This window comes from Castanea sativa, chromosome 1 (genome assembly GCF_040712315.1).
Source record: "Castanea sativa cultivar Marrone di Chiusa Pesio chromosome 1, ASM4071231v1".
Classification (NCBI taxonomy): Eukaryota; Viridiplantae; Streptophyta; class Magnoliopsida; order Fagales; family Fagaceae; genus Castanea; species Castanea sativa.
The window spans coordinates 51,044,432-51,116,520 of record NC_134013.1 but is presented as its reverse complement, the minus strand read 5'-3'; the positions used below and the strand labels follow the sequence as shown (position 1 = coordinate 51,116,520).

The window sequence follows — 72,089 nt, the reverse complement described above, 5'->3', positions numbered from 1 at the left end:
CAATCCGTGTGCCCACTTTTCTTAAAACACTCTCTTTCAGTAAAACACTCTCTCCTCTCTCTTTCTCTCCCACTTCAACCGGTGTCTCTTGATTGGGATTACTACAGTTTCTTTAACTGAAAACAGGGAGAAAACCCCTCTACGTAGCACACGACACTCGTTTCTGCACTATGTTATTGATATTTCCAAAGAATACTGACAGGGTAAATATATTTCCTTTCATCCCTCCCTAGGTCCTGAAGTTCAATCTTACAGACACGGGGCTTGTTTGTGTTTTACCCTGGCTGACAATGGCATTCTCTGCAATCAACACACTAATATTGAATTTTTTTTCTTCTTCTTCTTTGGTCTGCAATTCGTTGTGTGGTCAGTTAAAGTTATAAATTGCAATAAAATAGAGTAATTTGGTCATAATATTTGGGTTCTCTCTATCATGATGTTAACGAGGAGTGTGATGTCTGAATTGGTTCTATAACCAGACAAACCATATTTAATCTAAAGTTTTAAGTTTCCCAGTCTTAAGATTCTCTCATCTCACTCTCTAGCTCTTTCTCTCTCTGTTTTCTTGTTCTCTAATGCCCAGTCGTGACGGAGCTTCTCATTGCACCCACACCACCGCTGTTGGTGGTGCTATCGTCGCTGGCCCCCTTTCTTTCTCACTGTTGTCTTTCCTATTATATTTATTTTTATGTCTCTCTTTTTATTTGCCTTTTAGGGATGACTGAATTTGGGTCTCATTTTGTTTCAGTTTTGTTAGTTTGATGGCTGAGTTTTCTTGTTGAGTCTAAAGCTTGATAATTTTGCTTGGGTTTGAAAATTGGGGGGTTTTTGGCATGGCCTAATGAGAAGTGTTGATAATTTAACAGGTTGTTTTGGTTTTGCAGACCCCTCCTAAAGACTCGGTTCTAACTCTAATTTCTTGCCTCCATCTTATTGTGTGTTTGCTGATTGTTCTTTTTATTGTTTATATTACTAAGTCTCTAGATTCTTGTGGGATTAAGATTCTGAATTTTTCTATTTGGGTTTGGTTTGCTTTAATTGAGGTGGGATTCTGCTCTTTCATTTCTTCTTTGTCTAGTTATTATGTTTTGTTCTTTATAGTTGCTTATTGTCAAATAAAGATAATTTTGTTGATGCAATACCATTTTTAGTAGTTTATGTTTAATTTGATAATTTCTTTCATTTGCTGTGGAAAAAATATTATGTGGGAACATGCTTTTGGTTGTGTATTCAAGCTGAATAATTATTTACACGATGACATCTTTTTGCTTTGTTTATCAAAGAATATGAGATTTTCTGGGACTGATTTTTGTGTAACATTTGGATTTTGCTCCCCCTTTGGTTTGAAACAATTTTGTTGATACTGATGTTTGCGTGCAATCTTTACAATGTAAACCGCCAAAAAATTATGCCTTTTTTTCTACTATTTTGTGGTTGATTCAACTCAAACTGAGATATGCTGTTTCTTGCTGCAGGTGTTCTTGGGTTCTAATTGCTCTATTTGTTGAAGAGAGCTTCTGCTTTAGCTTACAAACAGTTTTGAGTAGTTTGTATGACAACTTGGACAGCTTGTACAGCTTGTAACTGCTTTTTGGATAGTTTTTGTAACACCTTGATTATTGTCAAAAGCTATGATTTAGTATCTAGAATAGCACAAATATGAAAGAACATTTACTTGTGAACTGCAGAAAGTGATATGCTGATTGCTCTTTGCTATTGTTTTAGCAAATATCTAATAAGCGTGTCTTTACTTTTGTTCTCTATGCTTTTAGATAGGATCATACATTGAAGATTTTAAGTGCTCTTGGTTGGTAGCAAAAGCATTGGATCTTGGCAATGTAGAGCAAAAGAAAGTGTTATAAATGACCAAGTCAAGTTTCATAGCAAAAATTGCATGATTTGTATTAGAAATTGCAACTGAGGTTGGATACTCGAAGCATGCAAGACTTTCTCTCCCTATTATGTGAGAATTATGAATTATGATGGTGGAAAATTATTTATTGTTAACTATCATGTAATGATGTTATTATGACCTTGTAATCAAAGAGAATATCTCAACAGAACTCTTGTTATTAAGATCAAAGTTTACATTTTAATAAAATTTTGTTTTTTGAATTAAATTATTTTCTTGTCTACTTCTCTCTTGCATCAATTGATTGTAAAACAGGCCAAGCATTCTTGGAAGACTCTTGATATTTGCAATGTAATCCCCCTTTTTTTTTTGTTGATAAATTTGATATGTAATCCTTGTTTTCAAGTTGTCAGGGGCATATATTGAACTTGGTCAAGAAGTTGTAAACTGACCAAGAAGTAAAGCACTAATGGCAATTTTATGTTGCAAGAACTATTATCAAGGTCTCAAATACCATACAATTATCTTTTCAAACTTCACAAATGACCAAGTTAGAACCAAACCTCCTTTATTGCTAGTCAGAGCTTGAATATAAATTTCAAAGTAATTTATCTTAAATTTACCGAGGATTAGTATAAGTACACAATTGCACCTGGCCCCAAGAACAGTTACGGGCTCAGGCCCAATGAGCCTTAAACAATATGAATTTGTAGAGTGTGGGCTTGAAACCCAGGTTAGAAGTGTTTGAGGATTAAATGACAAGCCAAAGATTGCAAGTACTTGGAAACAACAAGGAATATTGTAAATCAGCCTCCTCGGACGTAAGCCGAGAGTTGTTCTTATATTATCTCTTTCTCTTTTTTTCTTTTCCTTTTTGATTACAAAAAAGTCCGTCCCCTTTTCCTGTTCTAGGTTGCTCCTTAAATACTCCTCTTTTTGATACTTTGTACACGTGTTGCCCCAACTCCCCCTTAGCCTAGATATTTCTTTTCTCAGTGCCTTTGAATAGTAACCAGAAGTTTCCCTTCCACTGTTCAAGTGTCACTTCTCCATTAATGCGGCCAGGGTGGTAGGTGCAGGGTCTTTAATGTGGAGGTAGCTGCCTTTATCTTTGGTATTTCTCTAACATCGGTGCTTCCAGGACATTCAAGGGTTCACCCCCTTTAACCATTGATCTTGACCGTGTCATTCCCTAACCTTTACCATGAAGTCCCGGATTCTCCGGTGTCTGTACGAAGGGAAATTCACCCTCGGCTGGATCCTCGGATCCTCGGCGTATGGGCCGACCCGTAGTACTAACAAGTTCTAAACCCAAGAGCAGGTCGGCCTTCCTTAGCATAGCCCAAAGGCCCGTATCCCCATCAGAGTCTTTTTACTCCCCACAATTAGAACACATAAATCCTAGAAAAAGAATTTTTTGATAAACAGAAAAATAATAGAAATAGGCATCATGCAAACTTCCATTAGGACAAGTAGAAGCTTGACCATGTAGATAATACTTAAGAAATTGCATGCAGAGTTTCCTTTTCTCTAGTAGGACGCATTGGAAATTTTACAAAAGAATGAGCAACAAAAGACTAGTGCGAAGCATTCAATAAGAGAACATGAGTTGGCCAAAATAAATAAGAGGTGAACGTGAGTAGAAACTGTAATGAGATGCCATAGAAGAAGCAATTAGAAATGACTTCCGATGTAAGAGAAACACAACTAATCATGTAAAATGACTTTCCGATGTAAAGTGAAAAATACAACAAAATTGCATGTACCATGAGTTGTATAAATGTCTGTATACATTACATATACTCATGAACACAAAATCAGCTACAACATGAAAAATTCAACAACTTGGTCAACAATTCAACCATACAATAGCAACATCCTTGAAAGACCTCTCTGACTTGTCATTCCAAGGACCTCCTTGATGGTGGGATAAACTTGGCAGAGCTTCTGCACTTCATTACCCAATATCAGCTTCCTTTACTTCTGTAAGTAGGAAGTGAAGGAAATCAGCCAATTTGGAGAGTAGCCTGATGTATTTCTCAATTTGATGAATCTTCCTCAAGACTGCACAACATGCATAGATAGAAATAGCTTAACACCATTTCAATTTTTCTAACACATATTTTCACAAACATCTTTTGTGCACTTTCAAAATCAAAATTAAAATAAAACATAACAATGAGCTACTGCCAATTGCCAATTGCCAAACCCAAACCACAATAGTAACAACTTCTCATCCCTGTGCAGGCCCAGATTGATTTTCAATGAAGCATTTTAAATTCTAATTTTTAATTTATGTGTTTCCCTACGTGATTGATTTAGGAATGGAAAATAATTGAAACTTAAAAAACAAAACCAAAGGTTAAATTCATTGTTTCTATGCTTCCTGACCAAAGGTTTTATACCCAACAATAAAGGTGAGGGATTTGGCCTTGTGTGGACTGGTACCGGGCTGCTGTGACAATGGATTGAAGGAGAGGCAGAGAATGGGTTGAAGGAGAGGCAACTGCGCAGGGAAGAGAGAGAGAGAAAAAAAAATTGAGTTTATGAAAAGTTAGGGCTGAAACTGAAACAGTGGGCGGGTGAAATTTTTTAAGTGCAAAGTAGTCTTTTTGTTATTTGGTGAGGTGCCAAAGATTTAAGCTATTAGATTAAATCTATGGATGAGATTTTAGGTATTGCACATGGGATATGGATCCATAATCTTAATAAAGAAAAATAAAACATATTTTATCCTATTTTTCTCTCTCTCTCTCTCTCTCTCTCCTTCTCAATTTTACTCTCAACCCCAATTCGATTTATTTTACTTTATATTCTTTTTTTTTGATAAGCCAATCTGATTTATTAATTGTTAGCATAATTTTTCTAAAAAGGATATTTTACATTCTAGTTCTAGTATTCTATTTTAACTAAAATTCTAATACCAAAAGTTTAAGATAACTTAAAATTTAAAACTAAAATTTCATAATTATTACGTGAAAAAAAGACTAAAAATTAGGTATTTGAATATTAGTAAACTATTTTATTATATTTTTTTAAAAATTAAAATAAAACTATCCTAACCATTAATAAATCTTTAGCAATATAGTTTAATCTTTAAAAAACTATCTTAATAATTAACTAGCCCAATAATATAAATTAGAATATAAAAATTATTAAAAAAAAGTTACAATTTATTTACTTGATAAGAAAACTTAAACTTTCATTACAATAATTCAATCATAATTGGCTAACAAGACATTATTGAGTTGTAAATGAGCATCCTCCATTCACACCAATAAACCACTAACATGTCTCACATCTTTAGCAATGTTATAAGCTATAGAATTCCTTTTATATACAGATATGAGAAAAACTAAAACTTTGAAAGAATTCTACATGAAATTTGACCTCTGCAATAAGATGATCAAAAGATGCAAAGACTAATTTTCACACTTTGAAGTTGAAATGATCACCTCGGAATCCCCCTCAAGAATAATGGATGAAAGAGCAAGTTCTTTGGCAAAAACAATAGCTCTCCTTGCTGCCAAAGCCTCCACTTCAACCACAGATTGAGGGAGAATAATTTTCTCTGACAAAGAAGCTAGAACCATTCTTGCAAAATCTCAAACAACAACTTTAATACCTGCCTCGCTTGATTCCTAAAATATAGTTCTATCAAAATTAATTTTAAGGAATGGATCTAGAGGAGAAGGAGGAGATATAGGGAGTGACGTGTAAAGTTGTAATTTACAATTATGTTTTATGTTGGCTTTAGTCCATGACAAAAAGTGTTGTAATTGCATTATTTTGTTATTTGTATTTTGAGGGATTTTATTGTATTGGGTTTAGTATTAAGTTGGTAAAGAATCAAGTATAAAATGAAGATTAGTGCAATTTCGTGGCTAGCTCGCCAGAAGCTCGCAAGTAGAGATTCTCGCAAAAAGGGCACTTGAGAAGCACATACTGGAAGCTGAAGAGTCAAGTGTCAGGCTGCATTTCGCGAGTGCTTCGCGAGACAGGCCATCTCGCGAGGTACCCGTGAAACTCTCTGCCTGGAGAATTTTAAGTGTGACTTTCTTACCCTTCACACATACTATATATACTCTCATTACCCCTAAAAGTAGAAGAGATTATTCAAAGAGAAAAACCCTAAATAAGTTTTCTACAACACAACACACCCATCTTTTAGAGAGAAAGCTACTCATCATTTATTAAGAAATCATTATAGTCTCTTCTCATTCCCTCTCCCATTACATACCTTAAGAGGAGATTTGTACCCAAACACACTCACACCTATTTAGAGTGTAAAGAGTATTTTGGAACTTGGGAAGCTTTGGAGATTTGTCAAAGGAAGCCAGTGAGGCTTGGCAGATGCAATTAGGCGTATTATGGGATCCAGAAAGATAGTGTGAAGACAAGACTCCGAGAAGTCCGTTGGCAGCAAGAGCTTGGAGGGCTCAAGTACATTGGGTAGACTAGGCTTGGAGGGTCTTTTGTTATTCGTGTACTCCAACTTATTCATTAGTGGATCAATTTCGACTTGGAGGGTCGCAGAGAAATTTTTTGCCAAGTTCTTCGATTTCCTCTTCGTTAACACGTCTTAGTGTTATCTTGTGTTTGCATCTCTTCTCCCTTACTCTTGTGCTTTACATTTATTGTTTGTTGTTCATGTTTATGCACTAGAATAGTTCCGGTTTATAGCGCTTCACTTACTCTTGTTCCACACTTTGTTAAATTAGAGTAAAAGCAATTAAGCCGTAATTTTAATTTAGGGTTTAAACAAGCTCTTGGCTTTTAGCACAAATCCAAGCTTTCATGAAGGTTTCACTAGTTGAACCTAATAGAAATCTTGCAAATATTGATGAGCTTGAATGAGGACCCAGTCTAAGGGAAGGGGATGGCTACCTATTTTGATTTGGTCATGTTGATGCCATAATGTCCACACAATCATAGAGAAGGCTTCAAGATCCAACCCGTCTTAATAATTTGCAATACCAAATCAAGAAAACTCGAGAAAAACCTTGTACTGTGAAAGCTCCACGTCTGATCTAAACTCCACACCTCCAACAAAAATGAGCGCATCCACAGAACATGGATAACATCCTCAGGTTGTTGCTTACAGTGATCACAAACTGTAACAGTTAGCACTCTTCTTTGAACTAAATTACCCTTCACAAGTATATTTTTTTAAGCCTTCCATAAAAAGTTCTTCACTTTATTTAGGACTGAGAGACTCCAAATAAACTTCCAAACTTTCTGATATAGGTTTGGATTACTAGCTTCAAAATTAACCAAAATTTCTCCTTAGACAAGAAATAGTAGCCTAATTTCACTAAGTAAGTACCCGATTGAACATGGGGCCAGATGAGTTTATCCTTGACCATAATACTACTGAGAGGGATGCACTTAATTAGATAAACTTCATCAACGAGGAAAGAGTTTGAATCAACTCTAAATTCCAACTTCTAGAAGATGGGCAAATAGGAGAGGTAACTCATATTTCTGGAAATTTATTAATTCCCATCGAGTTAAGCACCCTTGGAGTATCAGTAGAAGGCAATCATGCATCACCCCAAATGCTAATCTCTTCCTCACTTCCTACTCTCCAATGCGCTCCTTTCTTTAGGACCTCCCTTCCTTGTAAAATGCTTTTCCAGGCACATGAACCTTGTGATGAATCAGGAGCCTCCAAGATTGAACAATGTGGAAAAAAAATTTAGCCTTGAAAACCCAATAAAAAAGAGCATGTTTATTATGTAGAAGCCTCCAAGCCTATTTTGCTAAAAGAGCATCATTAAATAGAGCTAGATCTTTAAAACTCATACCAACTTTAGTCTTTGTTTTGCACATGGTTTCCCACTTCACCCAATGAACCTTTCAATGGTCCCCTCTCTAAACCCACTAGAATTTTCAGACAAGACTGTCAATCTTGTTACATAAGCCCAATGGTAACTTGAAACAACTCATTGTATATGTGGGAATAGCTTGGACTATAGTTTGAATTAAAATTTCTCTCCCTGCTTGAGAAAGTAATTTTTCTTCCCAACCATTTAGTTTCTTCCAAACTCCATTGATATATTCAAAACTTGCTTCTTCTTTTTCTGCCAATCAAGGATGGAAGACCCAAATACAATTCCTAATCTCAAGGATTCCTAGAGCTTCCTTGATGTGTTGTTTCCTTACTTCAGTTGTGGACTTGCTAAAAAAGATAGTTGTCTTACTCTTGTTTATATGTTGGGCAGAGCATTTACAATAAGAGACTATCATTTGCAGAAAGAAGATAGGGTGATTTAGGTCCATTTTTGCATAACGAAAAGCCTTGTAAATACCCCTGCCTCACCACTTGAGAGATTAGACCATGCAAACCTTTTGTGCAAAGTAGAAAAAGAAAAGGAAAAAAGAGGATCTCCTTATCTAATCCCATGTGAAGGCTTAATCAATTTCTTTGGCTCTCCATTCACTAAGATATAGAGGAAACAGTCTTCACGCACACCATCAAAAGTTTATCCATCTCTCAATAAAACCCATGTTTCTCATCACCAACTCCAAGAATGCCCCATTTAACCCTGTCGTAAGCTTACTCATATTTAGTTTCACAGCTATAAAGTCATCTTTATCTGCATTATATTTTTGCATGCTATGAAGTGTTTCAAAAGCAATCAAAATATTATCCAAAATAAGATGACCCTTAGTGAAAGTGCTATGATGTTCAGTGATGAGCCGAGGTTAAACTTTTTTCAACCTATTCGTCAAAACCTTCGAAAAGACTTTTTAGAGGACATTGCAGAGACTGAAAGGTTGAAACTCAAAAAAAAACTTAGGATTTTTTACTTTGGGCATTAGAGTGATGAAAGTGTGATTTGAATGCAGAGATAGATGTAGAATTAAGAAAAATGAGAATGGATTGAGTTACATCACTACTAACTAGTTGCCAATAATTTTGGTAAAAGAAAGGGGGCATGCCATCAAGCCTTGGTGCTTTGAGAAGGGCCATTTGTGTAATCGCATCTTGAACTTTCCATTCCATGAAATCAGCCAATATTTGCTCATTCATTTCGTTAGTAATCATATTGTAGATCAAATGCAAGGTGTCCCCAGATTGAGGTGGATTAACCAAAGTGAAGAGATCTTGGTAATACCTGACAAGCTTGGTAGCTACTTCCTCCAAATTGAGCTCCATTGACCATCAAAGTTCCAAATTCTAGCAATGTAATTTTTGTGATTCTGCTTGGTTTCTCTACAGTGAAAAAACTTGGTATTTTTATCACTATGCATAGCCCATAAAGTGTTTGATCTTTGGAACCACATTAGACTCTATTTTATCATGAAGATTATCAGTTTCCAGACGTAATTTTTTGACTTGATCGTTCATGCCTAAGATCACAGAGTCCCTTTCTACTTGTGCTAGTAGTTTCCTCTTTGTCTCCAATTCCCTCCTAACATTCCCAAAATCCTCACGGCTGCACCTAGTTAACTCCTTACCACACTTCTCAATTTTTCTAATAACCCGAGAGTCTGAGTAATCAAAATCTTGAGAAGCCCACATAGCCTCAACTGTATCTATACACCCTTTATCTGAAAGCCACATCTCCTCAAACCTAAAAGACTTAATTTTTCTATCTATTTCCAAACCTCTAGGGAGAATCTACAAAGGGCAATAGTTTGAGGAATCAAAATGCAGATGATTTACTCATCCTAACAAACTTAAGAAGCCATTTGTAGTTTGCCAAACCACAATCAAGTCTTTCCCAACTAAATGCCCATCTGCATAATATTTCTTCCAAGTAAACAATGAACCTACATATCCAAGGTCAAGGAAGCCACACTGATAAATAACATCACAAAAGAGTTGCATTTGGGATTACGAATAAGTTCCTCCCCCAAGTTTCTATGTGCTCCTCACAAGTTCAATAAAATCACTAGCACATAATCATGGCAAATTGAACGGACTATTCAATTGGCATAGCATTGACCAAGATTCATGTCTCTTTTGAGATATAGGCTTCCCTTAAACCTGTGAACCTCCGAGCATTCTCCTTACCTTTTTTGATAATAGAATCAATGTGATTTTTGGAAAAATTTTCGACATTGATTTCAATAGAATTTCTCCAAAGCAATACTAGACCACCACCTCTATTGATGCGTAGAACAAAGTCTTAGGATTAGTGCCCTAAAATCTTATTGTATGCTATGTACAACATTATGTTATATGTAATAAAATTGTTTTATTATTATCCAAAATAATAGTAATATGAATATTTGAACATTATCATATAGTCCTTGAGATGCATAGTATGTGATTTAGTCATAGAAGATATAAATCACAAATTCATTGTAAACTCAAAATCTTAGTTTGCAGTCTGTGATGGAATTGGGTATTTCATCTATGAAGACTATAACATGTCAATTAAGATGATTTATCTTGATCATGGAAGTAAAGACTTCTAGTTGATATGTTAATATGTTTTAAGTGTATAAGATATATTGAACTGGACCGCTGTGAGATTTATTATTCTATTAAAGACTATCAAATGGATAATAAATCTCGCGACTTTTATTTACATAAACTCTCAATCTTGATAGAATAGTGAATACAATCATGAAATGGATGTTGTTTTGATATATTAGGAGTGAGATCTAATCTAACGGTCAAAACTTCAGTATGTTGGGCAACCACATGTAGTGTTGAAGGAACACATATTTTCAAGATAGAATTCATAATCTCCTTATAGAGATATAAAATATTTCCTTGAGATAAGTTTAATGAGTTTAGTTATTCAGAGTGTTAGGCCAACCATTTTTTAGTAAAAAGTTGCTAAAGTTTATATTTTATGAAATTGGATTTCATAAATATATATGAATAAATTAAAGGATTAAACCAGGTACTTAAGGATCAAGATGTAGTAATCTTCAAAGTGACAGTTATATATTCTGACTTTGTATTACTATGAATATTTTCATGAAGGGGTTAAATGTTTTAATAAAGTCTTGGGATATAATATATTAAAAAGGCCTAGAGTGTAATTATATTTATATAGTGGTGTTAAATACAATTAATGGTAACTTTAGACTTGTCAAGAGTTGACAGATAAGTCCAAAGTCCATTGTAGCTAGAGTTTTATTTGTCATTTTTTGTCCCACTCCAAGCCACACACTAAAGCCCAATTGGGCTGGCCTAAAAGGCTAACCCAATTAGATAATCAGTTATTTATTTAATAAGAGTTATTAAATAAAAAAAACTGCCAAGTGCAGAAATATAAACATGTGATTAAAAAAGAAACATTCAATTTTTCTCAAGACTTTTGATTATTTTCTTGAACAAGTACGTATAGAAAATATTGAGAGACCAAACATCTTGGGTGTATTGTGGAATTGGGGTGAAGATTGAAAGTCTTCCCAAATATAATCTCTATTTGTCTGGAATTTCACTGCATCAAGGTACGCATTCCTATTCATTGTTTCTAAAAAATAGATGTTCCATGCTATCTCACATGAATGAAGTAGATCCGTTTATTTCCGCTGCATGTTTTTGTATGAGATACAAAACTGTATTTTTCATGTGTTTTCCCAACACAAAGAACATATTCTCAAAATCCAAATTTCTTTTTATACATTTTAAAATTATGGCAGATTTGTTGGTAAAGGAGGAACAAATGTGGCAGCAACGATCAAAAACCCATTGGCTGAAATCAGGTGATAAAAATTCTAAATATTTCCAAAATAAAGCATCTCAACGGTTTAGAAGAAACTGGATTTTGGGTCTTGAGAATTCAAGGGGAGTTATGCGAATGGGGGATGATAATGCATGTGGCTGGTTTGTTAGAAAATTATTACCAGCAACTTTTTACTTCCTCAAACCCGTGTGACTTGGAAGAGGTCACTCAACACATAAGTAGGGTAGTCACGGATGATATGAGTAGGGAATTGATGGGGGAGTTCACAAGGGATGAGGTGGAAATGGCTTTAAATCATATGGCACCTTTAAAGGCTCCGGGACCTGATAGCATGCCACCCATATTTTATCAACACTATTGGCAAGGTATTGGAGGAGATGTGACTGAAGCGGTGCTGGCCTGTTTGAATTCCAGAACGATACCTTCAGGTTTGAATCATACCTATCTCACTCTTATTCCTAAAGTAAAGTGTCCGGTTAAAGTTTCAGATTTCAGGCCTATTGCTCTTTATAATATTTTATATAAAATTATTTCAAAGGTATTAGTAAATAGATTGAAGAAATTGTTGCCAAAAATAATTTCTGAGTTTCAAAGTGCTTTTCAGACTGATAAAGCCATCTAAGATAATATTTTGGTGGCATTTGAAACTTTACATCATATGAAAACAAAGAAAATAAGAAAAACGGGTTTTATGGCTATGAAGTTAAATATGAGTAAGGCTTATGATATGGTGGAATGACCCTTTCTTACAAAAATTATGGAAAGGATGGGTTTCCATCAGAAATGGAGGGGTTGGTTTTATGAATGTATAAGCTCAGTGTCTTTTTCTGTCATGGTTAATGGGGAACCAAGGGGCCATATTGTCCCATCTAGGGGTTTGAGGCAAGGGGATCATTTATCTCCTTATTTGTTTCTTTTATGTTCTGAAGGCCTAAATGGGTTGATAAAAAATGCTATAAATGAAAGAAAAATACAGGGATTCTCTCTTTGTAGGGGGCGCCCAAAATTTCTCACTTATTTTTTGCAGATGACAGTTTGCTATTTTGTCGTGCTAAAGTGGAAGAGGTTCAGACCATCCAAACCATTCTAACTTTGTATGAGAAAGCATCGAGCCAGCAAATAAATTCTGACAAGACCACTCTTTTTGGCAAATCTGTTGGTGATGATTCAAAAAATGCCATTAAAGAGCTTCTTATGGTGCTAGAAATAAAACAGTATGAGAAGTATTAGGGGTTACCGGCTGTAGTGGGAAAAAATAGAAGAGCTAGTCTGAATTATATAAAAATAGAGTGTGGGGCAAACTACAAGGGTGGAAGGAGAAATTGTTGTCTCAAGTCTGAAAAGAAGTGTTGTTGAAGGTGGTTGTTCAAGCCATACCCACTTTTGCAATGGGATGCTTTAAACTCCCATTAGGCCTTTGTAGAGATATTGAGATGCTAATAAGAAAATTTTGGTGGGGACAAAGAGGGGAGCGGAGAAAAATTCATTGGAAAAATTGGGAAACGCTTTTCAAACCAAAAAAGGAGGGTGGTTTGGGATTTAAAGAGCTTGCAAAATTCAATGATGCTATGTTGGCCAAACATGTATGGAGGCTTATGCATGACACAAACTCTTTGTTTTATCGTGTATTTAAGTCAAAATACTTTCCCACGGGTACTATTTTTGATGCAAAACATGCTTCAGGTTCCCTTGCATGGAAGAGTATCTTAAAGGCAAGAAGAGTAATCTTGATGGGTGCAAAATGGAGAGTGGGGGATGGAAGGTCGATTAGTGTGTTTAATGACAACTGGATACTAGGACTTCCAAATGGCAGAGTGATATCTTCTTTCTCGGGTTTGGACAGAAGCATTATTGTGGCAGATTTGATAAATCATGACTCGGGTTGTTGGAAAGTGAATGTGATTGAAATTTTTTTTTTTTTGTTTAAAGCCCAACAAATACTAGCTATCCCCTTATGCACTTCAGCACAACATGACCTTGTTTATTGGTCCTTGGAAAAAAATGGCATATACACGATGAAGTCAAGCTACAAGATGTTGTGTGAGGAAGCAAGAAGGGAAGAAGCCTCGGGTTCAACCAGAATTGGAGGTTCGGGCTTGTGGAAGGGCATCTGGAAACTAAAGGTGTCGAGTAAGCTTAAACATTTTTTGTGGAAGGCTTGCACTGATAGTTTACCAACTAAGACACATCTGTTGAAAAGAAAAATTATTGCGGAACCAACATGTCATCTCTATGGTCGATGTTCTGAGGATGTTAAGCACACTCTGTGGGAGTGTGAAGCAGTAAAAATTGTGTGGGACAAGGAATTCAATTGGGTTAATCGATTTGAGGCAGCCAATGGAAGTTTCTTGGACTTGATGTAGCGAATCATTAAAAAATTAGGAGTTGCTGAGTTATTTGTGACCACGGCTTGGTTTATTTGGATTCATCGAAACAAAAGTTGACTGATGGAGAAGACTACATTGGGTAGTATTGCTAAAGCTACAAAATGTTGGCTGCTGCAATTTCGGTCAGTCCATGGGGAGCCTAGCAATTCCAAGTTGCCTCTCCATCGCAAATGGGTGCCACCAGATTCGGGGGAGTTCAAGGTGAATTTTGATGGGGTGATGTTCAATAAGAGTGATGAAACTGGTGTGGGCGTGGTGATTAGGGCCTCTATGGGCCAAGTTATTGCAACAATGGCTAAAAAATTCAAAAGCCACACTCGGTGGAATGCTTGGAGATGGTAGCAGCTAGACGTGCAGTGGTTTTTGCAGCAGAGATTGGTCTACAACAATGCCACTTCGAAGGAGATTCGTAAATTGGTATCAAAGCTTTAAAAACGGGTGATATGTTCTCTTCATCCTTTGGCCATTTAGTTCAAGACACTTTATTTTATGTTCACTCCATGAGAAGTTTTTCTTTCTCTCACATTGCTAGGCAAGGCAATGCAGTTGCACATGCTTTAGCTCAGAGAGCAAGACTTTCATTTCCCTTGTTAGTATGGATAGAAGATGTTCCATCTGATGTTTTTGCTTTTGTTTCCAAAGATTATTCAGACATTTAATAATATTTACGGGCTTGGTCTGGTTTCTCAACAAAAAAAAAAAAATCTTGCTTCATCTGCCCATGTTTCGGCTATAAACACGATAGAAGGATCTTTACTAGGACCAAATCACCAAGCTCCTTCTCTGTGTGGGTTCCCAAGTTTATGATAGTTCCACACGAAGCAACTGATTGGTCTTGGCAAGGCTGTCCAGCAATCTCCACCATTAATGTAAAATTTTTAGCATTCTCCGCTGAAACTTGCAATTTCTTAATAAGTAACTTTGGTTGAATAACACCACATTCCTTCCCAGTTCTTTTCCTTGTGACATGACCCTACATGGTAGAGTCCCCAGTAGTCATCTTACGTCCTAGATTCTTCCACTTTCTTGAGATAGGGACATCAGATGGAGGTATGTTACGATTTATTCTGAACAAAAGAAAAAGTTTAGATTTCATGTACAATATATATAGGGGCAGCGGTACATTATAGTCAAGGGGTTCAAATGAACCCCCTAACCCGAAAATTTTATATATATATATATATAAATTTTTTTTTTAAAAAAAAATTGTTTTGAACCCCTTGCAATACAAATTTGCACACCCTTACCATGAACCTGACCCTTTAAAAAAAATAAAAAAAAAAAGAAGTCCTACAGAAAATTTTGGTCTTTAATCTTAGAAATAAAAAGCCCATAAATCAAATTTTGAAAAATCATAAATAAAAAAAGGGGCCAAATAAAACCTAAGAATTTGCAACTGCCTAGCCTCCAAAATCTCTCACTATCCTTCTTCACTCTCCAAACCCAAAGGAAAAAGGCTGCTTCTGGTTCACAAACACAATTTGCTGCTATGTGGCCTCCACGATTTGCCGCCACCTTGACTGTCCCTAATCTACCGCCGCCGCTTGATCTGGTTTTTCAGCTCTCTATTTCTCTCTTTCTTTCATTGTGAGAGTGTGTTTATAGTGTTTTGATATACTCTTTCACTGAATCTGTGTGAATGAATCACCATGTGTGTGTGGAGTTGTATTGTTATGGTCTTTTGATTTTTTTTGTTTGGGTTTTGTATCTTTGAGATCGTGTGTGTGGAAGGGCGGGGGGGTTATAGTGTTCTGATTTTTGTGGTTGAGTTTTGAGTCTCTGAGTCTGACCGTGTGTGTGGTCCTGTAGGGGGTTAATGGGTTATAGTGTTTTGAGTTTTGAGTTTTTTTTTTTTTTTTTTTGAAGCCATAGTGTTTTGAGTTTCTTTATAGTTACTGTTTGGATTGATTTGATATAAAGTTATGAGCTTGTCTTTTGCAATTTGACTATTTGACTAAATTTGTGACTTGTGAGTGTCTTTTTTATTTTGCTAAACGTGACTTTTTTTATTATTTTTTTGAGAAAGATGCTAAATGTGACCTGTGAGTGATTGTTGGCTATGCGAGTGGGTCAATACATTAACACTAAAGGACAATAAAAATATAAAACATTTAAAGAATTGTAAACTTATTAATTAAAGAATTGCAAAAAAATCACTTAACAACAATAATTAATATGTTATAGTGTATTAGAAAAAATATGTCAAATGATTCATCTTCTAAGCATGGTCATGTTGATGTGAACAATCTTTCTTCGGACCTTGGGCAACAAAAAAAGATTTCATTTTATCATCCTAATGATCGAGATGAAATAAGAAGATATTATTTACAAAAAAAAAACCATGTCAACCTTATGAACACGATTTTCCTCAAACAAAAATTGGTGGAGTTATGCGTGATTTAATCCTAAATGGTTTAAAGAGTATGGAAGTTGGTTGAAATATAGTATTGAAAAAAATGTTGCATATTGTTTATATTGTTACCTATTTAGACAAGATGTTGGTATGCAATCTAGAGGTGACAGTTTTGTGATAGTTTTGTGACAAAGGGATTCAATAGTTGGAATAAAAAAGAAAAGCTAGACCTATATGTTGGAGGTGTTAATAGTGCCCATAACCAAGCTCTTAAGAATGGTGAAAATCTAATGAAGCAAAATCAACACATTTAAAGTGTTTTTGTTAAGCAATCAAATCAAGATAAAATTAAATATTGGACTCAATTAAATGCAATAGTTAATTGCATAAGATTCCTTTTGCATTGGGGGTTAGCTTTTCGTGGTTAGCTTTTCGTGGTAATGATGAATTTGATGATTCAAGTGATAAAGGAAATTTCATTGAGCTTCTATAATTTTTGGCAGATCATAATGATGTTATTAATGAAGTGTTGCATAAAACTCCAAAAAACAACAAGCTAACCCATCTTGATATTCAAGAAGACATTAGGAATGCAGTTGCATATAAAACTACCAATGCCATCATCAAAGATCTTGATAGTGGGTTCTTTTCAATTGTAGTTGATGAGTCTCATGATATCTCAATAAAAGAACAAATGGTTGTAGTTTTGTGTTATGTGGGCAAAAAGGGAATTGTTACAGAATGATTTCTTGGTATTGTACATGTAGCAAATACCTCCGCTTTATCTCTAAAAGCTCCAATTAAATTTTTATTCTGTAAATATACATTGAGTTTATCAAGATTACGTGGGCAAGGTTATGATGGGGCCGGTAACATGCAAAGTGAATTCAATGGTCTTAAAACTTTAATTCTGAAGGAAAATAAATTAGTATTTTATGTCCATTGCTTTGCTCATCAACTTTAGTTGACTCTTGTAGTTGTTGCTAACAAGCATACTAATATTGCTGAATTTTTTAGCTTGGTTAGTAAAATAGTAACTATTTTTGGAGCCTCTTGTAAAAGACGAGAATTTTCATGAAATGCACAACTTGCCAAAATTATAGAAGCATTAAACTTGGGTGAACTTGAAAGTGGGCAAGGTTTGAACCAAGAGACAAGTCTTAAACATGCTGGTGATACACGTTGGGGATCACATTATCGAACAATCCTCAACTTGAATTTGATGTTCTCTTCCACAGATGATGTACTTGAGATGATTCAAAATGATAGCCTACTCTTTGAGCAAAGAGTTGAAGCTTAATATATTTTAAGGTTAATTCTATCTTTTGAATTTTCTTTTGCTTTACACTTGATGAAAAATATTTTGGGAATCACAAATGAGTTGTCAATAGCATTGCAAAAGAAAATTCAAGATATTGTAAATGCTATAACACTTGTTAGAGTGTCTAAGCAATGATTGCAGATGATGAGAGACAATGAATGGGAAGCTCTATTGACTAAAGTATCCTCATTTTGTAGCAAGCATGATATTCCTATCTTGAACATGGATGAAATATTTGTAGTTGGTATGAGGCCACAACGCAATGCCCCACAAATTACAAATTTACATCACTATCGTGTTGATCTATTCTTTGAAGTCATAGATTTGCAACTTCAAGAGCTTAATAATCGTTTTTCAGAGGTGATTACTGAGTTGCTACTTTGTATGGCTTGCTTGAATCCAAGTGATTCTTTTTTGGCTTTTGATATAAAAAATTGACTCGTCTTGCAAAGTTCTATCCATCTGATTTTTCTGAGACAGATGTATTGGCACTTGATAATCAACTTCAGACTTACATTGTTGATATGCGCTCCAATGACGAATTTTTAGAGCTTAAAGGAATTGGGACCTTGCTAGAAAGATGGTAGAGACAAATAAGGATGTTATATATCCATTAGTATATTTGCTTGTGAAGTTAGTTTTGAACCTTCCTGATGCGACTGCAACAGTAGAAAGAAGAAATATATCAAGAATGAACTGCGCAATCAAGTGGGGGATTAGTGGATGAATAATTGTTTGACTGTGTACATTGAAAAAGATATAGCTCGTAGGATTGATAATGAATCTATCATGCAACAATTTCAAAATATGAAACCTCGTAAAAGACAATTGTAGAATTTCTTTTTCTTTTTTTTTGTGATTTTGATATATTCAAGTCTCTTTTGTTTTAGATTTTATAATATTTATATTTCTTATTGACCCTCTAGACAAAAATCCTGGAGCCGCCCCTAAATATGTATGATGATTTCCTTTGTTATAATATGTTTAATATATGGATTGATTTGCTATGTCTTAACAGTGCCCACAAACCCAAAATAAGAGTTGAGTTAATATCTACTAGCTAGATTGAGTTGTGTGGCTTGTTGACTTTGCTAAAAAGATTTTATGTGCCACATCCTAACAAGTTCCATGATTGTGTAGGGATGGCAATTTAATCACAGTATGATTTATGTTTTATCATTTTCATGTAAGTTTTATCTATCAAGATGATGGGACAATCAGGCAATGATAGATTTTGGTTCCCAGCCCCATTTTGAACATGTTTACCAAAGTTCCAATATATTTTCATAAGTTGTCGCTAATCTATGCAATGAACGAAAAGACTTTACATAAATGTATAATATATCATGTATAAGATTCAAATATGAAATTATGAAAACAAAAGAAAAATATAAGACCACACAATAAAGAAGTAAAAAAGAAAAATGGGGTTACTCTTAAAAGCTAATCCATGGTTATCCAAAAATTCAAATGTTAAAACTTTCAAAAACTTTCAAAAAAATTAAAAAAAAAAAAACTAATCTGAATATTCAAAGCCTAGAAATTGTTGAAACAAAAAAAAAAAAAAAAAAAAAAAAAAAAAAAAAAAAAAAAAGATATATATATATATATATATATATATATATATATATATATATATATATATATATGACTATGTGACACACAACAAAGAAATATAGAGAAAGATGAGTTACCTTCAAAATAATAATTTGTGGCTGTAGTTGTTGAAATGGAAAGGATTTGTTGCAACCTTGTATGTAGCAATTGTTGTAGACAAGGTAAGGTGGCAACCAAAAATGAGTGGCAAGTGTCCAAGGGTCATGTGCAATGCACATGACTAGCTTAACCCATGATTTGTTGTTGCTTCTCTTTGCTTGCCATCTTACCCTGTATGTAGCAATTGTTGCATACAAGATTACAACAAGTCATCTCCCTATGTTAGACAATTTTAAATTTTGAAAAAAAAAAGTGAAAAATCAAAGAATTAGATGTCAAAACTTCCAAAAGTTCAAAAAAAAAATAATAATAACGAATTAGATGATTCAAAGCTTAGAAATTATTGAAACAAAACAAAAGAATATATGATTACACAATTGAGAAATATAAGAGATAACGTACCAGTTCTAGATGTTGCAAAAATTGAATCCAAAAATTCAAAAGCTAAAACATTCTAAAGAAATATAAGAAAAAGATTAAGATTGGTTACCCCTGATGAAGATAGCTATAGCAATAGTGGAGACACTGGTATTGTGGCAATATTGAAGATGTGTTTATTTTTTGGGTTGTTTAGAAACCTTTGCTTCGTGTAGGATTTGAAGACTAAGAAAAAGAACCCTGCTATAATAGAAATTTTTTTCTCCCAAAGCCAAAACTTATCTGTAAAGATCAATAAAACCCCATGTCATTATTTTATTTTTTTAATTTTTTTAATGTATGATGTAGATTAATTTTTAATTAGACTGCAATATTGGTTTATTTATAATAGGTGTCATCCTAAGAAATTTCAAATCCACATCCTAAAGGTCAACAAAAGTCCAAGACTTCAGTTTTATATTATATATAGATTACAAAATTATCATTATAACCATTAAAAACTTTGTATTTTTTAGTTTAGTTTAATAGAATTTTGGATGCATGGAGATTTCATATGTTTGTTTTGTTAAACAATTTAGTGTGAAATTTGTGGTTTGTATTAATGTTAAATATTTAGTTATTACTGATGAGCATTATTGTTTAGTAATAAATAAAAATAAAAAACTTTTTGCTATTACATTGGTACATTGAGACTTTGTATTATTGTTATGTTAAATTAATTTAGTTTGAAACTTTTTCAATCATATTAGTGTTAAAGATTTGTTATATATTATTTAGTAATTTTTCTTGGTAAAAATTTTATGTGTTATAAAATATTTTTTACATTAAGTATAATTTGAATAATGTGTGGAGCAGGATGAGCTGAAGTCTCGCGGGATAAGAGGAGGCTGAGATAGGCATCTGTGGGGGAAGGTCAGGCTGTTGGGGTAAGTTTGAGGTAGATTAATTTCCTTTGAGGCAAATGTAGGGAACCTCACCCCATCCTGTTGCCAACCTTATGATTGTGAATTTAGTAAATATATTCAAAATTGATTTTGTAAGATAAGTCCGTTTGGAATTTGAGATGATTTTATTAGATAGTTATAATATGTTAATTTTTATTTTGTTTTGTCTTGTTTTGATTTGATTCATTTTGATTTATTAATTAAAAAAAATCTCATTTTTTTAGTTTTAGGCTTTAACCAATGGATTCATTTAGTCAGAAGGAAAGAAAATGTTGAGAGGATAAAAAAGTCAAGAATGAAGAAAATTTTAGATTATGTTTGGTAACAGTTTTTGTTTTCTATTTTCCAAATTTTATTTTTGAGAATATAAAGAAAAAACAATTTTCTTGTATTTTTGAAATCCAAAACATGCTTGGTTAATTGAAATTAAAAAAAAAAGTTGAAGAAAAAAAATGCTAAAATATGTTGTTACTAGGATTTGAATTCTAATGCTAACTCATTAAATGAGATAAATCTATTAAATTAAATGCATGTTTTCATTGACTTTTGAAAATTAGAAACAAAAAACAGTCTTTTACATGATTTTAGTTTCCTTCACAAATTGAGTTTTGAAAATAATTTTTGTTTTCAGTCCATTTTAGATTGCCAAACAAGTTTTTGGTCTCAAAAATAGAAAATTGTTTTTGGAAACAGAAAATAAGGGAAAAAACAATTACTAAACATACTTTAGTTTCTTACCACATGTGTGTTAGTAAAGCAATGAAAAAGTGAATAATGGAAAATAATTTTAAATTTCTTTTATTTAGCCGAGAAGAGAAATAGAGGAAAGAAAATATAATTTTTTTGAATTTACTATTATACCCTTATTACGTAAGAAATAATTTTGTCATCATTTTTTTTCTCTTCAAATAATTTTTGTCATCATTAGTATGTAAGTAATTTGCTCATCATTAGTATACAAGAAACAATTTTTCCAATATTATATAAAATAATGTTATTAACTTAATAGAGACATATTATAAAAGTGAACACATCATGTATATTATTTTAATTTATTTTTCTTTATAAAATGGACAAACTTAGTTGTATACAATTCACACCAAAAAAAATAATAATAACATAACTATATATTTTGAAAATACAACAGTTGAATTGCATGTTATTCATGTTCTTAACACACACATCAAATTTCGTGTTAATAAGATATTATTTACTATTTGATTAATAAAATTATTTTTTATGCATAATTTTAGATTACAAAAACTTGAAATTTAAATAATTGATTGACGACATAACTATTAATCTTTGATGTTCTAAAATTTTTTGCAAACATGAAAGATATAAGAAGAAATTATCTAATCTAATGGTGGATATGTTAAAATTCACATGCAATAAAAAAATGTTGAATGGAGTTTTTGTAGCCAAAGTTACAATCAAGTTTGAGCCAAACTTTGTTTTTATAAAAGTGAACATAACACAATTGTTCTATTGGAGGCTGAAATTCATCACACTTTTTCCTCCTCATTTTCTCCTCCAATTTGAGAGGATTACTTTTGTTGGGCCAAGGTGAAAAACATTCAAACCTACCCTTTACACCCAACCAAAAATTTCACCCGACCAAAATTTTCACCCAATCAATGTCAAGTTGGGTGAAAATTTTCACCCATCCTAGAAAACTTCTCCCTTTCTTTCTACCATTTCCTTTCTCCAAATCTTAACCAAAACAATAATTAGTTAAGGGTGTTACCGTTAGGGGTGGAAATTCGTGTTCGCGGGTCGGGTTCGTGTCGTGTCAACTCTTGAGTATCCAACTATATAGGTCAACACTAACCTGACATGTTTATTAAACGAGTCAAGATTCCTCAACCCTAACACGACCCATTTATTAAACAGGTCAATCGTGTCGACCTGTTTATCAAATTTTATCAAAATGAAAAAAAAAATTATGAAAAAACAAACAAACAAATATTTTTAATATAAATTTCAGAATTAATGAGTAATTGCATCACATATAATTATTCAAAATTAAAGCATATCAAAATATCAAAAATAATCAATCACAATATGTTAAAGAAAATAAACCACAACAACTAATAAGTTCATATACCTTGGGTTTGATGGGTATATTAGTAAAATGTCTTTTGATTAAACGGGTTCCATATGTTGAACACTAACCCAACCCATTTATTAAACGGACCAGTCACGTCAACCCGAATATGACACGAACCCATTAAGCCTCAACCCATAACCTGCTAATTTCATGTCGTGTTATATCAGGTTCGCGGGTCGTGTCCAATTTTGTCACCCCCTAGTCACCGTTTTCCTTACAAGATGGGCCCTATTCCAAAGAAGTGCAAACTAGGGGCTTTTGGAGTTTACATGGAGAGGTCTCCAATATCAAAAGAGCCTATGGAAAAATAGCTTTGTTATATACAACATCACCTAATTGCCCTAATCAATTTTTTTTCTTTTCTTATGAGAATCAAAAAGATTTTATTGAAAATGCAGAAACTATACAAATTATATATAATTTTCAACTAAGGCCTGTTCAGCTATAACTGCATTAGAATTTTCAACTAAGATCTTAGCCTTTTGGCGAAGACCAAGTGTGGAATAGCCCTAATCAATTAAAATGTAATTACTTACAAAACAAAAATGAAAATGCAATTAGTTAAAAGTTAGACAACCAATTCAAAATTAATTAATTATAATAAGGGATTCAATGTAAAATCCCTAATATCTTCAGATTTCCAAATGTCCTCAAGTTCAAATTTCCAACCTTTATCTTTTAAAATTTCTTTTTGTAAGTAATTTCCAATATCAAATAACTGAATGAGTTTCCATGGCCTTATTTTTTAGGGAGAAGTTTCTTCACATCTAGAAAATATGGGTATGAAAGAATTAAGAAAACTAACTACCACACTAGAGACAAAGGTTTCAATTGGTATGAATTTCTCAAGAGCTTGCTACCTTATTGGTGACTGAGCTGTGTATACATCAATTCTCCTATAGGAGATGATTTGTTCATTGATCTTATCACAATCAATGTCATAGTCATCGTCATCGTCATCATCATGTCGAGAAAACTTGAGGTGCGTGTCAGTTGCAAGCAACATTAAAATGATCTCTTCCATAAGCAAATGCGACCTATCTCCAGCTACAAATTCACAAACCATACCATCCACTTCAATCAAGTTGCATTTGAGAAGCTGCCATACCCTTTTCTCTTCCATTCCCTTTCTTGACTTTGCCACACCATCCCATTGGTTAGCATAAGCATATATGTTGGAAAGAAGAACATGAACCCCACCATGGTCTAGACTCTGCTGAATCAAATGCTCAACAGTTTCTTTACCCAACTCAACATCTCCAGTACTCTACAAGCATTGAGCAATGCACCCAAAACATTGGACTCTGGTTCCCTGGGCATCTCTCTCACCACCTTCTTTGCCTCTTCTAGAATCTCAGCTCTTCCTAAGAGATCTACCAAACAGCCATAGTGTTGTATCCCTGGCGCCATTCCATACTCTCACTCATGCTGTTGAAAATTCTCATCCCTTCATCCACCAACCCCATTTGACTGCCCACACTTAACACATATATAAATGTTATTTCATTAGGAAAAACTCCTTCATTTTTCATCTAAACAAACAACTCAATCACACTTCTGCTGTGACCATGATTTGCTAGGCCTGAAATCAAAGAAGTAAAAGCATAAACATCTCTATTTATATTCGACATCTCATCAAATACACTACGAGCTGTGTCAATGCACTCTCATTTTGGGTACATGTCAATATGAGTAGTGCCCATCACTCTATCTAATTCCATCCCATTTATATCCTTGTACTGATAGGTGATGTAATTGTAAAGGATGATTTCTCGACATTGTGTTTGCAGTTTAGACGAACAAATTTTTTTTTTTTCCACTCATTTCCCACTCATTTCCCACTTTCCAAACGGGTTACTAAGCTGAAATTATAAAATAATGAATTGGGGCAAAATACAAAAACTACAGGATTCGGCTAATGCTAGCTACTACCAAATTTTTGTATTTGAAAATTCTATTGTTCCTTTTGCTTCTTTCTTCATCTCTGACTGCAATTTATCTACTATTTACAACTTAAACACTCCCTTGTGGCTATTTACTATGAAATTTGTGCATTCAAAACAAGCTAATCGAATGAAGCAAAGAACTTGAAAGATTAGAGAATTTTTCAAATGATGTTACGAGTTGTTTGTGCTTAGAGACCAAATTGGATATTTTGAAAAAGTCATGCTATTTTACTCAATTATAAAACTAATTATTATTTGAAGAATAAGTATAGTGATATGATTTGTACCACAACTTTTTTAACAATTTCCTTAAGTAGTAAATTTTTTAATAATTTGATAGTTGGGGAAGAGAAGATTTAAATCTTAACTATCTTCGTTGAAAATATCACGAGGTACCAATAGAGCTACAAAGCTCTGGGTATTAGTGATAAGTTATGAGTAACATAAACTAAAATTTAATTTTAGTGGCAAGCTCAAATGAATATAAGAACTAGGATTCGAATCACCCTTTCCCATTATTGTAACTATCAAATTATATATATAAATGTGATTATGCAATGCCACTAGGCTCTTGACAATCCATGTGGAAGCTTTAGAAATCGACAAATCATGGACGAAATTCCTTTTATAAGAATTTTTTTTTTTTCAAAATTTTGTGAACATATGTGAAAATTATGGGAAAAGATTGGGAGGAAAAGGGAAAGTTTTGGGAAAAGTCATTTGGAAGGATAGGCAAATTGTCTTGATTTTTACCTTGAAGCTATGTTTGTATTGAGCATAAAAACAGTGTCATTTTCTTAATATAAAAAGGGTTATTCATGAGTTCCAGTTAGCTCAATTGGTAAAGTCTCTGATGGTTAAATAAGAGATTTAGAGTTCAATCTCTACCTACACAAAAAACTGATTGGTATCTTAGTCTGATGATAAAGAGCTATCATTACGAGTGGACGCTATTAGTTAAAAACTCCCTCTCATAAGTTAAAAACTCTCTCAAAAAGAAAAAAAGAAAAAAAGAGGGTTATTATGTTTATATAGCATTTAACAATATCATGCATGGATGTAATGCCATTTTTACCAAAAGCTAAGTAATCACTAAGAGTACAAATCCAAATTTTTAAACCTTAGGACGCAAAATTAAAACCATCCAATGTGCCCAAATATTTTTTTATAAGTCAATAGTATAATGAAGGAGAGGGATTTGAACCATGTTCTCTAATTAAATATGAGAAGATTATGTCATTAAATTAAAAAACTCTTGACATGTGGCCAATTTTATTTTATTTTTGACGAATGGGGGTATCTAGAATTCTTTGATACATAAAGAAATTACATTGAATAAATTAGATAAATAAAAACATTTGCGGCCTTATCTGATTATTCTTTTGGGTGCATATAATTTCCCACCGAGATTATGCCATTAAGTTTGACCGTATTTTTTGGTCCACCCAAACATGTGAGTGTAAAATATCTTTCATATATGTTTTTCACCCGAAACAAACATAGCCTTAAATTACAAGAATATGCGACTAAACTAAAGTGGCTAAAAAAAATTTCTCATTTGTTCAACAAACTACAAAAGAGTATTTTCCTCAAAAAAACAAAGAAAAAAAAAAGGTCATTTCTATTAACTACAAAAAAAGCGCCGCTACAGTGCTTTTGCACTGTACATTTCATTATTCAACCTTTTTTTTCTTCTTCTTCGTTTATTCAACCCTTTTGTTTATTCAATTGGCACTGTAGCTACAGTGCCTAAAGTTTTTTTTTTCTCCAGTAATCGGTTTGTGTTTTTTTTTTCTTTTAAATATTTATGTAAGCTGACATTTATATTGTTATAATAACACAACAAATTTCACAATATTTTCACAATTATTGACGTGTTAATTTCTTACAAGTCAAAATAAAATATGAGACTGTAACCAACCATAACTGAAAATAAATGTTTTGAGAAAATGTTACAACACTTATTGTTATCACAATATTTTTCACAATTGTTGAGATTTCAGTTTCCTATAAATCATATAAAAAAAATGCTAAGTCCACAATATTTTAACATTAATTTCTACAGTCCTAAAGTTTTTTTTTTCCCCAGTAATCGGTTTGTGTTTTTTTTCTTTTAAATATTTATATAAGCTGGCATATATATTGTTATACTGATACAATAAATTTCACAATATTTTCACAATTATTGAGGTATCAATTTCTTACAAGTCGAGATAAAATAATAAAACATGAGACTGTGACCAACCACAACGGAAAATAAATATTTTGAGAAAATGTTACAACATTTATTGTTATCACAATATTTTCACAATTGTTGAGATCTCAGTTTCTTATATATCAAATAAAAAAAATGCTAAGCCCACGACGTTATGCTTTTGCACTGTACATTTCGTTTATTCAACCTTTTTTTTTTCATTTATTCAACCCTTTTGGTTTATTCAACCGGCACGATAGCTACAGTGCCTAAAGTTTTTTTTTTTCGGTAATCGGTTTATGTTTTTTTTTTTCTTTTAATTGTTTATGTAAGTTAACATTTATATTGTTATACTAACACAACAAATTTCACAAGTATTGACATGTCAATTTCTTACAAGTCAAAATAAAATAATAAAATATGAGACTGTAGCCAACTACAACTGAAAATAAATGTTTTAAGAAAATGTTACAACACTTATTGTTATCACAATATTTTCACAATTGTTGAGATATCAGTTTCTTATAAATCAAATAAAAAAATCTTAAGTCCACAACATTTTAACATTAATTTCTACACTGCCTAAAGTTTTTTTTTTCTTGTAATAGGTTTGTGTTATTTTTTTTCTTTTAAATATTTATATAAGCTGGCATATATATTGTTATACTGACACAACAAATTTTACAATATTTTCACAATTATTAAGGTATCAATTTCTTACAAGTCAAAATAAAAAATAAAATAAAATATGAGACTGTGACCAACCACAATTGAAAATAAATGTTTTGAGAAAATGTTACAACACTTATTGTTATCATAATATTTTCACAATTATTGAGATCTCAGTTTCTTATATATCAAATAAAAAAAATGCTAAGTCCACAACATTTTAACATTAATTTCACAGCAAATCATAGGTAAGCTATTACTGATGGATAGCACTATACTTATAGTGCTTTTGGTTTTTTCAACTGGCACTGTAGCTATAGTGCCTTAAGTTTTTTTTTTTTTTTTTCCAGTAATGTATTTGTGTTTTTTTATTTTATTTTAAATATTTATGTAAGTTGGCATATATATTGTTATACTGACACAACAAATTTCACAATATTTTCACAATAATTGACGTGTCAATTTATTACAAGTTGAAATAAAATAATAAAATATGAGACTGTGACCAACCACAACTGAAAATAAATGTTTTGAGAAAATGTTACAACACTTATTATTATCACAATATTTTCACTATTATTGAGATCTCAGTTTCTTATAGATAAAACAAAAAAATGCTAAGTCCACAACATTTTAATATTAATTTCTACAGTGCCTAAAGTTTTTTTTTTCGAGTAATCTTTTTTTTTTCTTTTAAATATTTATGTAAGCTGCCATATATATTGCTATACCAACACAACAAATTTCACAATATTTTTACAAATATTGAGGTATCAATTTTTTACAAGTCGAAATAAAATAATAAAATAATAAAATATGAGACTATGACCAACCACAATTGAAAATAAATGTTTTGAGAATAACAATAACAATAACAATTTTATCAATTTAAAATCAATAACACCTTGTCATTTAGAATTTGTTCTAAAAATGTTATGAATGTAGCATTTCTCTCAAATAAAATAAAATAATATCTATTCGGATCCTAAAAATGAAGATATTGTGAAAATATTGTGATATTTTGTTGTATTCTTAGACTTCTTTTTTAATATGTCAAATTGGGTGAGCCAAAATTCACGGTTTCACACAATTTTTTTTTTTTGTCTTTTTGTTTTTTTTAATGCATAATTTTAAAACCAGCAATAATTTTTCACATAAAATTTGTTGTAAAAATATTGTGAACATAAAAAATAAAATATTAATATCAAACTGAGACCTACCACAGCTGGGAAAAAAAATGCGAAAATGTTGTGACATTTTGTTGTGTTCCTATGATTCTTTTTTGTGTGACATTTTCTTGTCTTCCTAGGCTTTTTTTTTTTAGTCAAATTTGGTAAGTCAAAATTCATTGTTTTAGGCACAATTTTCTTCAATTGGCTTTTTATTTTTATTTTTTTTAATACATTGGTCAAAGTGATTAGCCCAATTTAAAACCAGTAACAATTTACCATCTACGATTTATTATGAAAATGTGTGAATGTAGCATTACTCTAAAATAAAATAATAAAATATCAAACCAAAACCCACCATAGCTAGAAATAAAGGTATTGTAAAAATATCATTACATTTTTGTTGTGTTCCTAGACTTCGTTTTTGATTTAGTCAATTTATTGAACCAAAATTCATTGTTTTATGTGTAATTTTTTTAGATTGATTTTTTTAACACATTGTTTCAAGTTTAAAATATATAATAAAAAAAAAAAAAAAACACACACACACACACACACACATTGTTTTACACACACACACAAATTGACGTAGTAGCACTTTTCTCATTTATGTTTGGGGTAATTTCATTCCCCCCTAAATTAAAGTTGAATAATTTTCTCCTTTATATTTTGTAAATGAGCATATGCTCCTACTGTTACTCTCTTAGTTAAACCCTAACGAAATCTTATAATTCCTAAAATATTCCATTATGCAATGTCTAAAATACTCCTACTAAATTTTAATGTCCCTAAAAATTTATTCTTGTATTTTGAATATTATGTGGTACACTGGTAATCATGCTTGGAAAGTTAAAATGATAATATATGGTGTTCTATTTGTTACCTAGAGAACACTAATTTATTAAGTTTAAATCTTCTAGCCTTATAATTTTATCTAATAGAAACTTTGATGACAGATGTCTTTTGTTAAAAATTTCATTAAAAATAAGTAAGTTAAGCATCGAAGTTCGACTCTTAAAATAAGACGATAAAGAATGAAATATGAATAATAAAATCTTCATTGTAGATGATTGCAAGTATTTAATTTGATGAAGATCCTCAAAAAAAATTGTAACATATATCATCATTCATTGCGAAAATTTAAATATTATGGAAAGATGATGATATTCATTATCATTCCTTGTAACATTTTTTGGTGAGTAGATATTACATTTAATAAATAGATTCTAAGATATTATCATAGTAAATACTAAATAAATATTCAAATAGCTATTTTTAATTTAAGCAAAAGATTTCATACTTCAGCAACCAAAAAATAATATATATATATATATATATATATATAAATTTTCTCACTAGTGCACGTGCTGCCCACACTAGTAAAGTTTAACAAGCTAATGTTTCTTGGAGGAAGGAAGGGTAAAAAAGGAATTAGGCATTCAAGCAGAGGAGGGCATATTTATCCCCTATCTTCGCCTGTCAAACCGAGAGAGCTCTCTTTCTCTTGCCTGTGTACTGCCGCCGCGGCTTTTGCTTCTACTCGTTTCATAATTCTACATTTCATATTTTATTACCAAATCAAAGGTACTTTTTTTTTTTTTAATGTTGTTTCTGTATTAGGTTTTCTGTCTTAGTTTGATTCTTTTATTGACATTTCTTTGTTTTGCCTCTTCAGTTCACTGTGTTAAGTAGTTTCGTTTTATACAGAAATTATAGCCCATATTGCTATTACTCTTTTTCTTTCCAGTATATAAGAAAAAAGAAAGGCTCTTGAAATTTTCTCAGCAGCCTATCAGAGAACAGTGTCTGCAAAGTGCTAGGGTTTTGGTTAATTTTCTTGTTCTTTAATTTATTGGGTTGAAAAGAAGCTTCTTTTATTTAAAAACCCTTATCCTACATTTACTTTCATTCGCAATTTTGTTGGACTTGGATTCAGATTTGGGACCCAAAAACATTGTATGAAAAAGGGTTGTCATTGATTCAGTGTTTTTACCTGCTCAGATGGATAGGGAGAGGCTCATGAAAATGGCTGGTGCCGTTCGTACTGGTGGAAAAGGAAGCATGAGAAGGTGTGACATTCTTTCTCGTTTTATAGAATATGTATTCTTTCATTTTGTAGCTTAATCAACTAAAAAAGAAAGTTTATTTCTCACTATTTTGTAAAAACAAATGGAATGATAGGTGGACCACAACGTTGGTCAGTACTAGTAAGCATTTTTTTTATTCTTCGCTTTTTATTTGAACCAATACCAGCTATTTGTTATTGGGGAAGGAAGTGTTATTTGACTCAGAGCTCATTGGCACAAATGTGGGATATGATTATATATAATTTAAACGTTAACTTTGTCTGGAATGAAAATTATTCTATAGATTTTTTTAGTTGTAAACCAGTAGGATTTAGTAGGATTTAATTCAATAAGCATTCGGAAGAGATTCTCCAAGCTTCATTCTTCTATTTCAAAATTTGATATCAGAAAGATTAATCATGTGTACTTTTAATTTCCACAAAAACTACATAGCGTATTTGTTTGTTGCTTTTGTTTAATGTGTCAAAGTTTATTTGAGTTTGATGCGCAACTGTCTTGTGTGCTTTTGTGCTCAGAAAAAAGAAGGCTATTCACAGAGCCACAACCACTGATGATAAAAGGCTTCAGAGTACGTTGAAGAGGATTGGGGTGAACACTATCCCAGCTATTGAAGAAGTTAACATTTTCAAGGATGATGCAGTCATCCAGTTTCTTAATCCCAAAGGTTAACATCCTAACCTAAATGTGCCTTTAGGATTGTGTAGCCTAAGCTTTTTATCCCACTGTTGGTTTTGTAATTGCTTTCCTATTTGGCAACCAATGACTAATAATTTTTTTATCTTGTATCCCAGTTCAAGCTTCTATTGCTGCCAACACTTGGGTTGTTAGTGGTTCTCCTCAAACAAAAAGTATTTTCTCATTCTCTTCTTCTACCATTTAAATTTGCTAGAATGCTTGTCTGCATTTTTTTTTTTTGGTGGCTTTTTTCTGTATCTTTATGTCTTTCAAGATGTGGTCTACATGAGTTGCTGAAATAGTAGGTCGCCCCATTTAAATGTTGTAATATTGCTGAGGGTCTTCTAACTTTATGCTTAGCTTTTGAAGATTTTCATTCATGTCATATAATAAGCCTTAAATCAGATCTTTTAAAGGGGCATTGAACTTTTTCCACTGATTTTTTGCTGCTTCACATCTATTTCTATAATAATTTTTCAGTGGAAAAGAACTAAGATTTGAACTTGTGTTTCAGAATTGCAAGATATTCTCCCAGGGATCATCAACCAACTAGGTATGATGCCATTATATTTATTTTCCTTACATTTAAATCATAATTTTTTTGTTCTAATAGTTCCATATTAGTATTTGTCAGCTACCTGAATTTTGAGACCACAGTACAAACAAATTGCTTCTTTGGCTTGCTAACCTGAGGCCTTTTGTCTTACTAGTTAACTGATGTTAAATGTTTCTTAAATGTGCCTTGAATATCTAATTGATTTGTACATAGTAGACTAGTCAATCCAATTTTTCCGTTCTTTTTGGATGAGTAAGTTATGCATGCACCCATTGCCTGTCGTGGAAGTTTTGACATGATAATTTGGTAATTATATGGCATTGACATCCACCACAAGAAGGAACAATTGCAACAGAGAAAAGCATAAAAAGCCAGGGTTTCCACTACAGGAACTTTATTGTCTGTTATCCATTTCCAGTGAAATCAAAATCCCCAAGATCCAATTTCACAGTCTTCTTTCTGAATTTAAAAAATCAAAGATGGTGAATCCAAATGATAAAATCTTCAGCTTTTGACTCTCGATTCTTAAACAATGAGATTTTATGGTTTTCATTACAAAATCCTACAAGAAGTTGTTGGAGGAGGTGTTCAAATGTTGGCAATGGCTCGGTTTCATGTGGGTTTGAGTCAGGTTTTAATCCCGGCTTCTGAAAAAAACTACTCAAATCTGGATTTCACCTTTTTATGCAAGATTTATGTATGTATGCTCTTAAGGCTAAATGCTGCTAGCTTGAGTTCAGAAGGTTTATTTTGTAGAATTATAGCCTCCTTTAAATTTGGTCCGTTTCTGATCTCCTTGTTTGAATGCTACATGAAATGCAAATCTTAAGGCTGTACAACAGCAAATAATTAAGTGATGTCTTTTTTTCCCTACTTGACTCTGATCGGATGACTTTATTTTTACTTGACTCTTTTTCCTGAGCTTGCAGATCACTTTCTTCTTTGTATGTTTGTCTAGCCCCCCTGAGATATACACACACTTGCACGCGTGCAACATGCATTTGAAAAAGGGAAAGAAATGCCCTTGCCCTAATGAATGAGAGAGAGAGGAAATGAAATATACATCTGGTTGGCCTAATTATTGATTTTCTTTTTTCCTTGGGCGAAATATTTTATATAGACCTTTGATTGTGAATTATCTTAACATACAATGTTTTTATTTGCCAAGAAAATGACCCTTGGAAAGTTCATGTATGTACAGTGTTGCCCCCCCCCCCCCCCCTCATCTTGGCTTGAGTGTCATTGATTACCATTATATCATTTACATGTTGTTGGAGTTTTGAAATGGGAAATGTCTCTTTTATTCTATAATCTATGCTTTTGTGATTCAAATGAAGAGTATTAACAGCTTAAGTGAGAGTAATATAAAATAAATATGCCAGTGCTGATCTTTGATTGATTGATTTTGTAAATGAGGCTATTTTAACCCAAGGAGTTATATTATTTTTATTATATTATATGGCTGCAGGACATTATTTAGCTGGAAATTACTCTTTTCTAGTAGTCTTGACAAAAACTAATTCTATGGGCTTTCCGGAAAAGAATTTGTTATGTTTTGTCATCTCAATCCAGTTGACTAACCTACACTGACATATATGGGTTTCAATTTTTAGGGCCAGATAACTTGGACAACCTGAGGAAGCTTGCGGAGCAGTTTCAGAAGCAGCAACCACCTGCTGGTGCACAAGCAACGCAAGAAGAAGATGATGATGAAGTCCCAGAGCTTGTTGCTGGTGAAACATTTGAAACTGCTGCAGAAGATGGTCATACTCATACTTCTTAGACTGGTTGTATGAATGGTTTCCTATATCAATTTTAATACTTTGCTGGGCATTTCTTTCCCCTTATGGCCTTCAGCTCTTGTGATAGTCACTTTTCTTGATATGTGTTGTTGAATCCAGTGAAAGAATTGTAGCTTGTATGAGACCTATTATATCGTTTGAATGGCAGTTTTTATCGAGTCATGCGGCCCTTCCATACACTGCATTATTGCTTTCCTTTTCTTTTATTGTATACATTGATGGGCGAGTATCGTCAGAGATTATACCAACCCACCAACCTTTTTTTACCATATTGATTCTTTTTAAAGACATGGCTTCCGAAGTTTTAACGTATAACACTAAATTGTGTTGGAAAGTATCACAATTTGCGCTTGTATGAACTTTGCATGACACCATGTAAGTGCACTATTTCCTCAGACTAGCTCCCCACCAGTTTATTTAAGTCTCCAATTCTCTCCGATTTTAAAACTAATGAATGTCCAATGGCAAATACACAATCCAAAGGTTACAAAAAAGGCCTTGTCAAATACTCTCTCTATCCAACAAGCCTGTGTCTTCTTCTTTACCTCTCTCTTCTTCTCCATCAACACCGCTGCATGAGCATTAGAGGCACCAAAATTAAACCTTGCCAGAGAAGAAGGGGCAATGGCTCATCATAACGCAGCTCGTTCAGCACTTGGAATCAAACCATTGGTGTGGGATGCAAAACTTGCACGCTATGCACAGTAGCATGCTAACCAAAGGCGGTTTGACTGTGCTTTGAAGCACTCTAATAGAATGACAAGACCACTAAAGCCAAAATTGTGCAGTAGGCGCGTGATTTTCTATCAAAAAGAAAATAGTGTAAACGCAATGTGCGAAGAAGAACGTCACCAAACCAGCGAGGAAGAAGACATGCTCCATTGTAGTACCAAGGAAGTTAAAGATGACCATCCTAGCCCCAACAACTTTACTTTCATTGATCCATGTCATGCCTATAGCTATGAGTCTAAGCTTGCGGGCCATGTACCTGGTGCATATGAGAATGCCTTCCAACTGTTTGATGGAATGCATGAGGATGCCGATTCTAATTTAGAAATTGAGGATAATCTTTCAGACGGAATAGCCGCTATTTCCCTCTCCAAAGAAGATAAAATTCGTATTCGCTCCTGAAGGACACATGCACTTATCATCAAAATCGTTGGAAAGAATGTTGGTTATTGCCATCTGTTGCAAAGACTTAGAACTATGGGCTCCAGCTGGGCATCTGGACTTGGTTGACTTGGGTCATGATTTCTTCCTAGCTCGTTTCAATTTAAGAGAGGGCCTTGATCGTGTCCTCAAGGTTCGTCATAGGCGACCTTGTCCTCAGGAAGGTCTCGCAAGCAACAAAGGATCCATCCCAGGGGAAGTTAGGACCAACATGAGAAGGACCCTACCAAGTGATTCGTCATTCCAGAGAAGGATCATATTACCTGAAAACCCTGGACAGCCAAGACTTGCCTCGTCCATGGTGTTTACCTGAAAAGATATTATCAATAAAAAAAACCCAAGTATTCCAAAATGCCTATTCTTATTTAAATGTATTTTCTTCTTTATTTTTATTGATGGGACTGACGAAATCAACTACTGACGAGACTAAGGCATCTGATGGGACTAACGAGACCAACTACCGACGAGACTAAATCATCTTATGGGACTGACGAAATCAACTACCGACGAGACTAAGGCATCTGATGGGACTGACGAGACCAACTACCGACGAGACTAAATCATCTGATGGAACTGACGAGACCGCTCTCTAAGACGAGTCTAAGCAAGTATCCACGTCACCGACGAGGATATCAGGATCATTCAATGCCACCAATAATACCCCGGACGGTTACAGAACCAGCTGGACAAACCGTTGAAGGCATATTAAAACCCCATTACTCAACAAGAAGCGTTACTAAAAGAGGCATTAAAGTCACAATAACTGCCACAATGGCTAGAATCTGAACAACATATATAAAGCCCACGCATTGCCAACAGAAGGCACCACACCAGTGACCATTCCGGAGAATTTCTTCTTCCGTCATGACACAAGCAGACCTCTGGTCCCGTCTGGACGACCTCACCACAACTGACGAACCCGTGATCCATCAGTTTGGCGCCGTTTGGACGACCTCACTACAACTGACGAACCCGTGATTCATCATTTACCATCCATAGACGAAGAAATGTTTCTATCTCTCTATTAATAAAGCATGAGCAGAAGTACTATTCAGAAGTTATTTTTGCAGACATTTCTATTATATAACTATTAACCACATAGTCATTTATGCATGACTTAGAAAAGTTATTAATACATAACTAAAACCGTCATTCATACATGACTTAGAAAATAGTTATTGATACATATCTAACACCATCATTCATAAATGACTTAGAAAAAAGTTATTGATACATAACTAAATCGCCATTCATACATGAGTTAGAAAAAATTTATTAATACATAACTAAAACTGTCATTCATACATGACTTAGAAAAAAGTTATTGATCTATAACTAAATCGTCATTCGTACATGGCTTAGAAAAGTTATGTATTTTTATCTATATCATTTCTAATCGGGTCTTCACTTACACTAGTATTTGCAAAAAAATCAAGGCTACCCATTGATTTACTTAGCCCATACCCGTATTCTAACTCCTTTTTTTTTTGGGAACAACATCGAATTGAACCACCCATTTTCCATAAAGCCTTGTTGCACATATTTACATGAAAAACACAATAGATGAATAGTCATTCGATAAAAAATCATTTGAATATTTCATTTATTATCCCAATATGCATCCAAATACAATCACTAACTAAATCGTCATTCATACATAACTTAGAAAAAAGTTTTTAATACATAACTAAATCATCATTCATACATCACTTAGAAAAAAGTTATTAATACATAGCTAAATCGTCATTCATACATGACTTAGAAAAAAAGTTATTAATACATAACTAAATCGTCATTCATACATGACTTAGAAAAAGTTATTAATACATAACTAAATCGTCATTCATACATGACTTAGAAAAAATTATTAATACATAACTAAATTGTCATTCATACATGACTTAGAAAAAAGTTATTAATACATAACTATCATCATTCATACATGACTTACAAAAAGTTATTAATATGTAACCACACCGTCATTCATACATGACTTAAAGAAAGTTCTTAATACATGACCACAACGTCATTGATACATGGTTTAAAATGTTATTAACACATAACAATATTGTCATCCATACATGACTTAGAAACGTTATTAATACGTAACAACATCAAAGCAAGATATCAACACATGGCTTAGAAGAAAAGCACTCTTACTAACGACGTAGTCATGAACACGTAACTGTAAAAATAAAAATAGAAAGGGAGAAAGTAATGATGAAGGAAAGTGAGCAAAGCTAAAAGGTAAAAAGTTGACGATAAAAATAGAAACATACTCAGAGGATATCTAAGTAAATTGTTTGCTCAAAACAGACGAGCCCAAGAGATTATTAAAAAAGAAGAAAATAAACGCGCTCAAAACAACGAGCCTAAAGGAACAGAGTTTTTGTCTTACAAAAAGAAAAAAGAAATTTCTAAAGCAAAGTAGAAGATGACTGGTCAACTCTTATAGCTTCGTCAACAGCAGCAACCTCTCCACCTTCTCCAACTCCTTCCATGGATTGACGATAAACTAATATCTCATTCTCAACGGCCTCTATGTCAAGTTTCGAAAAGTCCAAACCTGAATGATGCTTGGCCAAGTATTTTTGGAAAAGCTCAAAACCTTCCACATAATAGCCGCACAGCTTGTCCGAGTATTCGTCAGGAATTTTAAACTTCTCCAATACCTCCAAGCCAGCCTTCTTAACCTTTTAAAGAGCCTCGTCTATTTACTTATCCTTCAGCTTAGAAAAGTCCTTCTCAGTATCGATGCTCTTCTCTAAAGTCTTCAAACGATCCTTATCCTTCTTAGCCTCGTCAGTAAGAGCAAAAATTTGGCTCTTAAGCAACTCATTCTCAACAGAAAGAGAAGCGATCTTGGATTGGACTGCAGCCAGCTTTTCATCATAGTCCAAGTATATCCCTGAGATATACAAGGACTCACCCAGCAACTACAAAAATAAGTAAATGGCAGTTTTTTTTTTTTTGAAAAAAAAGAAAAAAGAAAAGAAAAAGAGGCATATGGAAGAGAGACGAGGAGAAATCTAGGACATATACCTGCATGAGCTTATGATCGTGAGACGACATCAACTCGCGAGAAGACTTTCCCATCAATGGTTCTAAGTTCTCCACAGAGATTGCATTATGAGCCCTCTGCACTGCGGTACCCACATCTTCCTAGAAAGATGCAATCAAGGCCCTACCCGTGGCCTTGGCCTTGGCCTTGGAACCACCATCAGGAGAGACAATTAGCTCCAATGAAGGAGTAGGCGAAGCTAGGCATTGAACTTGAGACTTGGCAACAGAAGAAGTCACCACGGGATCATCCTTGAGTAGCTCATTCTCCCTCTGATGTTTCCTCGACAGAAGGCCACCAATCAGGCCAGCCTTAGCCTTCTTCTCCTGAACCTCAGCCAGTTTTGCCTTGCTGAACCTAGTCGTCATTCCTAAAAAAGAAAAGAGAGAGGCATTGATCCCCGGCAAACTAAACTTACTTGCGAAGAAATGAGTCAGCATACTTACTCTTCTTGATGATGTCGATGTTCTTTTGAACTATACTGGAAGGTTCTAGGCCAAGAAAATGAAGAAATAGAGATTAGGGGGAAATGAGCTCATCAAAGTCCTTAACAGTCTCCAAATACTCCTTAACCTTCTCTAGACGAGCGTGATATCGCCTCTTCAGTTGAGGACGGACTTTATCTACACAAACAACAAATTCAAAATACAACCAAAAATATGCGAGCACATAAATACGTAAGTACGAGTACGAGTAATGGACACATTAGACACAAGAGTCCCCTAACTATGAATCAACTTGGGAGCTTCACTCAAATTTGCACCAGGAACAGTTTCCCAACCTTCACTAGAGACGAAGTAAAAGCTTGTCTTCCAGTTTCAAAGAGAAGAAAGGGAGTCAAGAATCAGCCTTGAACTCCTATCCCAGGGCTTGAACTCCTAGTAACCAGGATCTTTGGAACGTCTTAAATGATAAAGATGTAAAAATTCATCTATCCTAATAGCGTCTCCGACATTGGCTGACATCCACACCACCATACAACAAATAACTATCTTCCATAAATTAGGGACTATCTGAGTTGGAGCAATTAGCAAATGACTAAAAATCTTCTTGAAGAAGGGATGGATGGGAAAATGAAGACCACTGACGGAGTTAGCCTCGTAGAAGCACACTTCGTCAGCGTAAGAATGGCAAGCTCTATCATTGTCATCAAGGATCCTAACCTTGACCAATGAAGGGAATTGGAACCTATTCCCAATTCTCCCCTCGTCTTTTCCCTTCAAAGCACAGTACATATCCCAAGCTTTGTAGGGAGTTGACAAGAAATTAACTTCAAGAGCCCCACGATCCTTAAACGAGGATAGATCTGTTTCAAGTTTACTAGACCTAACTTCTCCTTCTCCAGACATAGCTAGTGTTTGAGCAATCCCCACAAAACGATGGACTAATAGAAAAAGAAAACACAAGACGAACCTAAGGGACAATTTCTACCTACAAAAAACCCAACCTTAGGGCATCTTTTACCTACAACCTCAAGCAAACCACACAAGCGAGCAATAAAAAAAGAAACCAAAGGACAATCTGACCTAACCAAGGAATAATCTACCATGAAAACAGGATTGTAAGATAAGAAGCACAGAAAGCTTACTAGAAAAATGAAGGGAGAAAAAGCTCAAGTAAGGAAGAAAAGCTCTGAGCAGATGAAACGCCATAAGGAAAAGAGAATGAGGCAAAAGTGAAAAGAAAAGAAAAGAAAAGAAAAGGAGGGAAAAAATGAAATAAATAGAAGGACGTGCGCAAGAAAACCGAGAGAAACTGACACGAAGAAGACATCCTGACCGTACACATGTCATGTGGCAGACAAAACATCAACTCGCAATAAATGCGCCAAACATGGAACACGAAGCAACGAACGATTATGTTCTTATCTCGTCCCACAAACAGATATACGAACAAGGGGCAACTAATGAGTTAGAAAATAACCTAGGATCATCATTCCCATTAATGACAATTAAAGCAAGCTTTACACATTTGCACGCATTAATGATGAAACGTAATGGACGGAGCAATGGTAACAAGTGAGCTGTACATCTCAGAACCTCCCATTGGTAATATACTAGCCATTGAACATAAATAACAAAAATTCATTGCCCATTAAGGCAAGGAACAACTATAAAAGAAAAGAGCAAAGGAACCCAAAGGTACACACAAATACTCATCCAAAAATCACTCCAAGTCAATTTCTTTCAAAACAACTTTCTCTTTTTCTAACTTAAGCATCAGTGTGTTTTTGGCAAACACCACACCGATGTATTCCATATCTTTCCAAAGTTTTATCGCAGGTTAACATTAGAGACACAACCAACCACCGGATCGTTCATCAAATGAGACGAGGAGCTCAACTGCTGATTTTTTACATCATCAATAAGTAATTTCCAATATCAAATAATTGAATAAGTCACAATAGGCTTATTTTCTAGGGAGAAGTTTCTTCACGTCCAGTAAATATGGGTATGAAAGAATTAAGTAAACTATCGCACTAGAGACAAAGATTTCAATTAGTATGAATTTCTCAAGAGCTTGCTACCTTATTGGCATTTAAGCTATGTCATCGTCATCGTCATCACCATGCCAAGAAAACTTGAGGTGCGTGTCAATTGCAAGCAACATTAATCGGTGGTGGAGTTGAATCAGTGGCTAGGTTTCAGTGGTTGCTAGGTTAGGATTGGTGGTTGCTAGGTTGGGATTAGTGGTGTATTTTGGTGGCTGTTAGGTTGGGATTGGTGGGAAGGATTCAGTTGCGAGTTGTTTCGATGGTTGTTTTGTATGGTGCAACAACAGTGGGTGGTGGGTTTGACAACGGTAGTTGTTGGGTTGGGATTTTGGTTGTAGGGGGTGGTGGTTGCTTGTAAGAGGAAGAAAGAGAGAGGGTAAATAGAGATGAAAGAAAGAGTAAACAAATAATAAAAAATAATATTTAAATGAAGTGGTAAAAAAAATAGAGTTTGGGATGTTGGCTGTATTGTAAAATGATATGGTATAATTGATAAAATAATTTTTTAGATGGTAAAATAAAAATTATTATTTAAACTTGGATGTGAATGCTCTTCGAAGGCAAAATCAAAACCATCCTATGCGCCTAAAATTTTGTTTATAATGTCAATAGTATAGTGGGGGAGGGGGATTTGAACCATATTCTCCTATTAAATAAGAGGAGATTATGCCATTAAATTCCAAGACTATTTACGTGCATCCTGTGTGTGTATGTGTAGACAAATAAGAGTATCCAAACTTATTTGAGCATCTAATAATTCCTTTAGGTGTATGCAGTCCCCACGAAGATTATACAATTAAATATCAAAACTCTTGACATGTGGCCAAACTTGAGTGGCTAAAAAATTGTACCCGATTAAAGTTCAACAAGCTACAAAAGAGTAATTTAAACTAAAGTTCAACAAGCCATTTTGATAGTATTTAATTTGGTTCCTATTATTTTCAACTTGCAATCAATTTGATCAATCCCATCAAATCACAACTTTTCTTACACTTTCTTAGGAACCAAATACAAATCAAATTTACTGATCTCCAACTTTGATAGACACAAATATATACTTAACACCTAAAACAAACTTAGATTTAGACCCACAATGACTGTAGATTAAAAATAACATATACATACTTTACTGCAAGTTAAAAATAATAACAATTAAAAAAAAATTGATTACTGCCAAATGTAATCCCAAAATATATGGGATAATGGCATTTTGGCAAAAAATGAATTAGGTTAGGTCCTAATGTTTATTGGAGGGAGGAAGGGTAAAAAAGGAATTAGGCATTCAAGTAGAGGAGGGCATATTTATTCCCTATCTTCGTCTCTCAAACCCGACAGAGCTCTCTTTCTCTCGCCTGTGTACTGCCGCTGGTTTCTGCTGTTTCTCGTTTCATATTCTAGCTTTCATATTTTATTACCGAAACAAAGGTAGTTATTGTTATTTTTTTAATGTTGTTTCTGTCTTAGGATTTCTGTCTTAGTTTGATTCTTTTATTAACATTTCTTTGTCTTGCCTCTTCAGTTCACTGTGTTAAATAGTTACATTTTTTACAGAAATTTTAGCCCATATTGCTATCACTCTTTTTCTTTCCAGTATATAAAAAAAAAGGCTTTTGAAATTTTCTCAGCAGCCTAACAGGGTACAGTATCTACTAAGTGCTAGGGTTTTGGTTAATTTTCTTTTTCTTTAATTTATTGGGTTGAAAAGAAGCTTCTTTTATTTGAAAACCCTTATCCCCCATTTACTTTCATTCACAATTTTGCTGGACTTGGGATTCAGATTTGGGACCCAAAAACATCATATGAAAAAGGGTTTGTCATTGATTCAGTGTTTTTCCCTGCTCAGATGGACAGGGAGAGGCTCATGAAAATGGCTGGTGCTGTTCGTACTGGTGGAAAAGGAAGCATGAGAAGGTGTGACATTCTTTCTAGAATATGTATACCTTCATTTTGTAGCTTAATCAACTAAACATAAAAGTTTATTTTTCACTAGAAAGAGCTGCTCGTTCTGTAAAAACAAATAGAATGATAGGTGGACCACAACATTGGTCAGTAATAGGAATCGTTTTTTTTACTTTATTTCCTTTTTATTTGATTCAATACCAGCTATTTGTTATGGGTGAAGGAAATGTTATTTGAGCCAGAGCTCATTGGCACAAATATGGGATATGAGAATATATGATTTAAACGTTAACTTAGTCTGGAATGAAAATTATTCTATACTTTTTTTTTAGATTATAAACCCGTAGGATTTAATTCGATAAACATTCGGAAGAGATTCTCCAAGTTTCATTCTTCTGATTCAAAATTTGATATCAGAAAGATTAATCATGTGTACTTTTAATTTTCACAAAAACTACGTTGCATATTTGTTTGTTACTTTTGTTTAATGTGTCAAAGTTTATTTGCGTTTGATGCACAACTGCCTTGTGTGCTTTTGTACTCAGGAAAAAGAAGGCTATTCACAGAGCCACGACCACTGATGATAAAAGGCTTCAGAGTACCTTGAAGAGGATTGGGGTGAACACTATCCCAGCTATTGAAGAAGTCAACATTTTCAAGGATGATGCAGTCATCCAGTTTCTTAATCCCAAAGGTTAACCTCCTAACCTAAGTATTTTTATCTCACCAATGTTTTTATAATTGATTTCCTATTTGGCAACCAATGACTAATAATTTTTTTTTTATCTTGTATCACAGTTCAAGCTTCCATTGCTGCCAACACTTGGGTTGTTAGTGGTTCTCCTCAAACAAAAAGTATTTTCTCATTCTCTTCTTCAACCATTTATATTTTCTAGAATGCACGTCTGCCTTTTTTCGGTAGCTTTTTATGTATCTTTGTTTCTTTCTAGATGTGGTCTACATGAGTTGCTGAAATAGTATGTGGCCCATTTAAATGTTGTAATATTGCTGAGGGTCTTCTAACTTTATGCTTAGCATTCCCAGATTTTCATTCATGTCAAATAATAAGCCTTAAATCAGATCTTAAAGAGGCATTGCACGTTTGCCACTGACTTGTCACTGCTGCACATCTAAATCTTTAATAATCTTCAATGGATAAGAACTAAGACTTGAACTTGTGTTTCAGAATTGCAAGATATTCTCCCAGGGATCATCAACCAACTAGGTATGATGCAATTATGTTTATTTTTCTCACATTTAAATCATAATTTTTTTTTGTTCTAATAGTTCCATATTAGTATTTGTCAGCTACTCGTATTTTGAAACCCTAGTACCAACAAATTGCTGCTTGTGCTTGCTAATCTAAGGCTTTTTGTCTTTACTACTTAACTGATGTTAAATATTTCTTAAATGTGCCTTGAACATCTAATTGGTTTGTATATTGTAGACTAGTCAATCCAATTTTTCCATTATTTTTTGATTTGTAAGTGGGTTAGAGTTTGCTTGCTTAGATGAGTGTGAGAGGCTTTCTCTCGATGGGAGTTTAAGTAGGAGATTCTTGGGGCTCTTAGGGAGGCAGAGGGTGATAAGCTATGAAGCACGGGTGCGTTTTGGGACTCGGGTGCAGGTGCGGGTATGGGTGCGGGACTCGGCAATTAAAAAATTATTAAAAATATTTTTATTTATATTTTCTATATATTTTTACAATTAAAATATTCTTAAAAAACATATTACTATGCCTTGATTCACAAAACAAAGAAAGAAGAAGGCAAGAAACACAAAACAAAACACAAAACCAAAAAGAAAACACAAAAAGAAGCAACAATATTCAAAATAAATTGAGGAAGGACAGATTTAGGGTGTTTGGGCCTCATTCAAAGCCGATTTCGGCTGTTCCGGCGAGATTCAAGGCCGATATTGGCCTGTTTTGGCCGTTTCGGTCGCCGGCCGATACGACTCGATACGGCCCGATTCTGGCCGAATCTGCCCGGTTCGGCGCGAATCAAACCGAGTCAGACGCCGCACCGACGCGCGGGCAACTGCGTCGGACGCTGCGTCCCGCGTCGGGCCATGTCGGACTTGGGTGCAGTACCCTCCCAGCCGCATCCGTGCTTTCTAGGTGATAAGGTTCTTGGGCCTGATGGGATTTCTATGGCTTTCTTTAAAAAATGTGGGTTTACTGTGGCTTTCTTTCAAAAATGTTGGAGTGTGCTGGATGGTGATATTATGGATTTATTTTTATTTTTTGTAGATTTTCATAGACAATGTGTCTTCTCGTAATGCCACTTATGTTTGATCCCTAAGAAGACCAATGCTATCAATATTAAGGACTTTCGCCCAAGTCTTGTGGGTAGCCTATATAAAACTTGGCTAAGGTGTTGGCACATAGACTTAGTAGTATTCTGGGTAAGCTCATTTCTAACTCTCAGGATTCCTTTGTTGGAGGGAGATGGATCCTTAATTCGGTTTTGATTGCCAATGAATGCGTGGATAGCAGAGTGAAGAGTGGTACACCTGGTATGATTGTTATGTTGGATATTGAGAAGGCTTATGATCATGTGAATTGGAATGCCTTATTTTATCTTATGGAGAGGATGGGTTTTGGGGAGAGGTGGGGGAGATGGATGAGTGCTTGTATTACTACAGTTAGGTTCTTTGTTCTTATCAATGGATCTCCAAAGGGTATATTTGGTAGTTCACATGGTCTTTATTAAGGGAATCCTGTCCCCTCTTATTTCTCTTGGTAATGGAGGTGTTGAGCAGGTTGTTAAAGAGAACAGAGGGGGGCGGTTTTCTTTTGTGGTTTTCTAGCTGGGACCCAGATGCAAGGGGGCTTGAATATTTCTCATCTCCTTTTTGCTAATGATACTATATTATTTTGTGATGCTTCTAGGGAACAATAATAATTATATGTTCGGATGGTGTTGATCTTCTTTGAAGCTATCACGGACTCGAAAGTTAATGTTGGCAAGACTAAGATTGTTCTAGTAGGTGAGGTAGGGAATCTGAATATCCTGGCTCATTTGCAATGTTGTAGGGTGGGTAGCCTGCCTATGACTTATTTAGGTATGCCGCTTGTGGCTCACTCTAAGGATGCATCAATTTGGAATCCTATTATTATAAAAATGGAGAAGAGGCTTTCTGGTTGGAAACCTTTGCATGCAAGTGGAGATTGGTGGTTTGGGGATCCTGAAGATTGGGTTGTTTAACCAAGCCTTGCTTGGAAATTGGTTATGGCGTTTTGGGAAAGAGTGTAACAGGTTATGGAGACAGGTTATAATAACCAAATATGGTGTGGCTAGAGGGGGGTAGTGTACTAGAGGTGTGAGAGGGACTCATGGATGTGGGATGTGGAAGAACATTAGGGCTGGTGCAGAGAGCTTCTTTGGACGGTAGGGTATGGTGCAGGGGACGGTCAACGCATTTGATTTTGGCATGATCCTTGGTATGGGCATACTCCTCTCAAGGAACTATTCCCAGATAGGTTTGCATGTTCTTTGTCTAAAGAAGAGTGGATATCTAACTTGGTTATTTTTGCATCAGAAGGGGAAAGAAGGAATTGGAATTTAAAATTCGGTCGAGCTTTTCATGATTGGGAGTTGGAGGGCGTATGTTCTCGTTTTGAGATTCTTTATTCCAATATGTTGAGGGGTGAGGGGGATGATAACCTGACTTGGAAGTTGACTCGGTCTGGTGTGTTTGATGTGCGCTCTTATTATCCATTCTTGTATGGTTCTCTTAGACTTTGTTTGGGAGTTCATAAGGAAATGGAAAGGAATGGAATGTATTTAAACAAGGGAAATGAATGGAAAATAATGGAATTAAGTAACCTTAATTGAATGTTTTAAAATAAGGGAATGTAAAGAAATGAAAATGAATGAAATGTAAGTTATCTTATTTGGGAGTAACATAGAGGGAATAAAATGAAATCATTTATGAAAATATTACTAATAGATACCTATTTTAAAATAAAGGGTTGAATAGATAGTGGTATTTTGGGAGTTTTAGTAAAAATTTCATTAAATCTAATTTCATTCCCTCCCATTCCTCCCAATTTCGGGGAGAATGAAAATTTGAGGTTTTAAGGGAATTGAGAGGAATGAGTGTTCCCTCTTACCGATTTCATTCTCTCTCACTTAAACTCTCAAACAAGGGAATGGACTTTCCATTCCTTCCGTTAAAACTCCCAAACAAGGGAAGGGAAGAATATTCTAAAATTAATCTTTTCATTTCTTTCCATTCCATTCCTTCTTCCCAAACGAGGGCTTACTGATGATTTTCCTTGGGAGAGTATCTAGTGCGTAAACGTACCTAAAATGGTTTTTTTTTTTTTATGGGAAGCAGCATGGGATGGGATACTTAACATTGATAATCTTGTTAAGAGAGGCTGGTTCTTCGTTAATAGGTGTTGTTTGTGTCGTGAAGGGGAATCTGTGGACCATCTTTTGCTACTCTATCATTTTGCTTATGCTTTATAGAGTGAAATTTTTTTGGTGTTCGAGATCCAGTGGGTGATGCCAAAGTCAGCTGTTTCTCTCCTTTTTGCATGGAGGAATTGGTTTGGAAAGTATCGGTCAAATATTTGGATTATGGTTCTAGGGTGTCTAATGTGGTTAGTTTGGCATGAACTATTTGAAGATAAAGAGAAATTTCAATAACTATTAAAATATTCTGTTTGGTACTCTTTCATTGTCTCGAGTTTGGGGGTATACACAACGTATTTCCATTCATGCTTTTCTTCATTCTATTAGTTTTACTCCTTGAGTTTATTGTATTCATTTCCAGTTCAGAGCTTTCATCTTCGTGAACTCTTTGAAATTTTTTATCAATAAAATCTCTATTACCTATCAAAAAGAATTACTAAGTTACGCATGCACCCAGTGCCTGTCGTGGAAGTTCTGACATGATACTTGGTAGGTAGATGCTAGTTGCAATAGAGAAAAATATGAAACCAGGGCATTGACATCCACTGCAAAAAGGAACAATTACAATAGAGAAAAGCATGAAAAACCAGGGCATCTACAGGAACTTTATTGTCTGGTATCCATTTCCAGTGAAGTCAAAATCCCCAAGATCCAATTCATAGTCTTCTTTCTGAATTTCAAAAATCAAAGATGGTGAATCCAAGTTATATAATCTTCAGCTTTTGACTATCGATTTTTAAACAATGAGATTTTATGGTTTTCATTTCGAAATCCTGCAAGAATTTGTTGGTGGATGTGTTCAAATGTTGGTAATGGCTCAGGTTCATGTGGGTTTGAGTCAGATTTTAATCCTGGCTTCAGAAAAAACTACTCAAATCTGGATTTAACCTTTTTATGCAAGATTTATGTATGTATTCTCTTAAGGCTAAATGCTGCTAGCTTGAGCTCTGAAGGTCTATTCTGTAGAATTATAGCCTCTTTTAAATTTGGTCCATTTCGACATGAAATGCAAATCTTAAGGCTATACAGCAGCAAATATTTAAGTCATATGTTGTTTTCCTACTTGACTCTGATCAAATGACTATTTTTATTTGACTCTTTTTCCTGAGCTAGCAGATTACTTTCTTCTTTGAATGTTTGTCTAGCCCCCCTGAGAAACACACACACTTGCACACGTGCAACATGCAACCCAAACCAGTAACATTTGAAAAAGGGAAAGAAATCCCCTTGCCCTAATGAATGAGAGAGAGAGGCAATGAAATATGCATCTGCTTGGACTGTGAATTATCTTAACATACAATGTTTTTATGAGATAAGAAAATGACCCTTGGAAGGTTCATGCGTGTACAGTGTTGCCCCCCTTCCCCCACCCCAAAAAAAAAAAAAATCTTGGCTTGAGAAGGTCCCAAACAATTCTGCCTGAAGACTCTATAGCTATTGAGCATAGTAGTTTAAATATTATTTTGAGTGTCATTGATTGCCAGCACCTCTTCCATCTCTGTTGACCTCAGTAGCTCTACCTCTGCTGATGTCAAACGGCTCGCACAGAAAATTATATAATATTCATGTTGTTGGAGTTTGGAGTTTTTAAATTATATAATATTCAATAATCTATGCTTATATGATTCAAATGATGAGTATTAACAGCTTAAGTAAGAGTAACATTAAAAATAAATATTCCAGTGCTGATCTTTTTGATTGATTATGGGAAATGAGGCTATTTTAACCTAAGGAGTTATATTAATTTTATTAGATTATATGGCTGCAGGACATTATTTAGCTGGAAATTACTTTTTTTTTTAGTAGTCTTGACAGAAACTAATTCTGTGGGCTTTCTGGAAATGTATTTGTTGTGTTTTGTTATCTCATTTCAGTCTTGCACTGACATATATGGGTTTCAATTTTTAGGGCCAGATAACTTGGACAACCTAAGGAAGCTGGCGGAGCAGTTTCAGAAGCAGCAACCACCTGCTGGTGCACAAGCAACGCAAGAAGAAGACGATGATGAAGTCCCGGAGCTTGTTGCTGGTGAAACCTTTGAAACTGCTGCAGAAGATAGTCATACTCATACTTCTTAGACTGGTTGTTTGAATGGTTTCCAATATCAATTTTATTACTTTACTGGGCATTTCTTTCCCCTTATGGCCTTCAGCTCTTGTGATAGTCACTTTACTTGATGTGTTGTTGAATTTAGTGAAAGAATTGTAGCTTGTATGAGACCTAATATATCGTTTGAATGGCAGTTTTTATCGAGTCATGCTGCCCTTCCATAAATTGCATTATTGCTAATTCCCTTTTATTGTATACATTGATGGCAAGGCTCATCCTCGGATTATACCAGCTCACCAACCTTTTTTTTACCATATTGATGCCTTTTGAAGGCATGGCTTCAGTAGTTGAAATGTAGAACACTAAGAGGGTGTTTGGAATTGTCATTTAAACAATAGTATTCAGTTTTTAATTAAACTTACACATATTTCTCAAAAAAAAAAAAAAAAACCTTACACATAATTCTATACACTTTTTCACTCACGTATTTTTACAAAACAACGTTACTAGAAATCTTTTACCAAACAGGTCCTAAATTGTGCTGGAAAGTATCACAATTGCACTTGTACTTTGCATAACACATATAGGTGCAATAGTCCCCACATTCGCTTACGCAAAACACTATTTGAGCTAAAACATGCCTAAAAAACTTTTTTTTTTAAATGATTCATGTTTGAATTAACAATTCATTAGTTAAAATGGATTTTGAGCTATAGGGATTATCCATAAGTAGATAACATTGTAGCTTAGGCAAGTTCATTTTGTATTTTTTTTTCTCTCTATCACTCTCAAACGCACGAAATCTACCATGCCCGAATTCACAAGATTTTGCATCCTCGGAATTCTTGGAGTTGTACACGAAAGCTTTTAAACTAAGAGAATTCATGGTGTGCCGGATAGAAGGGTGAACCAACCACATCTCGTAGGAATTAGAGTTTTTGCAGTATAAGTCTTGATCAAATTATCAAGATCAAAGAATATGAATCGTAAATTTGTCAGTTGTCAAGGCAGCAAGCATCAATCCATGTTAGTCTCAGTCTTGAGCTCATACTCACACTAGTGAATCAAACCGTCCATAGCCGAAACCATATCGAGGAAGGTTCTGTATCTTCAACAAAGATGCGAAGCTAGATGAGAACCCGATGTGTGAGGTTGCTAAAGAATAAATGGGAAAAAAATATTTTAATAAGAGTATAGATATGGAAGTTTTGACTCTTTTGAGGGTGAATAGGCAAAATAGAAACAGTAGCTCTTTATGTTAGAATATGCCTAAAATTCCTATTAAAAGAAAAAAAAATAGAAAAAAAAAAAGAAAAAAGGCCTAAAGCATTGCTAATGCTCCTCTACTTTTATAGATTTTTTACACGCGCATACATATGAACTATAAACTAGACTGCATATGTAGTTATGTGCACACAAAATATGCTTGCACCATTATCCATATGCACACTAACTAAATGTCATACACACACACAAATACAGAGTAAGAGCATCTCCAAGAACCTTTTTATTTTCTCACTCAAATTTGAAAAATAAACCAACTTTTCTATATTAATTATTCACTTCTTCTTTTTTAACACACCCTCCCACGGCCTCTCTATCAATCCTTTACTTCATTCAAATTTTTTATTCTTATTATTCAGCATTCACCACACAATGCTGCCTTGTTTTAAAGGCACCCTTGAAAGGCCTTAACAATTACAATTGAAATCGCTTTTCAAACCTCCATAGTTCCCTCCACCACCAAGGTCATGGGGTCCATATTGGGTCACATCAGGATCTCTATCATTTGTTTTTTATTATTCTTTCACACTTTTGTTTTAGTTCTATGTATACTTGTAAGGTTTTTTGAAAAATAAACAAATAAATAATTAGTTATAACTTATAACTGTTGTATCAAGGAACCTTTTTACTATGTCACTTGTGTTCCCAGTAGTGACAGAGAAACCTAGATAAAAATAGTTAAGGTCTCCCTCGCGCTACACTTATATTCTTTAGGCGACTGGTTCAATCTACAACTGAATCCACATTTATATCCATAATAAAATGCAGTGTCTCATGTGTAGAGTGTGGCGCCTTAAGTGATGGTATCCACATTAACAAGGACAAACTAAATGCAGCAAACTTGAGTGTCAAATGCTACTTGCATGAAAGCAATACCACCAGCATGATTTTAAGACGCAGGTTTCAATGTGCTAGAAATTCAATAGTTCTAATTTTCTTATCTAGGTAGTGAACTTATATTTTTCTCCATAAGAGTCAAACCCATTAATACTATAGTCTTAGAAAAAGAGGTTATACAACATATTTGCGAGCCAAACAAAGGCAAATAGGCAGTGTCACACACCAAAACTAGTACATCCAATATTTGGATTTATCAGCGAGTGAAACTAGAACAAGGGAATATATATAATATGCTTTTATATTAACCTCAACCTCAGTCCTTGAGCATGCCAAGAGATGGTAGCCCTGAGACAAGGTCTTGAGCTTCACCACTACTGCTATTCAGCCTTTGATCACCTTGTGGGCTGAAGTATTCAACTGCTTGCTCTCCCATTATGGACACCCTCAGGTGAAATTATCTTGATATACCAAACATTATTGACGCACGCCCTGCACACAGTCATTTGTAGTGAGTGCGCAGAAATAGGTCTTGCCAGACTGTTCTGAGAAACCATGGCCATGGCAATCATTTTATTCTGTTCTATATCATTAAAAAGTACATTCGTAGATAACATATATATAACCAAGAGGAGAAGGGAAATGAAATCTAAAAAATTGTTGATAAACAAATATAATAAAGTGATTTCTTGAAATCCTTAAACCCAACTCTCTCAAAGAGGCATCAATAAAATTTAATAAGCTCATCAGAATGCAATAACAAAGAAAGAATTTTCACCCAAGTTCTGAGTAGAAGCAATGGCATTGATTTTTTTTTTTTTGGAGAGGGGAATGTTGGTGGGAATGCCTTCAACTCTACAGAGAATCTAGACCCATCACTAAACAAGTTTTACTATGCCTTTTCAAGGAGATCATGGAGAAAGAGAATGGGGAAAAGCGGTTCATTCACAACCTCAATGTTGTCACAAGAAACCCCAAATTTAACAAAAACCATTTTCAAACCATTTAATAGATTAAGGCTAAAACCACATAGAGAGAGAGAGAGAGAGAGAGAGAGAGAGAGAGAGAAACCTTCAAAAGCATCTAATCAAAGGGCTATCCCTTGTAAATACTCTAATCAAAGGGCTATCCATTTAAATACCTACTCCCATGGGTTGTCTCCAAGGAGAAGCACATCATTTTCCCTGTCAACAAATACAAGCTACTAGCCTAATCTAAGAGGGTCTTCAAACTTTCCCTCAATTCCAAACATCTGCGCCAGCTTCTCTTGCAGCTCATTATAGCTGCTGAACTGGGAGATGTCTAGTGAGCACCCAACCGACCCTGATTTATAAACCTATACAAAAACAGTGCATCATCTAGTCAAGACTATTAAGCAAGCAATAGTAATAATAAATTGAAAAACCCAAATAGCTTGCAGCTCATACCTTGACAAAAGTCTGGGATGGGGTTGGTGGATCAACTTGCCCTGCACTATTCAATAACTCAGAGGAGACTTGCACTGAACTGTACAGAGAATTCTGAAATCCAGTATCCCCTAACGGCATTGAGGACACATCAGCATCAACTGATGTAGCAAAAGTAGACACAGTGGCATGGAGTAGAAGTCCAGATGAATCAACATGAACACCACAAGGAGTGGATTCTGAGAATCAGAGTTACAAATTTCTGGCTCTTCAGTAGCATCTTTCCCAGGATAAGGTGAGTGTGACATTGAGTTGGCAAAAGCATCGACCTGTGAATGTGAATACTTTGGAGCCCATGATCGTTGGGGTAACTGCTCAGCTAGCATGGACTGACCAACTCTGGAGAAGTTCAAAATATTGCTACTCCCTTCAGGACAAAGTGAACTGACCATGTTTTGTCTAGGGCTAATAAATTTTGAGAACTTCGTACTTGGATCCATGAAGCCTGCCTTCACAAAAGATGAAGAATGTACATTTGACTGCAGCCTCTGATGCAGCTGATCACTTCGAATATGAAGTGCATTCTGATAGGTATGTTGCTGTTGCCATGCCTGATCCTCTTGTTGGTTGTTTAGTGATTGCTGTATAAGGTGCTGCGGCATGTTCTCTGATAAAACTTGGGTTTGCACCTGCAGGATATTAAGATGAACTGCTTGTTGTTGTTGTTGTTGTTGTTGTTGTTGCTTTTGTTGCTGCTGCTGCTGCATGAGTGAAGTATGGCTCCCTGGCTGTTGAAGACACTGTAAAGGCTGCTGAAATTGCATAACTTGATGTCTTAGGAGATATGCACTTCCTAGGTACTGCATGCCAGTAGCCAACATGGCTTGGTTCCTGTACTGCTGATCAGGATAATTTCCAAGCAATGTTGGGTCCATTCTCTGCTGCATCCAGGGTTGCAAACTAACACCTTGAAAATTAAGGGAGTGAAGACCTTGCTCTCCAGTTCCCCCTTTAAAAAATCAATAAAAATTAATATTTAATGAAATATAGTGTAAAATAGATAATCTGATGTGAGATGTTTTGAAAAGTGAGTATATAAAATAGAAAAAAATAGGATGTTATGCTAAAATAGACAAAATTTTGCATGAGGTGATGCGAATGATCTAAGATCTTAGCCAAAAATAGCTCTAATCAATTATAATGCAACTATTTACAAAGACAACCACTTCAGTAAAGGATATTGACCCTTTTTTAAGCCTCTCATTATCTGTTTGGCCAACTTATTATTTGTTAATGTGAGACAAAAAATAAGTGATTTTAACAAATTCTTTCAGATGAAAGTCTCCCTTGTGTTTTCAAAAAGTATACTTTAGTCCTAGTAAGAGGATAAAATTCAAATTTAATTAATTATAATAAGGATTCAATGTCTGAATATCCCAATCCCTTATTTACGCCCTCCAATAAAACAATGACGCATCATCTACAGATTCCCAAATGTCCTTTAACTTCAAATTCACAACCCCTTTCTTTTAAAATTTTTGTTCATAAGTAATTTTCAATATCAAATAACTGAATAAGTCTCCATGGCCTTATTTTCTATGGAGAAGTTTCTTCATTCCAGCAAATATGGGTATGAAAGAACTAAGCAAACTAACTATCACACTAGAGAGAAAGATTTCAATTGGTTTGAATTTCTCAAGAGCTTGCTACCTTATTGGCAGCTGAGCTGTGTATACACCAATTCTCATATAGAAGTTGATTTATTCATTTATCTTATCACAGTCAATGCCATCATCGTTGTCATCATCATGCCGAGAAAACTTGAGGCGGGTGTCAATTGCAAGCAACATTAACATGATCTCCTCCATAAGCGCATGCGACCTATCTCCAGCTACAAATTCACAAACCACACCATCCACTTCAATCAAGCTGCATCCGGGAAGCTTTTGTACCCTTTTCTCTTCCATTCCCTTTCTTACCTTTGCGACACCATCCCATTGGTTAGCGGAAGCATACATGTTGGAAAGAAGAACATGAACCCCACCATGGTCTAGACTCTGATGAATCAAGTGCTCAACCGTTTCTTTACCCAACTCAACATCTCCATTAACTCTACAAGCATTGAGCAATGCACCCAAAACATAGGAGTCTGGTTCCATGGGCATCTCTCTCACCACCTTCTTTGCCTCTTCTAGCATCCCAGCTCTTCCTAAGAGATCTACCAAACAGCCATAGTGTTGGACCCCTGGCTCCATCCCATACTCCTCACTCATGCTAGTAAAAATTCTCAAACCTTCATCCACCAACCCCATTCGACTGCATGCACTTAATACACATATAAATGTTACTTCATTAGGAAAAACTCCTTCGTTCTTCATCCTAACAAACAACTCTATCGCACTACCACTCTGACCATGATTTGCTAGGCCTGAAATCAAAGAAGTAAAAGCATAAACATCTCTATTCACATTTGGCATCTCATCAAATACACTACGAGCAGTTTCAATGCACCCGCATTTTGCGTACATGTCAATAAGAGCAGTGCCCAAAACTCTATCTAATTCCATCCCATTTCTATCCACATATGCATGTATCCACCTTCCCTGATCCAGTGCGCCAAGAAAAGCACACGCAGTGAGTGCACCCACAATGCCAGCATGATTAGGCCGAAACCCAGAAACCTGCATATCATTAAAGAGCTCCAAAGCCTCTTTGAACAAACCAACTTGTGCATACCCAGTTATCATCGCACTCCAAGAAACAGTATTCTTCACAGGCATTTGATCAAACAGTTCCCGTGCAACCACAACTAGTCCCGATTTTACATAGCCATTAATCAAAGCAGTCCACGTAATGACATCCCGGTTCACACTCGTATCAAACAACTTACGAGCTGATTCCATGCAGTCACAAGTCGCGTACAAATGGATCAACCCGTTCTGCACAAAGTCATATGATTCCCAGCCAAGCCTGACGACTTGGGCATGGAAAATTGTACCCAATGAGATATCAGAGAGGTGAGCACAGGCTTTAAGGAGAAAAGAGAAAGTATAGTTGTTGGGCAAGAAGCCAATGTGAAGCATTTTCTTATAAAGACACACAGCTTTAATGGGTTCATTTTTCTCGGCAAAAGCTCTGACCATGGTGTTCCAAATGAGTTTGGATGGATTGGGTAAATGGTGAAAAAGTTGATAGGCGTGGTTCAAGTCTCCATGGTTGGACACTGCACAGAAGGAGATGATCTTGGTAGCGGCATGAGGGTCTAAAAGGGTGCCTGAAACAGTGAGATGGGATTGGATTTGCTTTACATGCGTCATGGTAAGGCTCAGGCAGCATTGGTCCAACAGGGCAAGAGCTCTCTGAGTACTTGCTTTCATCAGCCCAATATTTTGGGAAAAAATGGCAGCCTGAAAACTTTAACTTTGCCCCCAACACCAACATATCAACAAATTAACAACACATCCGATACCGTTTCTCTCTCTTAGCTCTGCCTCAGCAATTTGCATAATCTCATTTTTCCTTTTCCACTGGTCAATCCCTTCCGCCGGTGGCTTGGCATCGCACCCCCGTCGAATCTAAGAGAATCGGCTGAGGTACCGTATTCTCCTCTCTAATCTGAGTTTATTTTTCCTCTCTCTGATGATATCTCTCTCTTCTTTTTGACACACACTCGCTCTCTCTGCTGCCGCTAGTCTTGAGTCTTGACTCGTGTTTTGAGTTCATTGCTTTTTATTTACGGTATTTTAAATCTGGACTAAGGACACGAACAGCCAACTAAATTACCAGGTAATGAGTTGCGAACTTAAGAGTTAATATCATATTTGGGATAACATAATTTATCCGATTAATAAATAGGTTGAGTTAGTATCTAATTCAAGAAACCCATTTCAATTATTTGGCTCATTTAATTAAATGACAAAATTTTAATATTCCCATTAAATCCTAGATATATAAACTTATTAATTGCTATGGTTTATTTTCTTTGACATATTATAATTGATTATTTGTGATATTGAGATATGCTTTAGTTTTAAATAATTATTTGTGATGCAATTACTTGTTAGTTCTGAATTTTATATTAAAATATTTATTTTTTTGGTTTTTTATAATTCAATTTGGTTAATACTTTTCTTTTTTTTTCATTTTGATAATTAAGTCACACGATTGACCTATTTGATAAATAGGTTATATTAAGGTTGAGAAATCTTAACCCGTTTAATAAACATGCCGAGTTAGTGTTAACCCATATAGTCAGATTCTCATGAGTTAACACAACACGAACCCGACATACAAACACAAATTGCCACCCCTACACTAGACAGTGGTTAACTAACTTTGTTGTTAAGACTTGTGGGTTGGCGTGGAAATAATAATACTTGAGGAAAAAACAAAAGAAAAATTATTCATTTTGCTTGTTCAGGAAAAAAAAAGATATGTTAGAATTAGAATAACTTAAATACAAAAATTTAATAAAGTAGTTTGCATTTAAAATGTAATATATATAATTTGATAGTTACAACAATGAGAAAGGTGATTTTGAACTTTGGTTCTTCTCATAAATGTGATTAGGCAATGTCACTAGGGTTTTAACTCTTAACAATCCATGTGAAAGCTCTACAAATCGACAAATCATGTATGAAATTCCTTTTATAAGATCACATTTTGAAAATTTTGTGAACATATGTAAAAATTATGGGAAAAGATTAGGAGAAATGGGGAAAGTTTTAGGAAAGGTCATTTGGAAGGATAGGGAAATTGTCTTGATTTTTTACTTGAAGCTATGTTTGTATTGAGTAACAGTGTCATTTTCTCACTATGGTGGGCCTTTTTGTGTTGTTGGGCTTTGATTTCTCATGTTGTACTACGGCTTGTGGGTCTGAGGTAAGAGAGTTGGGGTTGGCCTAAACAGAGTACGCCTGAGGCCAATTTGTACACAAGTCTAGCCATCCCAATATAAACGTGTTCAGGCAAAAACATCGCATACTGAGTGTACGACATTTCCACAACAGGAACAGCTGTTACAGATGTTATAGCAGGAATACAATACAGCAGAATAACTATAATACAAGATAAATGATATTAACAAGGAAATAAAGGAAGGTAGCTTAATAAAGGTATAGCAGAATAATACAACCAATGGAAATAACGCTACAGTAGATAGTTTAATAACTGAACGGTGAACTAATCACCCAATAAGCATTAATAACGAAAAATGGAACTTGCCTGCCAAAAAATTAGACTTAACTTCTCAACAAAAGCGAGTCCAATAAGGAAACCAATTCCCAATGTAAGTAATCTCAAGGAAGGCTTCTGCCATAGAAGTTACACACGATGGAAAAATGGCCTAAATGGTTTAAGCTTCAATTCTCAATCTCTCAAAGAATGGGTCTGCTAAGAGGGGGAGAAAAGGGTAATCTATTAATGCATGACTCTACTCCTACCTCTTAAATCTCTCTAATTTTTTGTATAAAATTTTCTTTTCTCTCTTTTATTTCCATTTCTACCTCTCCTTCCTTCCATCTCTTGTTCCTCCCTCTCCTTTTTTACTGTTCACAGCTACCACTTTTTAATACTATTTTCCATGGGGGATTTACCAATTTTACCCCTCAATTGCTTTTGGCTCCTTATGGGTGTCCTTCCAAAATTGCCCACTAGCCTACCGACTGCTCAGCCACTACCATTGCTTTGAATGTGTTGGTTGCACCACTCCCCATTCCTAGACAAAATTGCTTGTCTTGTTTCTTACCTCTCTCTGTTATTCACTACCCTCATCCAGATAAGGATTAAGCATCTCCATTACCTTCCTCTATGGCATGCATCAAGTGGTCCAAGCCCACACTTACCTCTTTTAGGTGAAATGTCATCTCGGCAGAACATTTTTCCCCAAAGAAGTTTAAGCGGGAACCCCAAAATAGACTCCCTCTTTCTCCCCACCACTAGACCACACCCTTTGAAACTTGTGACTCACCTCCCCTGTATTGGCTGGGTACAAGTAGGTGATGCCCTAGCCCTTTGCGTACGCTCCACTCTATTTGAATTTGTTTCTTTTTGGCCTTCACACTATTTTTGTTGCCTTCGTGTTTGTTTGATTCTACTGTACGTACTGGTTGGTGTTTATCTTTTGTGGTGTGAAATATATGTGGGCTTTTAGGCTCATGTTCACTGCCTCTTATCCTTTCTTGGGCTGGGTGTTGCTTGGGTAAAAGCCCTTGTCTTCCTACAAAGCCTATGTTTTCCTTTTCTCTGTCCGAGGGCTTTTTGGTTATTGATCCTATCATATCACTTCGTCGTGTCTGCTATAACTTTTACCTTTCTTTTTACTTCTTGTTACCCTGTGGACTTGTGGGCTGATGTTCCTACCGTGCCAACTCACTACTTTGTCAATTTTGTGCTTAGGGCTTCCTAGGCCCACTTTTGACATCTTTACTTCTTTTGAGCTTTGTTGGCCAACATTTCTACTATGCTAGCCCATTTCATTATTTCATTCCTCAGGCTTCCTCGGCCCGTTTATTTCCTTTTTATCTCTTTTACTCCCATAGGCTTTTTGCTAGATCCTTTAGACTTCCTCGGCCCAATTACCACATCTTTACCTCTCATTACTTTTTGGGCTTATTAGCCTTTAAGCCGACCCATTGAGTTTATTAATTCATTTATCGGGCTTCCTCGACCCATTTACCTTTTCTTTACTTTTTTTTATTCTCATGGGCTTACTACTTCATCATTTGGGCTTCCTCGGCCCGTTTACTTCTTCTTTACCTCTTTTTTATTCTTGCGAGCTTGCCAGCCATCAATCTTGTCATTTCAGCTTGCTGGGCTTGTTTCCTCATCCCTTTATTGTTTCCCTTTTTTACCTTCTCTATATTGTTGGATTTCTTCTGTGGTTGGCCCTTTTGTCAAAAAAGGGCATTAACACTCATTATAGAGAGGGTTATTCCATTTTGCAAGTGGTGATATGTCTCCCTCTGGCACATCATCAACTTCAAGATTGTGGGCTATTAAAAAACTCGTATTATGGGTGCTTATATGACATTTAATAATACCAAGCATGGATGGAATGCCATTTTTCCAAAAGCTAAGTGTTCATCAAGAGTATAAATCTGAATTTTAAAACATTAAAGCATTAGCATCGGGGGTATAAAGCCCTCCAAATTGCTATTTTCAACCTAAACCATTAAAAACATGCAAAAATTGGATTATTAAATGTAAAAAATTATACCAACCTACTATAGTAATTTGGTACTTTTACTAATTACTATTCATAGTTGGTAAACTTAAATTCCCATATTTTATTAGCTCTCACTCTATCTCTTTTATGACTCTCCCTCTTCTCTCTCTATTCTCTTTATTTATCTTCTCTATCTCTTCACATTTTTGGTTGGGTTCAATCAGTGGCTAGTTTTTAGTGGTGGGTCTTTTCGGTGGTTTCTAGATTAGAATTAGTGGTGGATTTTGGTGGTAGCTGGGTTTCAGCTTTGATGGTAGAGTTGAATTGGTGGCTGGGTTTCGATGATTGGTCGTTTCAGTGGTAGTTGGGTTTTCAGTTTCAGTGGTGAAGTTTAATCTGTATCAAGGTTTCGCTGGTGGAGTTGAATCAATTGTTGGGTTGGGATTGGTGGTGGGTCGTTTTGGTGGTTGCTAGGTTGGGATTGGTGGTGGTAGTTTCAATGGTTGGTGGGTTGGGATTGGTGGCTAGGTTTTGGTATTGGGTCATTTTGTTGGTTGCTGTGTGTGGTGCAGCGGTGGTGGGTGGTGGGTTTGGCGGCAGTGGTTGTTTTTGAAAAAGGCTTCAACTTCATTCAACTATTAAACAGAGTCAAAGTACAAAGCTTCAAGGATTAGGGGAGGGGGCTCCTCCAACCATACAACCTCATCAGAAACATCTCTAGCAAATCGGGCTAAACTATGTGCTGCAGAATTAGCACTCCATTTGACAGTACTAACAGTGAACTTCTACAACCCAACAGTAAGACATTGTATGTCCCCATAGATATGACCAAGGCAAGAGCTGTTTACCTGTGAGAAGGAAATAGAATTCATTACACTTGCATTATCCCCATCAGGCGCCAACTCTGAAAATCCAGCATCAATAGCGAATTCCAGGGCTTTACGGCATGCCAAAACTTCAACTTTCTCATTCCCATAAACCAGTGGTCCCTTAGCAGATAATGCAGCCATGACTTCGCCCCTCTCATTACGAATAATTGCACCAAACCTCGAGGCATTTAGGTCCGAAAATATGGCAGCATCAAAGTTCAATTTGTACTTCAAATCGTGAGGTGAATTACATTCAGTTGTCCTCCCAGACGTGGCAGAAACTTGCAATTGGTTTTGGGCAGATTGGTACTCCTCCAAATAATCATGAGCTCTTTTATTTAGCCTAGCAGGTTCTTGTAATCTTCCCTCATGAATCACAGCTTTTCTCTGATTCCATATAAGCCATCCTTGTACCAGAAATAATTCAAACTCTTCCTTTGTAAGCCAAACAAGCAAGTCCTCAAAGAGCTGAAATATATCTCTCTGGCTTTGGGTGCATTTTTGCAGTCTACTAGGACCCCCAGCCCAGACGTCATGTGCTACCCTGCACTCCTACAAAACATGAACTACTGATTCAGAAGCACACCGGCAAAGTTCACAGCTCGCATCCTCAACAACCTTTTGATGAACTAAATTCTCCCTGGTTGGAAGTATATCGTGACAAACTCTCCAACCAAAGACCTTTATTTTGTTAGGAACATTAAGCTTCCATAACTTAGCCCACATAGAATTTGTTGTTCCTGCCGAAGAGCTTTCTCCCTGATTAATGGCTTCCCCCATAATCTGTCATGCAACATGGTAGCCTGACCTTACAGAGTATACTCCATTTTTATTATGTAGCCAGAAAATGGAATCAACAATTTGCCTTCTACTCAAAGGGATACGAAGGATGGCAGCCGCATCCTCACTGTGGAAGTTCCATTCAATATACCCACAGTCCCACCATTGTAAATCCTTGTCAATAAGGTCTGATACCCTCCACTCACTATCCACAGCAACTGGGAGATGAACCACCCTGTTTGTTGGGTAGTTAGTGATCCACCTATCCTGTGTGACCTTAATAGAAGATCCATCACCCACCCTCCAACAGCAACCTTTCTTTAGAATTGGTTGAGCAGCAATAATACTTTTCCAAACGTATGAACTATTTGGAACATCACCAGCAATTAGAAAATTGCTTCTTGGAAAGTACTGGGCTTTAAAACATTTGTGAAGAAGTGAACTCTGATCTTGCAACAACCTCCATCCTTGCTTGGCCAACATTGCCAAATTAAAATTTCTCACATCTTATACCGCCTTCTTTCTTAGGCCGAGCCAGTTTATTCTAGCACTTTCAATGGATTTTTTCCTCATTACCTATCGGCGGCAGTGGTTGTTGGGTTGAGATTTTGGTTGTAAGAGGTGATGTTTGCTTGTAGGAGAGAGAGAGAGAGTAAATAAAAAGAAAATAAATAATAATAAAAGAATATTTAAATAAAGTGGAAATAAATAAAGTTTTGAAATTAAGAGCATCCACATCAATGGTGTTAAATATCTATTTTAATACTCTAAACACCCCAAAACATCCAACATTAATGGTGCTAAACTTAAAAAAATTTACCAATCTGTAACAGTAAACTGCTAGTAGTACCAACTCATTGTAGTAAGCTACTACTAATATTATATTATTTCTCTTTCTCCCTCTCAATATTAAATTAGTTTTTTACTTTCTCTCCATTCCCTCACTCTCTCCTTTCTCTTTCTCTCTCTCTCTCAAGTCAGTTCTCTCTCTCCTCTATTACTTCCTATCCTTTCTTGCTTCTCATAGCAAAATGGTGATAATGGCTTTGAGATTGGCGTGCGACGACGTGTGGTGGTTGTTAAGATTGGTGTTGACGTTTTGAATTCTTGGGTTTGGGTTGTTCTGGCATTTGAGTTTGTTGGGTTGTGGTGGAGATTTTTTTTGGTGGGTTATGGGTTTTGTGAGTTGTGGCTTGCTAGGTTTTGGGGGTAGTTTGGCAGGGATAGTGGTGGTGCTAGGTTGTTATGTTAGTGTTGGGTGTGATGATGGGTAGGGGTTGTGCTTGGTCGTTTTACTAGGTGGTAAGGGTGGTGGTGGGAGTGGTTACGATTGTGGCAGTGGCTTGTGGTTATGGTGGGTCGTTGATCAGCTTTTGGTGTGGTTGGGTTTCAGTGGAGTTATGGTTTGTGTGGTAGTTTTTGGCTGATTTGGGTCAGTAGGTTGTGATGTGGATGGTGGTGGTGTGGTTGTGGTATGGATGCAGGTTTATGGTGGTTGGATTTTTTTTTTTTTTTTTTAAATTATAGTTGCAAAGGTTTTAGGTGGGTTTGATATGGAATTTTTTTGGGACGGTGAGTTTATGGCTATGGGTTGTGGCAACTAGTTTTGCTAGTAGTGGGTTGTGCGTGATGGCTGTGGGTGGTTGTTCCTGTTAGTTGTTATTGCTACAAAGAAGAGAGAGAAAGACGGAGAGGAAGAGAAAGAAAGAGAAATAGATTAAAAAAAAAATGGTAAACTACATAAATGGTCCCTATCCTTTACACCAGATTTCAATTTAGTTTCTAATCTTTTAATTGTGTTAAGTTGGTCCCTAACCTTTTAATGTCGTGTTAATTTAATCTCTGCCGTTATCTATTAGATGGAAAAGTCAAATGTGTCAAACGGCTTAAATAAAAAAAAAAGTTTGTTGCCACATCAACTACCACCTAGACTAACATGTCAATATTTGTAATTTTATTTGATGAAATGTCAAAACAGTTTTAAATTAGAAAAACAATAAGTGAATACCTAACTCACGTCTATCAACAACAAAAAATCTCTTTCCTCAATAAACAACAAAAATCTATAACTCACAGTCACGATTGCTTCACGTTTGGTCCTCTAGAGAGAAAGGTGAAGCACTACGGTGGCTAGAAATTATACCGAAGGTGATGACTGACGACAACCACGGGATCTAAGGGTTGATGGATTCTCCGATCTGAGGGCCGATGGAATCGCCGATCTGCTGGTAATATCTCTGTCTTTCGGTATTATCTTCCTAGTAAAATAATAAAATCTTTAATGTTGAATGTATTGTAAGGTAAAATGTTAAAATAGATAAAATAACGTTTTGAGTTGCTAAAAGCTAAGTTTTTAGCACCACTATTGTAATTGCTCACATGCAGTCAAGTAGGTCCAAGTTATTTTTAATTTATGCCATTATAGGTCTAAATCTTTTTTTTTTTTTTTTGGTGGTACCTAGGTCCAAATCTATTACAATATATCATTCCAATTTACAATACACAGGCTCTTAAAAAAAACTAGTCTCATCACACGCGCTTTGCGCGTGGGATGAGACTTTTCTCTTTTAGTGGTCTTATTTTGTAGGAAAAAACTGTATTTAATTATTTTATATACATATATGATTTTTATTTTAAAAATCTAATTTATAAGTGAATAAATTAATTTAAAATTAATAGGAGAGTAGTCCTATTTTTTAGGTAATATTTTAGTGGGAGTTGGAGTTGCATTTTTACAGGATTGTCCTTTAGTTTTGTCTCTACTTAAACATAAAACTGTAGGGGCATCTTTGAACTAAAAAATGAGTTTTTACCGGATTGTCCTTTAGTTTTGTCTCTATTTAAACATAAGACTGTAGGGGCATTTTTGAACTAAAAAAATGTGGAATCCAAACAGGAGAAGCCCCTTAAATAGTAGTATAGAAAAACAAAATTACAATACGCCCAATATAGAATGACATTTTGGCCAAAAATGAATTAAGGTCGTAATGTTTACTGGAGGGAGAAAGGGTAAAAAAGGAATTGGGCACTGAAGAAAAGGAGGGCATATTTATCCCCTATCTTCATCCGTCAAACCGAGATTGCTCTCTTTCTCTTGCCTGTGTACTGCCGCCGCGGCTTTTGCTGCTACTCGTTTCATATTCTACATTTCATATTTTATTACCAAATCAAAGGTACTTTTTTTTTTTTTTAATGTTGTTTCTGTATTAGGTTTTGTTTGAATTTTACACATTTACTAACATTTTTTTATTTGCCTCTTCACTGTGTTAAATAGTTTCATTTTATACAGAAACTTTAGCCCATAGTGCTATTGTTACTCATTTTCTTTCCAGTAATATAAGAAAAAGAAAGTCTCTTGAAATTTTCTCAGCAGCCTAACAGGGTACAGTATCTACAAGATGTTAGGGTTTTGGTTAATTTTCTTTTTCTTTAATTTATTGGGTTGAAAAGAGGCTTCTTTTATTTGAAAACCCTTATCCCCCATATACTTTCATTCACAATTTTGTTGGACTTAGGATTCAGATTTGAGACCCAAAACATTATATGAAAAAGGGGTTGTCATTGATTTTCAGTGTTTTTCCCTACTCAGATGGATAGGGAAAGGCTCATGAAAATGGCTGTTGCTGTTCGTACTGGTGGAAAAGGAAGCATGAGAAGGTGTGACATTCTATCTTGTTCAATAGAATATGTACAACTTCATTTTGTAGCTTAATCAACTAAAAAAAGTTTATTTCTCACTAGAAAGAGCTGCTCATTTTGTAAAAACAATGGTCAGTTATAGGTGAACTACAACAATTGTCAGTAATAGGAAGCATTTTTTTATTCTTTTCTTTTCATTTGATTCAATACCAGCTATTGTTATGGGAGGAGGAAGTGTAATTTGATTCAGAGCTCATTGGCACAAATGTGGGGTATGATTATATATGATTTAAACATTAACTTTGTCTGGAATAAAAATTATCCTATAATTGTTTTAGATTATAAACCATTAGGATTTAATATAATAAAAATTCTGAAGAGATTCTCCAAGTGTCATTCTTCTCATTCAAAGTATGATATCAGAAAGATTAATCATTTTGTACTATTAATTTTCACAAAAACTGCATAATGTTTTTGTTTGTTACTTTTGTATGCAAGTTTAATTGAGTTTGATGCGCCTCTGTCTTGTGTGCTTTTGTACTTAGAAAAAAGAAGGCTATTCACAGAGCCACGACGACCGATGATAAAAGGCTTCAGAGTATATTCAAGAGGATTGGGGTGAACGCCATCCCAGCTATTGAAGAAGTTAACATTTTCAAGGATGATGCAGTCATCCAGTTTCTTAATCCCAAAGGTTAACCTCCTAATCTAAATATGCCTTTAGGATTGTGTAGCCTAAGCTTTTTACCCCACCGATATTTTTGTAATTGCTTTTCTATTTGGCAACCAATGACTAATAATTTTTTTTATCTTGTATCACAGTTCAAGCTTCCATTGCTGCCAACACTTGGGTTGTTAGTGGTTCTCCCCAAACAAAAAGTATTTTCTCATTCTCTTCTTCTACCATTTATATTTGCTAGAATGCTTGTCTGCCTTTTTTTTTGGTGGCTTTTTCTGTATATTTATGTTTTTCAAGATGTGGTCTACATGAGTTGCTGAAATGGTAGGTGGCCCATTTAAATGTTGTAATATTGCTGAGGGTCTGCTAACTTTATGCTTAGCATTCCCAGATTTTCATTCATGTCTCTGATTTGTCGCTGCTGCACTTCTATTTCTTTAATAATTTTCAATGGAAAAGAACTAAGACTTGAAGTTTTGTTTCAGAATTGCAAGATATTCTCCCAGGGATCATTAACCAACTAGGTATGATGCCATTATGTTTTTTTTTTCCTTGCATTTAAGTCATAATGTTTTTGTTCTAATAGTTCCATATTAGTATTTGTCAGCTACCTGTATTTTGAGACCCCAGTACAAACAAATTGCTTCTTTGGCTTGCTAACCTGAGTCTTTTTGTCTTTACTAGTTAACTGATGTTAAATATTTCTTAAATGTGCATTGAATATCTAATTGCTTTGAATATAGTAGACTAGTCAATCCAATTTTTCCCTTTTTTTTTGGATTAGTAATTTATGCATGCACCCATTGCCTGTCGTGGATGTTTTTGCACAATATAATTGGTAGGTAGATGCTAGTTGCAATAGAGAAAAAATATGAAACCAGGGCATTGACATCCACTACAAGAAGGAACAATTGCAAAAGAGAAAAGCATGAAAAGCCAGGGCATCCACTACAGGAACTATATTGTCTGTTATCCATTCCCCGTGAAGTCAAAATCCCCAAGATCCAATTTCATAATCTTCTTTCAGAAATATGAATTTAAAAAAAATCAAAGATGGTGAATCCGAATGATAAAATCTTCAGCTTTTTTGACTATCGATTTTTAAACAATGAGATTTTATGGTTTTTATTTCAAAATCCTGCAAGAAGTTGCTGGTGGATGTGTTCAAATGTTGGCAACGTGTGTACAGTGTTCCCCCCCCCCCCCAAATCTCGGCTTCTGAATGTCCCAAACAATTCTTCCTGAGGGTTTCATAGCCCACTTGTGGGCTGTTATTTAGCAAAGTAGTTTAAATATTATTTTGTGTGTAATTGATTGCCGGCACTCTTCCATCTTTGTTGACCACAGTAGCTCTACCTCTGCTGCTGATGTCAAACACACAGAAAATTATAACATATTCATGTTGTTGGAGTTTTTAAACGGGAAAGGTCTCTTTTATTCAATAATCTACGCTTATGTGATTCAAATGAAGAGTATTAACAGCATAAGTAAGTGTAATATAAAATAAATATTCCACTGCCGATCTTTGATTGATTGATTGATTGTGGAAATGAGGCTATTTTAGCCCAAGGAGTTATATTAATTTTATTAGATTATATGGCTGCAGGACATTATTTAGATGGAAATTACGTTCTTCTAGTAGTCTTGACAGAAACTAATTCTATGGGCTTTCGGGAAATGAATTTGTTATGTTTTGTTATCTCAATCCAGTTGACTAACTTGCATTGACATATATGGGTTTCAATTTGTAGGGCCAGATAACTTGGACAATCTAAGGAAACTTGCGGAGCAGTTTCAGAAGCAGCAGCCACCTGCTGGTGCACAAGCAACGCAAGAAGAAGATGATGATGAAGTCCCAGAGCTTGTTGCTGGTGAAACCTTTGAAACTGCTGCAGAAGATGGTCATACTCATACTTCTTAGACTGGTTGTATGAATGATTTCCATTATCAATTTTAATACTTTGCTGGGCATTTTTTCCCCTCATGGCCTTCAGCTCTTGTGATAGTCACTTTTCTTGATATGTGCTGTTGAATCCAGAGAGAATTGTAGCTTGTATGAGACCTATTATATCGTTTGAATGACAGTCTTTATCGAGTCATGCTGCCCCTCCACAAACTCTAATATGCACCAATACTGGTACGGGAGTACAAAATTTATTTCAAAAATCTAGGATACGTTACATCGGAGATACGACAATTATTTAATTAATTAATATTTATTATTAGATATATTTAAATATTTTTGTACATAATTTATGTTTATTATAAGTTTTAAAATTAAGTAACAATGACATTAAAATGCTTGAAAACATACCTAAAATTAATTTAAAGGCAATACTAAACAACAAACAAGTACAATGATATTATAAAATGTTGTCTCAAATACAAACCAAGGGTTCGAATAAACAAACACACAGAAAGTGCTGTGTAAAGTACAAACAAAGAGTTCAAAGCTTCAAATAAACTACATTCAATATCAAACAAAAAAGAGGAGACAACTTCAAGATGATCACATAATATCATCTTCTTTAACAGTTTCCTCATTATTTTCAACAAGCATAACCTCCAACTCCAGCTCATCTAGTAATAATAAAAATGAATTTATTTATCTCAAAAGGAAGAAAAGAAAAATTAGGATAGAAAGAAATTATATTTAGGATTCAAGGAGTGAGCAAGGCAATGAATGTCACTTTTTCTATCATTAAATCCCACATTTCATACACTCCATGAAGATTAGCTCTATCCGTGTCAACCACTTAAAGCATGTCATAAATAGGAGAAATTATTATTTACACCAGGAGGACTGCTGATGTAGTCTTCCTTGATTAATGAGATGATGTCATCTATGTAAATGTATGTATGAATTTCCTAATCAGCATAAGGAATAAAAAATAAAAATTACCAAATGATGCCATATTTGCATAAATAACAGCATTTTATTGGTTAGTGGGTCATGAGAACCTCATCAATAGTCCTCTTAGTGGACCTAATAATTTCTCCATCAATAGGTCCTGTGAATCGAAGAATATAGTCAACCTCGTCCCACCATACTTCTTCCAAAATATAATCTCTCATGGTTTGAGATTTACCAACATCATCTTCTCTATAAGAGGTCCATTGCTCGCTAATGACCATGCTTTGAAAACCTCTTCTTATCGGTTTCAATCTTTTAAGCATGATTATTATTAAAGCAAATTATTTATTAGCAATCTTCATCAGCAAACACGAATAAAAATTCATTGAATGATTCATTAAAAATTGTCAATCTCATTGAATGATTCATGATAAAAACACGAATAAAAGATACTTCATCAGCAATCTTCATAATCCATTGACATTCATTATATGCAACCCCATTATGAAGAGAGTATTTGGCTGCACATATGTTCTTCAAAGCTAGACTGAGGATATGCACAACATACGGTGATCAAAATATAGTGGTATATTCAGCTTCAACAATAGATCCTACAGACTTCATAACAGGTGCATTATCATTAATGATTTGAACAACATTATGACATCCAACCTCAAATATGACCTCTAGAAACAAGTTTGAAATGTAGTGCATTATCACTTACTAATTACCATGCTTTAATCGACTCAGGCTGAATATTGGCAAATTTATCGGACATTTTTGGGTATTCATTTTTACCAACAAATTTCAATTACAATAAATATATAAATTATATAACACTAATAACAGTATAACAACAAACAACTGTGCAATGCAACAATGTGACAGTGACTATAAACAACCAAAAGACAATATTATATTTATTATTTTATTTAATATGATTATATCACAGACCCTGTAAGTGCACAATTGTACCCGGACCCAAAAACAAGTGTTGGGCTCAAGCCCAATAAGCCTTATGCAATAAGATTTGTAGAGTATGGATTTGAAATCTAGGTTCAGGATGTTGGAAGTTTGATTAGCAGGCTAAAGTGCCACAATATATGCGAATGGTGAACGAATACAACAAAGAGACCTCCTCGGACGATTTGTATATATATATATATATATATATATATATATATTCTCTTTCTATGGCAAAATTTACAACTCTTAGTTCCTGTTTTCTCTCAGCAGAAAGTGTCGATCCCCTCTCTCTTTCCTCTCTCGTTTCCTTATATACTTCTCCTTCACTGGTTCATCCATGTGTCATAAAAATCTTCCCATTAGATACTTGTCCCATCCACCACCTTCTTGAAGTTTTCAAAAAATAGCAGGGAAGCTGAATTCTACTGTTCATAGGTCACTTCCCCATTAATGCGGCCAGTGAGGTAGATGCAGGGTCTTTAATGTGGAGGTAGCAGCCTTTTCCTTAGATATTTCTCTCACATCCTTGCTTCTAGAGGGTACTTAGATCACCCTATTACCCATCAATTTTTCCAGAATCCTGCCTTTAACCCGTTTAGCAAGTCCCAGGGTCATTGCCGGGCCTGTCCGAGGAGACATTCCTCATTGGACCTTTACAATGCAGACTGACTCATGGGCCTGGAGGCCCTGATCAAAAACAAACTGGTACCAGCCAATCAGGCCCAAAGCCCAAATGTTTATTCAGGAGTTTTCACCCCCCACAGACCCCACAACAATAAATCATAGACCCACAACAATGCAAATAGCCAAATATATATCCTAAATCCTAATACTCAAGTCAAAACTCAAAACAAACATGAGACAAAATGAAAAAAAAAAAAAAAACAGAGAGAGAAAGGCTAAGGTAACGTTTGGTAACTGTTTTTTCTTTTTATTTTCTGTTTTTAAAAACAATTTTCTATTTTTGAAACCAAAAAACTTGTTTGGCAATCCAAAATGGATTGAAAACAAAAAATTATTCTCAAAACTCAATTTATAAATGAAACTGAAAACATGCAAAAGGCTGTTTCCAGTTTTTAATTTTCAAAAGTCAATGAAAACAGGCATATGGTTTAATGAATCTGTCTCATTTAATGAGTTAGCATTAGAATCTAAATTCTAGTTACAATATATTTTAGTATTTTCTTTTTCTTTTTCTTTTTTTCAAAAAACTACTTTTTTTTATATTATTTCAACTAACTAAACATGTTTTTTTTTTTTTACAAAATACAAGAATTTTTTTTTTCTTTATATTCCCAAAAACAATTTTTTAAAAATAGAAAACAAAACTTGTTACCAAACATAACCTAAGTAGAGGCAAGGCAAAAAGAGGAAAAGAATTGTCGATTTGGCGATTACCATCAAAACAGAGGCAAGGCGAGAGAGAGAGAGAGAGAGAGAGAGAGTTTGAGAGACTTACCGGGAAGAAGGAGGAGGAGCTCTGGCGTCGACAACCACAAAGGCAAGAGAGAGAGATTTGCGATTTGATTAGGCAAATATCGAAGGCGCTAATTTAGTTCAGACTTCAGAGTAGAGATCGAGAGTGAGAGTGTAGAAAGGAGAGAGTGAGAGTCCAATTGTGTGAAGCTAGATTAGGGCTTTTAGCCCAACTGGGACGATCAATGGTCAGAAATCATCCAAGTGTCAAATTTTATTCTTTTTTCCCTTCTCCTATGTCCGATTAGTACTCTATGTATCTCAGACCGCATGTATCCAAGCCGTATCTAAATAATAATATATAAAGAATGATTTTTTTGCCAAATACTCTCCGAGTAAAACTATACCAATATCCAACCCATATCTGTATCGGATATATATCAAAATATTGATACGATGGCAAATTTGTTGTATCGGTGCATCAGAGCATACACTGCATTATTGCTCATTCCTTCTTTTATTGTATGCATTGATGGGCGAGTTAGACTCATCACCAGATCATACCAATCCACCAACCTTATTTTTACCATATTGATGCTTTTTGAAGACATGGCTTTGGATGTTTTAATGTAGAACGCTTAATTGTGTTGGAAAGTATCACAATTGCGCTCGTACGGACTTTGCATGACACCATATAAGTGCACTAGTCCTCAAAATGGCTTATACAAAACACTATTTGCCATTAGATAAAATGGATTTTTAGCTATAGAGATTCTCTAGAAGTAGATAACACTATTTTTTTGTTCTTTTTCTTCCCTTGTAACCTCTCTCTCTCTCTCTCTCCAAACCTGTCGCTCGAATTCACAAGATTCTGCGTCCCCAAAATTCCTGAGTTGTACTCACAAGCTTTATAATCTTAGGTGATTCATGTTGTAGCGAGTGGAATGGTGAACCAGCCACATCACTAGGAGTTCGAAATTTTTGCAGTATTAACCTTGATCAAATTCTCAATATCACAGAATATAAAATATTATAAATAGCAATTTTGTCATTTGACAAGGTAGCATTAAGCCAAGTTAGTCTCAGTCTTGAGCTCATTCTCACACTTGTGAAACAAACCGTCCACAACCTGAGAGCAAGGTTTTGTACCTTCAAGGAAGGTGAGAAGCTGGATGAGAACCCGGTGTGTGTGAGAGTGAATGGCAAAATAGAAACATTTGAACATTAGCTCTTTATGTTAGAATGTGCCTAAAATTCCTATTAAAATAATATATATATCATT

The 72,089-nt window shown here is 34.9% G+C and overlaps 3 protein-coding genes and 3 pseudogenes across 3 annotated transcripts; 3 read left to right on the top strand and 3 right to left on the bottom strand.

Moving 5' to 3' along the window:
* Window positions 1–30,080: 30,080 nt before the first annotated feature.
* Window positions 30,081–33,977, top strand: LOC142622341 (basic transcription factor 3-like; annotated as a pseudogene).
* A 7,803-nt stretch (window positions 33,978–41,780) lies between these two features.
* Window positions 41,781–49,137, top strand: LOC142622342 (basic transcription factor 3-like; annotated as a pseudogene).
* Window positions 49,138–51,149: 2,012 nt separating this feature from the next.
* On the bottom strand, window positions 51,150–56,152 carry LOC142644023 (pentatricopeptide repeat-containing protein At5g66520-like). The gene is made up of 4 exons (XM_075818714.1): window positions 54,150–56,152; window positions 52,461–53,448; window positions 52,105–52,369; window positions 51,150–51,525 (listed from the first exon to the last, which is right to left on the bottom strand). The coding sequence occupies exon 1, from the start codon at window positions 55,814–55,816 to the stop codon at window positions 54,200–54,202; it is 1,617 nt and encodes a 538-aa protein (XP_075674829.1). The 5' UTR covers window positions 55,817–56,152; the 3' UTR covers window positions 51,150–51,525; window positions 52,105–52,369; window positions 52,461–53,448; window positions 54,150–54,199.
* LOC142629137 (auxin response factor 8-like) lies at window positions 52,238–53,101 on the bottom strand. The gene is made up of 3 exons (XM_075803122.1): window positions 52,696–53,101; window positions 52,461–52,600; window positions 52,238–52,369 (listed from the first exon to the last, which is right to left on the bottom strand). The coding sequence occupies exons 1-3, from the start codon at window positions 53,099–53,101 to the stop codon at window positions 52,238–52,240; spliced, it is 678 nt and encodes a 225-aa protein (XP_075659237.1).
* Window positions 56,153–60,242: 4,090 nt separating the features above from the next.
* LOC142629133 (uncharacterized) lies at window positions 60,243–61,736 on the bottom strand. The gene is made up of 3 exons (XM_075803117.1): window positions 61,287–61,736; window positions 60,453–61,025; window positions 60,243–60,389 (listed from the first exon to the last, which is right to left on the bottom strand). The coding sequence occupies exons 1-3, from the start codon at window positions 61,734–61,736 to the stop codon at window positions 60,243–60,245; spliced, it is 1,170 nt and encodes a 389-aa protein (XP_075659232.1).
* Window positions 61,737–64,240: 2,504 nt separating this feature from the next.
* LOC142622340 (basic transcription factor 3-like) lies at window positions 64,241–67,670 on the top strand (annotated as a pseudogene).
* The last annotated feature ends 4,419 nt before the right edge of the window (window positions 67,671–72,089 follow it).

Excerpts from the sequence above, each read along its gene's own strand:
- LOC142644023 (XM_075818714.1), bottom strand. The coding sequence starts at position 55,816 with ATGAAAGCAAGTACTCAGAGAGCTCTTGCCCTGTTGGACCAATGCTGC.
- LOC142629137 (XM_075803122.1), bottom strand. The coding sequence starts at position 53,101 with ATGCCGCAGCACCTTATACAGCAATCACTAAACAACCAACAAGAGGAT. Across the intron at positions 52,601-52,695 it reads TACTGAAGAGCCAGAAATTT|TTGATGCTGATGTGTCCTCA; the intron begins GTAACTCTGATT and ends TTGCTACATCAG. Across the intron at positions 52,370-52,460 it reads CATCCCAGACTTTTGTCAAG|GTTTATAAATCAGGGTCGGT; the intron begins GTATGAGCTGCA and ends GTTTTTGTATAG.
- LOC142629133 (XM_075803117.1), bottom strand. The coding sequence starts at position 61,736 with ATGTTGGCCAAGCAAGGATGGAGGTTGTTGCAAGATCAGAGTTCACTT. Across the intron at positions 61,026-61,286 it reads ATAAAAATGGAGTATACTCT|GAGTGCAGGGTAGCACATGA; the intron begins GTAAGGTCAGGC and ends CATGTTTTGTAG. Across the intron at positions 60,390-60,452 it reads ATTCTATTTCCTTCTCACAG|AAGTTCACTGTTAGTACTGT; the intron begins GTAAACAGCTCT and ends GTTGGGTTGTAG.